Below are 72,089 nucleotides of genomic sequence, written 5' to 3' on the forward strand. Positions count from 1 at the left end.
GCCATTCATACTTAAGGACCCCTGGATTCTTGCTAGGGCTGGACACTGGCAATAATAATTAAAATTTTCTTCATTTAAATTTGAAGTTGACTCTGTTGATGGGCTGTATTGAATTATAGAAAAACAAATATATAGACATAATGCCTGTGATTTGTGCTAATATTCTCATAGTACCCCATACCAAAGAAAAAACAAACATCATAATTCTATTATTATACTCAAGGCAAAATTGCAAATAATTTATTTTTTAATTCCTTATACTCTAGGTTCTGGAATATTGAGAGATCTAGAGACCTGGCACTGTTCACCTCTTGTTTATTTTATTAAACTAGAAACTTTAAAATTTTATTTTTGCCCCATTTTTTTGTAGGGGAGTAGGGACAATGCTGCCTCAGGGAATTACTTATGAGTTGAAGTCTCAAGGTCTTTTCTCATAAGGCCAGAGAACAGAAATATTAAATAAAATTTTAAAGTAATTGTGATATTTAACTTTTATATAAATGCACTTCTGTCTGGGCTAGATCTAAATATTGGGAGGAAACTCTTCCATGAAATAAATTTATCCTGAGGCATTTAATGCAATTCACAGCGAAAAAAATAAAAAATCAAAAAATAAAATATATACAAAGATTCCAAGGCTGTGGAGCATGCCTGTAATATTGTAATATCAGTTACTTGAAAATACATTACAGGAGTATTTGAGACCCTTCCCCAGGACTCTATCTATGTTTCTATTAATCCATCAATCCTTTCATCTGTGGTCCTGGGTGAAAGAATTCCCCACACAAAGACACTTCGCTGGGAGAATTCCAATTTTATTGCAAAAAGCAGTGTGCTTATATAGAACTAAGGGGGAGATGGTAGGGCTTAGATAAATGGCAGGCAACCCGTTTATTGGCAAGTTCTTTCAGATATCAGCTCCGGAGCCCAGGAATTAGTTCTCATTGGGGCTAAGGTTCCCTGCCAGCGAGATTTGAAATTGGTGCCTGCGGGAGAGTTCACAGGGGCGGGAACTTTTCTCGCCACTGCAGAAAAGAAGAAGGCAGGAAGAAGAGGTGCTTAGGCGCCATGTTGGGGTTTTGTCTCTGGGGTATGGCTGCCATTTATACTTTTCCCAACACTGGGACTTTTTAATGAATAATACCCATGGATCTGATCTCCAGTATTTTTTTTTTTTTTTCTACTGACAATTGAACTCAGGGGCACATGACCACTGAGACCACATTCACAGCCCTATTTCTATTTTATTTAAACACATCATCTCATTGAAATTCTTAGTGCCTTGCCATTGCTGAAGCTGGCTTTGAACTCACTGTCCTCCTGCCTCAGCCTCTCCAGTTGCTTGGATTACAGGCATGCACCCCTGCAAGTGGTAGATCCCCAGTGTTTGATCAACAAATCAGAGCAGACAAAAACCTGTCTTTGTGTCCTTATTTGATTCTGATCTGGATGAAATTTACTATCACTCAAACAGTAGGCCTACTGATTTAGACAGCCTGTCAGTTTAGAGAGGTAAATCAAGTCAGATTAAATCTAGGAAGCCAATTTTGAGTGAATCTGGGAAATTGGAGACTGTCCCCTGAGGGATATTATCAGGAACCTGTCCCTGCTCCAACCTGCTACCAAGGTAACCTGTCCCAGGAATTTCCCCTCCCTACAGAGAGCTATAAGAATGTTAATGTGTCCTTGTACTCCATCCTGCCCTTCCCCCTTAAACCCACCTATTTCCCAACTTTAGGCCATCCCACCAAGCATTTTTGGGCCTAGACATGTCCTCAGGAAGGAGAAAGATAAGGGGGGAAAGGCAAGAGAACAAAGGAAGCCTAGGACATATAAAAAGGGCAGTGTAAGGGTCAGGTGAAGCATCCGAGAAAGAGACCACCAAGTGACCACTCATGCAATTGGCAGAAGGTGATTTATTGAACCAGCATGCTGGGGCTCCGTGCCCACTCAAGAAGGGAAAGCAGCCCAGAGCCCCAAGCAGGGGCTGAGCACTGCTTAAGTACACTTTTTGGGGAGGGCGGAGGGCTTTGTATACATCAGAACAAATCATCATGAGGTGCGGGAAAATTGAACAACAACTTCTAAACATGATTAGTTCATTCATTGGCGGGAACAGGTCAGGCTGGAGTGATAGGTCATTTCTAAATGGGGTACACATTCAAACTGATTGGTTTTAGGGCCTAAAGGACTCCGTGACCAGTTACACAGAGCCCTTCAGTTATTAAACAACCAAACAGCCAGGGGAAATGTTTACTGGGCAATTCCAGTATTGTCCTAACAGCTACAGGGATTTCAGGTTTTGCAGGTAACATAGAAACCTAACAATACCTAATCCTTTACATTTTAACTCAGACCTTGCAGCTTAGAAACTTTACAACACCCAGTCTTTTACCCTTTAACTTTTACGCTTTAACTTCAATTTCTTTTACCCTTACAGGCAGAACACCTTGCTTCTTGAGATACCCTGATACCAGCTATGTCCCACTTCTCCCTTGTGGGAGAAGTCTATGTTACTCTTTTCCAAATAAACCCTGCTTTGTACGCTTGCCTCAACATGCTTCTCTAATGTTCAAACTTCAACATGTGGAAAAGGAAGACTTGTCACCAGTTACCAGTGGTGTCACTACAGGCCTCAATTTTGGAGGAAGTTCCTGAAGCCCTTTCCAATCTGTCTCTTGGGTGAGAACTGTCCAATCAAGTCACAGCCAGTGAAGAGGGGGCAGACTTCCAAAGTCTTCTATTCCTTTCTTTTTTGGAGTCTGCCATTCATTGAATCCATTTCTATGCTTCCAGGTTTCTGTGCTATACTGGAGCTGAAAAAAAAATATAAGGGGAACACTAAGCATCCTGAAATCCAGAAAATGGTAAGTGTGTGTTCTTATTTTGAGACTGGGTAGGGAGGCTGTTTGAAGCCAGTGGGATTGGCTATGGTGGCTGGAAACTCCTCATAATTGTCTCCAGAGTCTGGTGGGTAGAAGGTCTCTCCTTGGCAGCTTAGCCTTTAGTTTTCTCTGACTAGTATAGTGGAGCTTAGATCAGTATTTGAGACCTCAAGTCTTTTGTTCCATAATTGTATTGTATATTCAGGGCCTTCCTGAATTTCTATGTGGGCATCTGTGTGCCATTAGCTCAGCATGTCCCCAGAATATGTGGTGAAGACTGGGATAATCATCAGAAGAGGACCTCAACTTCATTAGTTGTGTTCCTGTGTGAGAGAAGCTGTGGCTTTTTTAGGGACCCTGTTCTTGTTCCTCCTAAGTGTTTTTTATTGTTGTATATATGTTTGTTTATTTTAGACCAGGAATTATTCCCGGGGGGAATAATTCTCAACCTTTTTCTATATATTTATGTAGAGACAAGGTCTCACTGAGTTTCTTAGAACCTTACTAACTTGCTCAAGCTGGTTTTGAACTCAACATCCTCATGCCTCCTGAGCTTTCTAAATGTAGACTAAGAAGTATCTCAAATCCAGAATGGCTATCTGATAGTTTAGCTATTTATAGATCTGAGATTAAATCCCAAATTTCCAGCTCTCTTCACATTCTCAAAGGCAGGGTTTCTTGCTCAACTTGATTGAGAAAAAATAAAATAGATAGTATAATGACAAGGCAGCTGAATAATGGACATCTTGTTTAACCACACCTGAAGGTTAATGGATAGATATGTTAATGAGCACCATTAAGGCCTATTCAAATTAAAAGAACACTTGAGACTCACTTGTGGGAATACCTTCAACCAAATTCTTTGTCCTTGGGGTGAACCCAGTTGGAAGTCACTGGAAGGAGGATGGGATACAGAAAGGACAAACTTGAGGCTAGTTGGTAATAAGAATGCCTTTTTCAATACTCATTTTAAATAGATTTTAACCAGTGATCTGCCAAAAACCATATTTAAACTTTGAACCTGACACAAAAATAAAATGGGTTATTCTGCTATCATGCCCTCTCCCACATTTTGGGAGTTGTATTTCTTCTTGCTAAAATAAATCCTATTCTTTTTACTAAAACCTTCCCTGAGTGTCCATAGATTTTATTCTTCAAAACTTGTGGGACAAGATCCCAGAGAATATTGGTTAAATGGGAAATTTAGTTTCATCTCAAAACTTCAGTTTCAACATAATTATTTTTTCCCATGTTTTGTTTTAAAGGGATGCTTTATTTGTATTTTTTTTCTCCAAGAACTGGATGGCAATTTTAAAAGACGTGCTTTATCCTTGTGAGACTTTCACATAAGAAAAAAGTAGGGAAAAATTAGATGACATTAAGAATAATGACTTTTTTCTTAATAAAATAATATGGTCAATGTGTCCCAGTCGCCAGGGGCAAAATTGCAACATATGCAGTCAAGGAGTGAAATAAAAAATGTCCAAATGCTTCTGCCCCTTTCAATGCTTTATTCACTCAAATTGCTCAATGCATTTATTCTCTATAGGTTCTTACTCAAGAAAATAACAATCCTGAATGCTAGGCACTGCAATAGACATAATCCATTCACAGCAAAAAAAAAAAAAAAAAAAAAGGTTGATTAATTCACTGCTAACAATTATAGATTAATTCTAAACACTGCAAAAGTCACTTAATCATGACAGGCTAGTGATAGACATTCCCTCTGTGTACTAAGTTTAAATCTCAGAACAAAATTCTTAAGCCTTAGGCTTTTAGTCCAGCAGATGCACACTCACTCAGACCATGGTGACCAGGTCCAGAACCAAGGCAGGCTTATCCTGGCTTGGAGTGGACAACATGTTGAGGAGAGAACCTATGGAGAAGTTGTGGCTTTCACCAAAGTTCAGATGAAATGGTAGAGTTTGAGAGATGAGAAAATCATGCAGAGGATCAAAAGAACCATGACAAGTGATGGGGTGTCGGGTCCTCATCAGGCTCTTCAGCTTGAGTGCATCCTAGTTTCTGCTGGCTAATTCCCTGCTCAATAGCTATATTATTTATACTAAATTTGGGGTCTTTTAACCTCTCTTTCAATTCTTATTATCTATCATGTGATTTCTCCATGACATCCTTTACCCTGGGGTCAGAAACTTCTGGTCTTGTGGTCTCCACTCTGATTTTCTTGTCTTTCTCTCTTATCAGGCAAGTATAGCCTGCCAGATTTTTTACTCTGTTTATCAGGTTAAGGGGAAGTAACTTTTTTTTTTTTTTTTTTAGGCCATACTGGAGGACTCTGTGGGTGTGCCTGCTGTGACTGCGTGTTTCAAACTGGAGTTTTTAAAATGGAGTTGTTTAAGCTCAGGGCTAAGGCCATCCTCACAGTCCCAATTAAAGACTTTTTAAAAATGTAATGGGACCTTAATTGAGGTTTTTCTTTCCATATATGTAAGACCACTTTATTAAAGTGACCTGTAGAAGCATTCCAAACATTTCCAGCAAACATCTTTGTCCTAATTTGGAGGGAAAATAAAGATGTGACTGGACTTAATTTAAGCTATAAGGAAGTTTAATCACAAGGGCTAGAGTACATAGTGAATCTGAACATCAAAAGCCATGTGAGAAACCTGGTACATTAAAAAAAAAAAATTAGTTATCAATGGACTTTTATTTTACTTATTGTGATATGTGGATCTGAGGATCGAACCCAGTGCCTCAACATGCTAGGCAAGCACTCTGTTACTGAGCCGAAACCCCAGCCCTAACTTGATACCTTTTTAATAACCTGTTTTACATAGACATTAACCAGTAGCCTTAATACTTTTTCAATATCTGTTTGGATTGAATTAATAACCCAGAAATCAGTGAAGCAAAGAATCTAATTTTATCTCCAACTGTGGTTTCAGATATCACAGTGTGTGAGTTAAGATTCCCCTTTGAAGAACTTAACTTTGTGTTGTGTTCTCATTCCAACCTCCCATATTTGCGCAGTCCTTAGTTTTAGAACAGTCTGACATAAGGTGACCACCGATATCAATGTCTCTTAGCTTATTTAGAAAATATCATTATCTGAGTCTTGTTTTCTAGAGATCAGTTTGAACTATAAGTGTGTAGCATCTAAGGGGAGTAGTTGGATGCTGTGAAGCTGGAAGGAATCTTTTGATGTTCCTTTCATCTAAAAGGATGTTTTTTTGGGGGTGCATACTAGGAATTAAACTCAGAGACACTCCACTACTTAACCTCATCCCCAGCCCTATTTTACATTTTCTTTGGAAAGAGTTGCTTAGTGTCTTACCATTGCTGAGGCTGCTTTGAACTCTCCATCCTCTGCCTCAAACTCCAAAGCCCCTGGGATTAGAGGCATTTCCCACCATGCCTGGCTGGCATTTCATTTTTTTTTTTTTTTTTTTTTTAATTAGATACTGTGAATAAAGCTACAATGAAATTGGAATTGCAGTTATTTCTTTGAGAAAAGTTTTCCCATTCATTTAGATGTATACCCAGAAATATTATTACTGGATTATATGGCATTTTTTAGCCAGATTTTTATTATTATTATTATTATTATTATTATTATTATTATTATTATTATTTATTGAGTCACTCTAGATTAACCCATGGGCACTTTGTCACTGTGCTATACACCAACCTGTACCCCTTTTGTGAGACAGCATCTCACTCATTTGGTTACAACCTTGCCAAATTGCTGAGACTGGTCTTGAACTTGAGATTCTCCCTTTTTATTCTCCTGAGCCACTGGAGCATAGGCATGTGCAGCCTTGCTTTGCTACCCAAAATTATTATTAGTGGATTATATGTCATTTTTATCTTGAGCTTTTGAAGAACCTTAACACTTTTTAAAAAAAATATATATATATTTATTAATTTTTTAATTTTCACTAATATTTTTACAAGTATATATACACTGGCATAATTGTAATCTTTCAGAAATTGTTCATCTTAGTTGGTTTGGCACTGGGAGATAAACCCAGGAGTGCTAACCACAGAGCCACATCCCCAGTCCTTTTTATGTTTTATTTTGAGACAATGTCTAAGTTACTTAGAGACTTGCTAAGATGCTGAGAGTGTCTTTCAAATCACAATTATAAACCTCTGGGATTACAGGCCTCTGCCACCTCCCCTGGCTCTCAGATTTTACCTAAAGACATTTTAAGAGCCTTACAGAGGGCACAGAAAATTGATTGAATTCATACATTAAATTTCTGAGGCAAGTTTATGTGAAGTAGCCAGTGTAGGAGTGTTCTGTAAAGATTTATTTGAATAAACAGAGATTTGTGGTTTTTGTCTTCTACTATTGGTTATCATAGTCCATAAAGGTGAGAGAAATACAATGTCATTTATTGATTTTCAATCTATGTAGATCTGCACATTCTCAGTCTCTTTTGCTTCCAGATCTTAGAAGTTCAGGACATAGTAACTTGAACAAAAGATGTTTAAGTTGAGAAATTTAGTATACAAGCAAACTCCTCTTAGGAGCAATTGGTAGTTCTGGCTTTATTACTGGAGTTAGCAGGGTTGGGGCTGGGCTCATGAACTGCTAGAATCTTACTCAGGGTACCAGTGGTTCATTGTATTTCCTCCTATTACATCCACAATAAAATCTAGGGAGAATATCCTCTGACAGCAACAGCAATTGGGAAAATATGTTGGCAAATGTTTTCTTGAGATAAACAACAACTTTGATATTTGGCCTTGATCCCAGCTGATAAAACACTGCAGAGGCTTTCATTGCCCCTAGAAATCACCATACATTCTGTGGCTTAGACACTTCTGTATCACTATTTCCACACTTCTGTTTACTGTGGGTGATATTAGGGATTTGTTCTCAAATGTGGTAATTTGTTCAAGACTGGGCTAATATTCAGTGTACCCCAGATTTTCATTCTGATTGAAGGTAAATATTTTCTAAATTGCTGAATGTATTTCAGTCTCTCTATTCATTTATAACTTTGTGAAAGAGACACTCAGAACATGAGTAGCTTTTTATTAATTATATTTTTAGATGGAGGAAAACTCTAGAATTTTAATATTCTGCCTTATTTTCAACATCCTACCCCATTAACATATGCCTTTTATTGTGTTTCTAAGTTTGGAACCAAGTATCTTGCACATTCTGCACACACACACTCTACTTGTAAATTGTGCTACTAGTCCCAAATTCCAACTTCATATTGGATAATTTTACCATTCATGTCTAATATTATTTTTCATATTGATAGTTTTTATTTAGGCCTTCCTATTGCTCTTAACAATGCCAAAAGATGACATATTTGTGGATTCAGATTTGGTTAATTTATGATTCATTTGTTTGTATTATTGCCATACAGTTTCATAGTACACATTAATGTCAGAAAACAATAGCAACTTTATTTGGTATTAAAAATAAAAGGTTTTTGGCTTTTTTACATATTTTTCTACATAAATTTCAGAAAAACAATTCATGCATACTAAAATTTTAATGGGAAAATATTATACATTAACCTGAGATAAAGGGTTTTCTTTTTAAATATGAGTTTTATTTACACACGTGGTGTATATAATGCAGCATTTTATGTCCTCTGTAAATTTTTGTTTTGTGATAAATTGCACATATTTTCCTTGAAAGCCTCTCTATATATCATGTGTTACACAGATATAACCTGTATGTAATAATTATGCAATATTTTGTTCTGTCAATTAAACTGAATAAAATTTTGTTGTGGGGACAAATGATGCAAGTCATGGAAGATAACAGGAAACAGTTTTCTTTGGCTGCAGCTAGGTTCAGAGAGCATAGCTTTTGGTATAATCAATCAAACTCCTGAACCCCAAGTTTGGGTAGCTTCAAAGTTTTATACCCAGCATATAAGTGGAGTGCTCAGAAGCTCACAGTCTGCAGAAGTTCACATAAAAGCAGTTTTTTTTTTCACTCTTCTGGGCAAGTTAACCCTTTAAGGATAGCACCTGAGAGGGGGAGAGACTCTTCTCCCCTTTCTTTCCTCCTCCTGCCCACTTAGGGAGCCCAATTGGTAACTTCTCTTATCTTAGAAATGTAAACAACTGTCTGAAGCCCCAGCTCCAGGCCAAGAGGCCTTGTTTACATATTTTTTTTTTTTACAAACTACTCTACTGGATACATGTTTGTGAGAAACTAGTATGTGGGTGTCCAGTACCTGGAGTGCTGATTTTGTCCCAGCCAATTAAAACAGGGCAACATTGAAATTGGAAGTTTATCTACATCGAACTCTTTTTTAGAGACTCTTTTGGTGACAGTCCAAAAATCAGCCTAGTTGAAGTTTTCTGGAGAAGCCCAGTTAAAAATTTCTGTGGAGAAAACAGGAGCTACTTCAATGAAACTAAAAATGTGTTTGATCCCAAGAGAACAGTTTTTTCCAACTATAGTATTTATTTCATTTTGAATGTACCTCCTCTTTGCACCTATTTTTCTGGTTTCAACAGCATGGACAAACATATTTGTAGCCTTATGCTATCATATAACTACATATTATCAGGATCAGAAACACAGTATTTTATATAGGTTTTGCTACTGTTTGAGGAGTATCATATATATTAAATAAACATTTTACACAAAAAATAATAGCAATTTATATTCTTTCTCTAATTCAAGAGAATTTGTTTCTTGTCCTCATCAATACTGTGTAATATTTTTGGCATCAGATGGTAGTTTGCATTTTTATAATTTGTTAAGATGTTGAGAGGTTTTAATTTTTGAACATTTCTCCTACCATAAGTGTCATTTTCTTTTTTATTAAATATTCTTTACTTTTTTGTGAGTTCATGAGTTCTCCCACTTCTCTTTATACCTTTTCTTAAAATTATTTTATTATTTAGTTTGGGTGGACAAAATACCCTTATTTATTTATTTTTATGTGGTTCTGAGCATGGAATCAAGGGACTCACATGTGCCAGGTGAGTGATCTGCCACTGATCCAGAACTCCAGCCCATCTTTATACCACTTAATGAAAAAAAAGTTTATTTCTTAATGTTGCCCAATTTATAATTTTTTAACATATTTATGTAACTTTCTAAAAATAAATAACTGCTCTGTTTGTGGTTCTTGATATTTAAACCAAAGTTGCCATTACACTCATCAACATCCCCAGGCATTTTTTAAAAATCTTAAATAGAGACAGGTTGTTGGTAAGTGGCCAAGCTAACCTTGAAATTTTAACCTTTCTGCTTTAGTCTTCCAAATAGATGGCATTAGAGGCAAGTAGTATGACATTTTCAATATAAATCCCTTTTATTCATGCTGGGGATTGAATGCAGGGGCAACTGACAAATGAATCACATTCCCAGGATTATTTTATATATTATATAGTGACAGGGTCTCTCTGAGCTTTTTAGTGACTCTTTTTCTTGTGGCTGGCATTGAACTCAAAATCCTCCTGCCTCAGTCTTCAGAGTTTTGGGATTGCAGGCATGTGCCACCACACCTAGCATAAATTCCTTGTTATAGTAAATTTTGACAGATATATATGGGTTATTGAATCTAGGGGTGGTATACCCTTAAGCCACAGCCATATACCCACACCATTCAATATTTTAGTTTTGAGACAGAAACTTCCTCATGGTGGTCATGGCCTTCCTGTGTTGACGAGGCTTTCTTTGAACTTTTGGTTCTTCAGCCTCTACCTCCCAAGTCTTTGAGATTATTTGTGTAATACCATCCACAGCTATATTTTATTTTTATATTGAAGTATATAATACTTCTGAAAATGAGTTTCTTCTGGTATTAAGAAAGCATATAATATAGTTTTCTCCAAAAATAATTCCTTGTTCCAGTGATTTTTTTGGAAAGAATGTCATATTTCTATTTCTGCAAAGCACTGCAAACTTTCTCTAAATTTCAAATTTCTTGTTGTTTGTTTTGTTTCATTTTCTTAATAAAGGTTCTGTGTTACTTACACACATCTATTTATTCATATTATTATAAGGTATCTAATTATTTCTATAAGTTCATATTGTACAACAATGTGTGGTAAAATCCATCTGTTGTTCAGTGATGTACTTCAAGTAAATATAATATGAAGCTTGAACATTTGGCAATACAAAATTCTAGATGTCAATATTCACTATGACATATAAAAAATAAATAAGATAAATTAAAAAAAAAATGTTAAAAAATTTAGAGTTCATTTCTTGCAATGTATACCTATTATTAAATGAGGCATATTTGGTACAGGTACATATATATTACTATTATATAAAATTAATATTTTATTGCTACGTCTCAAATTAATCATATCTCTTTCAATTTAAATTGTCTTTTGGAAGCACCCACACATGACACTCTATGCAGATGTACATCTTTTGTGGTGTGAAAATTTTGCTTTTGCTTAGTATGTTCTGCCCTTTACTCTCCTTTTTATGAAATTTTCCTTTCAAAATTATTCATTTCATGAATTTTAGACCTTTTATTTTAACTAGTGAAGTCTGTAGATTTTCTTTTTATCCTCAGCTTTAGGTGCATCCCACTATATAAAGTTTTAATGTTGTGTAATTGACCTCTAATATTCTGTAAAATTTACCCCCAATTCTGAGCACTCTGGACTATTGATGTCTGAATGGAAAAAAATCTCAAAATTATTCATGCACAAAGCAGGAAATGGATGGAGTAGAATGTAAGACTGGTGGATGCTAAGTATGTAGGTGACATTATTTTTTTTTTTAAATATTGGTGGAGGGGCTGGGGTTTTGGTTCAGCTCTAGATTTTTGACCTAGCACATAAGAGGCCCTGTGTTTGATCATCAGCACCACATAAAAATAAATAAATAAAATAAAGATATTGTGTCCAACTACAACTGAAAATAAACACATTAAAAATTGTGGAATATATGGGGGTAGGGAGAAAAAGATCAATGACAAAAAGAATCTTGAGCATCAGAAGGGTTCAGATGCAACAAGTCTACAATGGCAGTATGATGTTACAGGGGTAGTGTTCTTGGAAGCAGAAATAAAATTTGGGGAGAAAGAAAAAGGTAACTGTTGCACTATTCCCAAGTGAAAGAGCCAGGTGAGTGGGTTCTGTTTTTAACTCTTCCCATCTAGAAGTGGAGTTGACAGTTCATAAGGTATACCTCAGTATGCAGTAGAACACCATATCGAAGTACCTTTACACTTTTTCAAGGCTACAAGCTCTCTTTTACAATTCCAGTCACATTACGTCTTTGTACTTTATAGTTATTCATTCATTCACTCATTCAATTATTTATTTGTTTCTTCATTTACTCACTTTTTCTTGTCATTGTTTTTACATTCCTAGTGATTATATAATGGCATAAATATCCTAAATGTTAACTTCTCTAATATTGGTTTATGTGTTTATGTATATACTTATTATTTGAACAATTTCCCCCTTGCCAAGCCTGATTTATATTAGATCTTAATCTTGTTTTATAAATACTTGATAAAAACACATTATTTTAAACAGCTTAAGGATATATCTCCTGAGCATAATTCCAATCACAAACTAAAGTGGGCATCTGGGTCAATTAAAAGCTGTGTCAAATCTCCTCTTTGTTCCTATTTGCACCTTAAAATAGGACTCCTGTCTCACTTGTATATGTTTGAGAACATACTAATTTCTGAATGCATCATTTAATAAATGTAGATGAGTTTTCATCAACAAACCCACTATTGTTTTTAAATTGTGTAAATCCTTGACCCTGAAAGTTTCACTGATTAACCCCCCACCTCTCTCTCTCTTTCATATTACAGATTGAACCCAGGAATGCTTTTCTGCTAAGAAACATCCTCAGCCCTTTATAAAATATTTTATATAGAAAAAGGGTTTTGTGGAGTTTCTTAGAGCCTCACTAAGTTGCTGAGGATGGCTGGCTTTGAACTAGTGATCTTTCACCCACAGCCTTAGAAGACTCCAGAATTACAGGCATGCACCACTGCATACAGCTTTTGATACTCTCTTTAAAAAATCAGTCACAACTCTAATAATTGAAATTGCATTTACATCACTCTTTTCTAATGCACTAATATATTACCATCTAAAATATTTTTTGAAACAAATTTATAAGATGACTACTATTTTATTCCCAGAGTTTATTCTGTTACTTCTTTAGGATTGATAAATGGTCTTCTTTCTCTTCTTTCTTCTTCTTAGATATGTGTGTGTCTCTTGTTATCAAATGGGTCTATGATACGTGTGTTGAAAATTATGATTCCAAACCTATCACGAATCCCCACATTTCCAAGAGTGTTGAGAGCAGAAAAAGAACAATATTCATAACTAATGAATCACTTTCAGTGGAAGCATAGTACCAGTGTCCAACGTGGAATGCAGTCAAGATGCTTCCGTGGTAAGGTGGTGTCAGAACCACCACCCTAGGGATTTGGGGACCTCTAAAGCACCATGTCCATATCAGAATCTTTTACTCACCTTTTAAATTCAGTTAGTGCTGCTTGCATAACAAATAAAACACTATGTATAAGAAAGGTGAATGAGAATTAAGTCCTCTGGAGGCACCAAGGTTGATCTTTACCTCTAGTGGGTAATTAGTAAAATAAGAAAGACCTTGCAATAGCCCCATCTTTCCCAACTATATGGAATAGAACATTTTAGATGTACTGAACTGAAATGACAAAAATGCATTTCATGGAGGTGGTATCAAAGAAATTTTAATGCTAGAACCCTGGAAATGTGGGATAAAAATATACACATACATATACAGTTAAACAGAAAAAGATAAATGATAAGCTCATAAATGCAGGGGTAAATTCAGTGTACATGAGTTGTATGTACAAGGTAATGATAACAACATGAGTTGTATGTACAGGTAATGATAACACCTAAAAGATGAAGAAAGTAGTAATTGAGGTGATTCAGAACTCTATAATTGTGGGGAATAATAATAATTTTTTTTTAAAAAATTAGATATTGTTATACACCATTGGGTATGCCTCTTTCCTCTGCTGTTCATCTGAATTTGATTCTCTCAAATGAGCTTAGGTGTGTAAAGTGCTTTCTGAATTTTTGTTTTCTTTTGTTTTCAGGATTTTGTCAGGTATGTCTTGAAATGCCCAGTCCTGAACTCACTTTTGTGGCTCTTTTACAATTTATTCTCATCTGCAGGGGCACAGACCCACTTCACTCATTTTGTTCAATGAACTGACTTTTTTCTATCTTTGCAAACAATGTTTGGAATAGTCAGTCTAGGGAGGGTCTTCCATATCATATAATATGGTTCTCATACCCTGTGGGAATTGAGGGTAGTGCCCTGTTGTTTTACTATCATCTTCCCTGTGAGAAGGCTTATCTGTCTTCTGTGTTTTGAGTATTCCACCAACTCAGAAGAGAAGTATTTGTGGTCACAAGCTAAAGAACACTAGAAGCTACAAGATTTGAGAAAATGCAAGGAATAATTTTCTCTTAGACTTTTATAGGAAGTATGGCTATTTCATCACTTTGATAAAAATTTATATAGTCAAAGTCATTCACACTGTGAAAGTCTTGTATTTAAATAATCCATAATTGTAAGAAATAACTTCTGGTTATTTCTTTCCAATAAGTGACTTAATTTTTTTATCCATATTAAAAATCAGAAATTACTGAAAATTAAATCTATGTATTCAAATTTCCATCATGATAATGTGATCAGAATTAAGTAGGAATTAAGAGAACATTGAACAAAGATGCTATAAAGCATGATTGAAACTTCCCTGCCTTTTCTGAGTGTCAGAAACACGTTGATTAAGCAACTTTAAATTTCTGAATAGTATGTAAGTTTATTTGTGATTCAATTTTCAGTACTAGTTTCCAGGGCTGAGGATATAGCTCAGTTGGTAGAGTGCTTGCCTTGAATGCACAAGGCCCTGGGTTCAATCCCTAGCATAAAAAAAAAAAAAAAAAAAAGAAAGAAAGAAGTACCAGTTTCTTTGTGATGTAACTTATTGGTGTTCTTTGCTAAACTGTTCTCTTCATGTTAGATACTCACAGGTTCTCTTTGCTTTTAGTTACTTCTGATAACTTCTGCCTTAACTATTATTTTCTTTTGAAGCTAATAGGGATACATTTTATTATTTGGAACTAAAAAAACTGATTTTCACAAAAGGAGGTTTTCTACTGTTATATATATTCTGATCATTTTAGTTTTATATTTTGGAGATTGGCTGTTTTATTTTCAGCTTTTTAACCAACTCAATTTAAACTTGGTCAGTTTGTTGGCTAGTTTTCTATCATTTGTTTCATCAAGTGAATGTAGTTTGATCAATTTTATGTTCCCATTCTCTACTTTTCTACCTCATTGATATTGGTTTCTTCAACGTTTTCCATCAAAATTCTCTGATTGGTGGTGGGGATAACTAGAAACTAAACTCAGGGCTACTGGAGTACTGAGCCTCATACCCAGACCTATTTTGTATTTGATTCAGTGTCAGGGCCTCACAGATTTGCTTAGTGCCTTGTTGCTGAGGATAGCTTTGAAGTTGAAATCCTCCATCCTCAGTCTCCAGAGCTACTGGGATTCTAGGCTTAAGCCACCTTACCCAGCTAGATCTTGCATGTTTTAATTTGATGTCATTTTAAACTTGCAAATACAGTTATGTTGCACTTACAGAAATATATTTCTATTCATTATGCAACTATTATTGTGGTAACAATTTTTTTGGGGGGTAATGTTTCTCTATAATTTTTCTCTTGTACTTACTAAATTAAATATATATCATGTTAATGTCATGTTATTGACAGTTTTTTTTACAACATTTAATATTTTTGTAGCTATCTAGTACCTAAAAATGAATAAGCTCATATTTCTTCAATCTTTTATGACCCCAATGTAGCTAGTTTCAGACACACTTTTTTAGTGTTTGTACTCAAATTTGTCATTTTATGATGAGTAGGCCAATGAAAAAATTTAGATTCATTCAAAATAGAAACATTTAATTGTATTTATTCAGGTTATCATTACATCTGATAAGCCTATAAAGAACATAGTAGTGTTCCTATTTCATAGGCGATTTTGAGTTGTTTTAGTAATTAGTATGTTACCACAATGTGTCCATTAGAAACAGCTCATAATTTACTCAGTGTCCATTCTTTAAAATATGAACTTTTGAGAGACCTTTAGCATGAAAGCATGATGATATATATGAACGTTTAGCCCAGCAGAACTAATGAACAGGAAAAAAATCCAACTATTTATAATTGCTGGTCCAGAAATGTAGCTCACGAAAATAGATAAGTAAAGGTACAAACAAAAGTATAAAAGGCAATAGAAATACACATTTTCTACTTTCTTAATGGATATTGAAAGCAACATATAAAACTGTATATTTAGAATATATGTCTCTAGTACCTCAAAAATTAAAAAAAAAAAAAAATCGACTCACACTATGTGGGAAACATTCTAAGTATTCTTCTTTATATTATTTGACATATATTTTGGGGTTTCTAAAGAAAAACATGTAAAAAATAGAGAGTGTCTTCAGACTTTAGTGTTTAACATTTTTATTCATCACACACACACACACACACATACATTTGGCTTTGTACAAAATTCCTGGTTTAATTCTACTAATTTACCTTTTTTTTTTTTCAGAGTGCAACCAAAGGCTTCAGGATGTGTATCTTCTAGTCTAGCATGTACTTAGTGCCACATTAGTTATTCACCAGTGGAAATCAGCCCTCATATGGGCTGAGGAAAAACTATCATTCAATTTCAGTTAATCCAGTTTTTCTCTTATTGAATATGTAGGAGCAATGCTCTGTTGTGAATTCTGTAAGCCCACCAACTTATCTAAGGCACTGATTAATTAATTGGTTAATTTTTAATTTTACTCTGGGATTGACTTAAGTAATTGTGTGGCTCTTTATTTTCTTCTTATTTTTGTTTTCTTTGTACTGGGGATCAAATCTAGCAATGCTCTATAATTGAGCAAAATCATGTCTGCCTAAGTTGTCCAATTAGATTTGTACTTTCATTAGTATCAGGAATTAAACTCAGAGAAACTTAACCACTGAGTGACTTCAAAAACTTTTTTGTTGTTGTTAAATTTGTGAGGTTAACCTTGAGAATTACCTGCTTTTGCCTTCTGAGCTACTGGAAATTCACCATCATAACAAGGAGTCTTGTACTTATTGGTTGGCCTCACCATCACAACTTACTAAAATTATAGAAGTACACCATCATGCCTGGTGCTTGCTGAGCAAGTGTGAGGTACTGGGTTCAATTCTCAGCATCACATATACATAAATAAATGAAAAATAAAAGTCCATCCACAGAGCGTAGCAAGATACATACTTCAAATTTGTTTTTTTTTAATTTTATTACTAAATTAATATTTGTTAATAACACTGGTTATAAAACCTATACTATTATAATAATTAGGCTTCATGATTCTGGATAATGAACTAAAAGTAATGTATATGTCCTGGTCTCAGGGGATTACAATTCTTCAGTTATTTACAATATATATCATATACCTTTGATTTGCAACTTTAAGTTATCTCCTTCAAGTAGAAATTAAAATTGAGGCTAAACAATGTGTAGTTGAGATTTTTTTCACCTAAAAACTAAGTGCTGTTTTTGTAATTTAAAGAACTATTAGATAATTAATTCATTTTTAGTAAATTTCAGGTATTAGTTATTTTAGGGGTTTTGGTGATTGACCCCATTGACACTTTACTAATGAGTGACAGCCTGAGGATTTTCAATTTTAAGACATGGTCTCTCTATGTTGCATAGGACCTCACTAAGTTGCTGAAGTTGGACTCCAACTTGCAATCCTCCTGACTCAACCTTCAACATTTCTGTGATTACAGTAGTGTTCCACTGCCCCCCCCTACAGTTATTAGATTTTAAGAGATCACAATTGGAAATAGAATGACCTTGCTTAGCTGGCTTTATATTTGTAATCCTCTGGCCTCAGCTTCCAAAATTGCCAGTTTTACAGATGTATGATAAGTTGTGTATTACTCATATATGTGTAAATAATGTCAGGGAACTTTATGCTCGGGATATTATTTCTCAGGTTTCATTTTGTCTTTTAGTAAATGCCTTGTGACTCCTTTTTCATGAATCTGACTGTCCCTGTGCATAGTTTCTTCTGTCTGAAAACATGGCCATGATATATAGATGATTTTTGTTTGTTTTAACACAGACCTGTGCTTTGCTATGTTAGAATAAGACCCAGGACATATGCACAAGCATAGATAAGAAGATTGCTGACACTGAACTAGAGCAAAAGCCGGAGTGAGGAGGCTGAGGAACCCAGAGAACTGAGGAGTGTGTGAGACTGAGAACACTAATCAGCAGGGAGATCCAGTTTATATTCTATATAAAATAAATAGGCAATACAAGAAAGCATATGTGTAAAATATTAGAAGATAGTAGTTAATTATGTAAAATATTTATTCACTCATAAAACAGCAACAGCAATCAATAGATTATTAGCAGAATGTTCATTAGAACATAATAAATGTTCATTTTAGCAATAAGAAATATATATAATACAAAGTTAAAAATTGGCATTAGATATCCGTTAAAAATAGATCGAGAGATATGGCAGACATGCCTGTAATCCCAGGACTGAGGGCTGAGGCAGGAGGATTATAAATTGGAGGCCAGCCTAATACACTTAGAAAAACTCTCTGCCACTGAAAAAAATAATCAAAAGGACTAGGGATGTAGTTCAGTGGTAAATGAGCCCAAGGTGCCATCTGTGTCTAAAAATGCAAAACAGAGAGAGTGAGAGAAAAAATAGAAATTGAAGGGCAGAGAGAGAGAGACAAAGAGACAGAAAGGGAGAGAGAGAAGAAATGAGAGAGAGAGAGAGAGAGAGAGAGAGAGAGAGAGAGAGAGAGAGAACCAAGATTAAAAATGTACATTTGTACATGGGTTGGGGGGGAGGGGGGAGAGAGAGAGAGAGAGAGAAGAGAGAGCCAAGATTAAAAACATACATTTGTACATTGGTTGTGGCAAAACAGTGAAACACCTGCCATGCTTGTGCAAGATCTTGGATCTGATCTCCATCAGTGCATGCATGCACACACTCACAAAAAATGAATATTTATTAACATAAGAATATTAAAAACTAGACAACTTTACAATAGTAGTTGATGTGTAGACATAGTTTTCTTATATACTTATTACAAATAATAAAGTAAAAATGAAAATTAAAAAAAGCCACAGTATATTCACATAAATGTAAGTGGATCTCATAATGAAAACTCAGTGTTTTTTTGAACAGTAATCAGTTACATTTTTATTTTTCTATTTTACTGGCTGGAATTTTGACCGCTTTATGCATTCCATAAATAATTTATCTTTTACTTCCTGCAAAGCACATGTGAACATAAAACTAACTTTATAAATATTTTCAAGGTGTAATTCTTTATCATGTAGTATATTCATATATATACCATTCCCAAAATTTAGTTTCAGGAACTATTTTAGATGAAAAGAAATTAGTGCCCACTAGCAGTTTTTTCTTTTTCTTTTTCACAAAGCTCTTGGCAATGACTAATATGTGTTTTTGCTTCTTGAATTCACTTGCTCAGAAAATTACATATCATATTAATTGTTAAACACATTACAGTTTTTCTGCTTACTTTCGATTAGCTTAAGGTTTCCATGTACACATTTATTATAACATTTAGTGCTCTCATGAAACATACTTGCTCAATATTGCTGGGATAACAGCTCAGAGGCTAGAGTGCTTTCCTAGCCTGTGTGAGGCCCAGAGTTCAATTCCTAGTAACAGAAAGATAATATTGCTGAGTAATATTCTACTGTAAGGATTTACATGTTTCCATTTATCTATTTACCTTGCATTGATCTTACATTTTGGTTCTTATGAATAGTCCAGCAATAAATATTCCTATATGAATGACAGTCTCAACACATTTCTAATTACTTTTGGTATATTTCAGAGGTAAATTCTTGTTCATCTAGTAATTTTTTATTGTACCAAAAAATCACCAAGGTAATTTTACTTTTGTATCAAAGAGGAATGAGATTTTCAATTTTCTGCATAATGACCTATTTTTCTTTTCCTTATTGATCCATTTTAGGGTATTTTTTTGCAAATGTTAATATTTTTTGTTTACACAATGTAAAATAGTTGCATTTGGATAGGCAAAAGGAACAAAAGAATACTGCCGAAAATAAACACATAGTGGTTTATTCCACAGTCTCACAAAAACAAATTAGAACTGTGACAGAAATTTGTACATGTCAAGTGCTATGAAGTCATCTAGATTTTAGGACTTATCATTGACTTAACAGCTTGAAAAAATTGAGGGTCGCTGGGATGTGTAACATCTTTCAATGGTTGAGTCTCTTATTGTGTGGTAATTATGAAGGGTGCATTTTGGCACTGGAGTGTGAGAACCTAAAATATATATATTTATAGGCTGTGGGCTCAATCAGCTTCTTAATAAGGAGGATTGACTGCCCTCTAGTGAATGTGAAAAACTGGAACAAATAGTTCTTTGAAAACAAAAAGGAAAACTTCATAATTATGTCTTCACTTTCATGAGATGATTTTTTGTACAGAAGTTGTTTCAAGTCCAATTTCTTATTTCTTATTTTTACTTTGGAAGCATAGCCAAGACTTCACAGTTAAATCTGATTTAGAAATATGTAATTGTTTTCTTCTTAAGTTTTATAGTTTTAACTCATATTCTTGTGTAAGATACATTTCATATTAAATATTGTACATAATGTCATCTAAAATCCAATAACATAACTTGAAACATAAATATGCATTTATATCAATCTTGCTTATGGCAGAGACTACTTATTCTCCATTTAATTTTTCTAACAAAATTTTCAAAATTAAATTGACTGGAAGTGTGAAGTTTACTTATAGGCTTTCAGTTTTTTTTTTTTTTTCATTGTTGTATTGTCCAATCTTGTTCATATATATACTACCTGAATATTCAAATAATTATGATGCTTAAGGTGATAGAATGTCAATGTCAATAAGATATACTATGTAACAATAGATAATTTTTACTTAATTTTATGAGACATAAACAAGAACAACTAGTGAGAAAAATTGAAGTATAACATTTCAAAATTTTTTTTTTTTTTTTTTGTACCTGGGGTTGAACCCAGGGGCACTGCACCACTGATCCACATTCCTATACCTTTTTATTTTTATTTAGAGTCAGAATTTCTCAAAGTTGTTTAGAGCCTCACTAAGTTCCTGATACTATCTTTGAACTTATTGTTTTTCTATCTCAGCCTCTTGAGCCAGTGGAATTTTAGGTTTGTGCCACCATTCTTGGTTACTTTAAGTATTTCACAATGATGCAATATTATTCACCTGTATTATTGGAAATTATTCTCACTTATTAACAGAAGTGTTAGTAATCAAAAAACTTTAGGATAAATGTGGCCTCTTTAGTTGATACCTGAAAGTGAATTTTCATCTCTATACCAGGGTCCACTCTTGTGACAGGGGTGGCTTCACTTACATCAGGTGTGTTTTAGAATTGATTTTTATTTAAATTATTATTTGTTTTCCATTAATTTGTATTCATATTTTTAAACTAAAACTAATATTTGGATTTCTTTCCATTAAATATTTAGAATAATTCTTGCAATTAAATTTAAGATGTTATCCTATCAATGCATATATATCATAATCATGGAATTTACTTCCCATTTATGTCATTTAAAAATCATTTTGTATTGGCACAAGTTCCATGTAGCTTCATGTTCTTATATAGAAAGACCCAGATAGTAATCTCATCAGAGAGTTCTAGTGCATTCTTTGGTATCTTATTTAAAAGTGCTGGGTTCTGCTATACTCTCTTTTGTGGGTTTTCAAATTTTCATTTTTAGCACTTTTGGGAAACAGATGAAGTATTCTTTCTAGAATTTCTAAAGAATATTTTATCACCATTCCTGTCGAATTCATTGTAGTATTTTCATGAAAATGTATTGTTGATTATTGATTTTCTAAATTGAGACTTCAGTCATTACTCAAAATTATTCCAAGTCCTTTCTAGAAGCTTCAGAAGAACACTCTTGAGTATATTATTTCCATCAGTGATATACATAATATGGACAGAGATCCTGTTTTTCTGATATGTCTCTATACAAAACCTCAAAGAGTAAGATAATTTGCATTGGTATGTGGTCTAGTGGAAATTTTGGGGATTTAGAGTTATGCATAGTTGATTCTGAATTCTATCTAGTCTGCTTAATAGCTGTGGATATTTGGACACATTTCTTCAAATCATTATATAAGTTTCATGTATAAAATAGGGTAGTATGATATAGAGTGCATGATATAAGCAATTATTTCTTCTTTTCTGTACTTATAAACTAGGTTTTGTGTTTTTTATCTTGGCCTGTTAAAATGCAGAATCTGTTTCCAAGACCAAGATCTAATATTTCTTTCTTTTCTTTTCTTCTCCTTTCTTTTCTTTTCTTTCCTCCCTTTCTCCTTGCTTCTTTTTTTCTTTCCTTCTTTTCTTTCTTTCATTCTTTATTTCTTTTTTTCTTTCTTTCTGTCCATTTTTTTTTGGTGGGGTTTGGAGTACTAGGGATTGACCTCAGCAGCACTTGGCTACCAAGCCACATCCCCAGCCCTATTTTGTATTTTATTTTAGACAAGGTCTTACTGAGTTTCTTAGTTCCTTGACATTTCTGAGGCTCAGTTTAAACTTTTTTTAACAATCCTTCTGCCTCATCTCCTAAGCCACTTGGATTATGTTCATGCACCACTGTGCCTGGCATTTTTTTTTTTTTTAATTTATTATGGCTAATAGGAACCAGTAAAGATGAAAGTGATAGTATGGTACCTACAATCAAAAGGTCTTTATTTCATTTGATTTTGCTTTTCAAATCCTGTTGTGTAGAGAATTAAGGTGCTTCTGGTGAGGATGATAGCTTACCCTCTGAAGTTAAGCAGTCATCAGCTAACTGTTTCTACCAGGAAAAAACAGATAAGACCAGCATGAATTAATAAGAAGACCAATCATCATCTAATAAGCTCTAGGCTGACTCATCTATCAATTATAATTGGAAACCAGGATTCTGTCATATACTTTGAGAAAATTCTGTGGAAAACAGCAGTTGCCTTTTTGGTACAGTTTTCCTTTTTCCCTGATTTAAGTCTGGACCATTATTGAGGTGCTATTAGCTTATGCAGACATGTATACATCACATTGATGCTAAAACTCTCACAGTACCTCATATCAAATGAGGAAACATTATTATCACATCCTAGGCATTAGGTCAAAGGCTAAGTTGCAAAATAAGATGTTTGTCTTTAATATTTTTAAGTTTTAGAGTCAAGGCTGTGAAAAGATATACCAAAATGGTACATCCAACTCTTGGAACTCTCTCTTCTCTTTTATGCTGTCTGACATCTGAAATGGGAATAAGTTTGTGTTCAGCATCAAATTGAAATAAAATCATTATCTTTTGGACCCTGTCTGTTTTGTCTTCCTTCTCTTTCTGAGGGTAGTGCCCCCTTTGCTGTTTGGTTTTGTGGAAAAGCATTGATTAAAAAGTGTATTCTCCCAACTCTTGCATAGAATGAAGGGGTCCAGGATCTTTGATTTGCCAAGGTCAAAGGAGCCATATTCTCAAAATTGAATGTAACCACTATGAATTAAGATGTTCTAGAGCCTTAAAATAAAGGGAGTTGTGAGAATTTAGTTCTAAGTACATGTATCTTCTTTATTAGTAATTATATATTGGTCACATAATAATAGTACTCTTGATATATTCAGTTTTGTGATTAAAATAAATTTCAACTATGTCTTTTTTAATTGTATATATTAAAATAGTTAAAAACTACACCTATGCCTAACACTATTTGTATTGGACATTAGGGGGTTACTTCCCAGTTGAGAGCTCTGCCTATTTAGAAAATAGATCAGAAATGTTAAATACAAAAAAAAGTTATTGCCCATTATATGCTTTCCAATAATTAGCAATATGTATGCATATAATTCATACATTGATATTATCCTATATAAAAGGCTTAATTTAAATATACTACTGCATGGCTAGACTCCATCACTTTTGGAAAAACTTGCCTTTTAAAAAAGCTGTTATCTGTACTCAATTCTAATCACCTTAAAAGAAAAGTGAAGTAAATGTACCCAAGAACCTGCTTATCTTGACTCCTTCTGACTTCATTCATTCCTGGAGGTGGTGCCATCTACTGTCATTTGGATAGTAGGTTCAGTGGATTCAGACTAAGAGGGCAGCAGTTTCTCATCAGTTGCTCTTGGGTGATAATTGTTCAATCCAACATATGATAAGTACAAAAGGTATGACTTACACTATCTACTTGAGTTTTAATTTCTGGAGCTTGTCATTCTTTCAGATTCATTTCTAGGCTTCCTTCTCAATGCTCAGGAAAACCAGATTCTGCTTCTACCCAGATAATAAAAAAAAATCTATAGAGAGAATGCAAGTCACCCTGAAAGCCAGGAAATAATGACTGTGCACGGTTTTGAGACTGTATCTGTACCCTCGAAAGGGAGACTCTTTTTGAAAGACATTTCAAACAGCAATTACTATGGCTGGAAGTGGTTTTGGTAGATGGGAACTGTCCAGCAAACTCCAGTATATGCAAAAATGAATCATCTTACAGAGAAGTTCATTCTTAGTCTCCTGGCCAATTCAGTGGGAAAAACATCAGCAGCTGAAATTCTGAACATTCTGTCCTATCCAATCATGGTATCTTCAGCCATGGATTGCAGCATATGTGTACAGCTTTGATCTGGATGCATGGGATCTCCTCAGATTTTGTGGTACTGATTGGTATGATCATCATGAGAGAATCCCAAATCCAGATGTATTTCTTTTTCTCTGCATAAAAGTGCTGCTGGCATATAGGTGACTGAGTTGCTTTTTTTCTCCTGTGCTTTCTATATGTCTGAGAAGCAGGACCTCAAATTCAGAACTGTGAACTTTTTCTTCCATTGAATGGAAGATGTTAAGAGATTACATCAGTCAGTGAAGAAAAAATTTCCTTCTGGGAAAAGCTGGCTGTCATGAAATTTTTAGACGGGCAAGCTGGAGAGTGGAGCTCTTTGTGTCCTGAACACCCATAAATGCATAAACCAAATTATTTGTGATTTAACTTCTCTGTCCTGATCCCAGGGTTTTAAGCCCATGGATGCCCCTGCATGAACATAGATAAGTATCATTTTTTCTGTATTCTTAGTACTATGAATGTGACAATCTGTTTTGCTATAAAGGTAACATTTTACTTTGGAAACAAACAACCATACTTCTGTCTTTTAATATCATTATTATTTTATTATTTTAGATGATTAAAGAAAGGTGTACCATACTACTCAGGCACATTGACAGTCCTATGTCAACTTTATTTTGAGTAAGCATCTCACTAAGATGCTTAAGCTAATCTTGATTTTGAAATTTTCTTCATTTTCCTTCTAAGTAGCTGGTTTTATAGTGACCCACCACTAGATGTACTGTATAAATCTCTTTCTTATAAAAACTTTGCATATTTTATATTTTTCTAATATATTAAATTATTATATTTTACCAGTGAATGCTTTATTAAGTCATACCAATAAATGATACGATGGCATTTTTTTATTCAGATATTCCATTTTTTATGCAACTTTCTTTGGAAACATTGTCATTTTTTCCCCTTTATTGTAGTTCAATTTCTGTGTTTTATCATTGTCTAAATTTCCAGAGTCTTTTTAAATATTTTGTCTTTAGTTCCACAGGGCTCATTTTTCACCTCATTATGAGATCTGTATTTATGATTTATTTATGTAATTATACAGAATAATGAGTAAAATATGTAGCTCATTTAAAATCCTACAGTCATGTGTGGCACAATGTTTTATGTACTCTAATGGCTAAATAATAACCTAGGTATATAGTGGTGTATATCATCTAGAATTATGTAAGTACCCTGCATCAAGAGCAAAATAACAGAATCACCTTATGGTGCATTTTCCAGAATGCATCCACATCATTAAATGAGGCATCATTATACGCACCATACATTTTAAAAGTATCTAATACATAAATAATATAAAAATTTTACTTGTGAAATTTACCAGAATTCTTTTAATTTTAGTTGTATTCTCAATGCAACTTTTGGAATTACTGCTAATTTCTATGCATATTCAATGTTAATATGTTTAAATATTACTTCTTTGTTAGTATTTTTCCTCTACTCTCTACATATAAAAATATCCTTTCTCAAAATATTGAGACCGATATATAGCTAATGAATTCTTAGTTTTATTTTTAATTCATAATTTAATAGTGTAGTTACTTTTTAACCATAACTTAGACATATTTTTCAAAATGTGTCTAATTTCCAAAAATATATACAAATTAGCAAATTTTCAAAAATTTTACAATTTTTTTTTTCTTGGTCCTGGGAATAGAACCCAGGGACTTATGCATGTGAGGCAAGCACTCTACCACATTTGAGCTCAGTAATCAATTAATTCATTCATTACCCCAAAATATTTTCTACTGCCCTTTTTTTAGTCTCTTCCCCACCACCTTTTGTGAAATTAATTTGATCTTATTTAATGATGCAAGTACTTGATCCACACCAAAACTCTACAGATCAATGAATTATTAAAAGTGGAACCTACTATGTAACTACTATTTCTATTAAGAAATAGAACATTAATGATGCTACAGAGAAGAGCTTCATATCCTATTGCTTTCAATATACCCTCCAGTCACCCTAGTGGTAACTTCAAATTTTCCATTCCAATTTTTTTTTTATTTTTTATGGGTTGTTCAAAACATTACAAAGCTCATGATATATCATCTTTCATACATTTGACTCAATTGGGTTATGAACTCCCATTTTTACCCCAAATACAAATTGCAGAATCACATCGGTTACACACTCATATTTTTACATAATGGCATATTAGTGACTGTTGTATTCTGCTACTTTTCCTATCCCCTACTATCCAACCTCCCCTCCCCTCCCCTCCCATCTTCGCTCTCTACCTCATCTGCTGTTGTTCAATTCTTTCCCTTGCCCACCCCCCTTTCCCCTCACAACCTCTTATATGTAATTTTGTGTAACATTGAGGGTCTCCTACCATTTCCATATGCTTTCCCTTCTCTCTCCCTTTCTCTCCCCCCACTCGTCTTTGTTTAATGTTAATCTTTTCCTCATGCTCTTCCTCCCTGTTCTGTTCTTAGTTGCTCTCTTTATATCAAAGAAGACATTTGGCATTTGTTTTTTAAGGATTGGCTAGCTTCGCTTAGCATAATCAGCTCTAATGTCATCCATTTCCCTGCAAATTCTATGATTTTGTCATTTTTTAGCGCTGTGTAATACTCCATTGTGTATAGATGCCACATTTTTATATCCATTCATCTATTGAAGGGCATCTAGGTTGGTTCCACAGTCTAGCTATTGTGAATTGTGCTGCTATGATCATTGATGTGGCAGTATCCCTATAGTACGCTCTTTTAAGATCCTCAGGGAATAGTCCGAGAAGGGCAATAGCTGGGTCAAATGGTGGTTCCATTCCCAGCTTTCCCAGGAATCTCCATACTGCTTTCCAAATTGGCCTCACCAATTTGCAGTCCCACCAGCAGTGTACAAGTGTACCCTTTTCCCCACATCCTTGCCAACATTTAGTGTTGTTTGACTTCATAATGGCTGCCAATCTTACTGGAGTGAGATGGTATCTTAGGGTGGTTTTGATTTGCATTTCTCTGACTGCTAGAGATGGTGAGCATTTTTTTATGTACTTGTTGATTGATTGTATGTCCTCCTCTGTGAAGTGTCTGTTCAGGTCCTTGGCCCATTTGTTGATTGGGTTATTTGTTATCTTATTGTTTATTTTTTTTAGTTCTTTGTATTTTCTGGATATTAGGGCTCTATCTGAAGTGTGAGGGGTAAAAATTTGTTCCCAGGATGTAGGCTCCCTATTTACCTCTCTTATTGTTTCTCTTGCTGAGAAAAAACTTTTTAGTTTGAGTAAGTCCCATTTGTTGATTCTAGTTATTAACTCTTGTGCTATGGGTGTCCTACGTTTTTCCAGGATCTTCTCGCTTTCAAAGTCTGTGATGAAAAATCAGTCGTTATCCTAATTGGTTTACCCCTGAATGTAATCTGCCTCCTTTCTCTCATAGCTTTTAATATTCTCTCCTTGTTCTGTATGTTGGCTACCTTCATAATTATATGTCTTGGAGTTTGTCTATTACGGTTTTGAATGTTTGGGGTCCTGTAGGCTTCCAGGATTTGGCAGTCCATTTCATCTTTCATCTCTGGGAAGTTTTCTAGAATTATTTCATTTAATATGTTGTCCATTCCTTTGGTTTGAATCTCTATGCCTTCTTCTATCCCGATGACTCTCAAATTTGTTTTTTTTATGACATCCCATATCTCTTGAATAGATTGCTCGTGGGATTTAAGCATCTTTTCTGTGTTGACTATATTCTTTTCAAGTTGATAAACTTTGTCTTCATTATCTGATGTTCTGACTTCTACTTGATCTAGTCTATTTGTAATATTCTCGTTTGAGTTTTTAATTTGGTTTATATTTTCCTGCATTTCTAGGATTAATGTTTGATTTTTTTTTTTTTTTTTTTTTTTTTTTTTTAAGATCTCTATCTCCTGGTAAAGCTCGTTCTTTGCCATTTGAGTTTGTTTGTTTATTTCATTTTCAAAATATACTTTTATTGCTTGGACTTGCTGCCTCATGTCTTCTCTAATATTCCTTTCCATCTGAGTTAGGTATGCCTTGAGTTCTTTCCCTATCCCTGTTTCTGATGCTTCTAGGTCCTCCTGTAGAATTAAGTTGTCCTGCATTGTTTGTGCTCCTTTTTTCCCTTGTTTTTTCATGATGTTCACGTTACTTTCCAGCTCTATTTGATTGATGTGTTTCTGCTCTCTTCTATAGATTTGATTTTGTATATCTCTGTTGTCTCTCCTTTGTGTTGGTAGACTATGCCTGCTAAAGTGGAATCCGCTGGGAAGGAATTTCGAAGGCTGAACTCCAGTGACGTCACCTCTCTGCTATGGCTGGCCCCAGGCTCCTTGCCGGGGTGTCCGAATGGGGGGGTGGGACTGGACTGTCTCTGGTTGGTTTCAGCTCCCGCTCCCTGCCGGGTGGGCGGTCTCCAGCCGCCCAGTCCCAGGGGCAGAGGGTGGGCTGTCGCCGGAGTTCGGGTGATCTCTAGCCACCCAGTCGCGCGGTCGGTCGCCAGCGGGCCGTCTGTCGCCGGCGGTCGGTCGGTCTCCAGCCGCCCAGTCGCGCGAGCCGGTGGGCTGTCGCCGGCGGGCTGGGGATCTCTAGCCTCCCAGTGGAGCGGTCAGTCGCTGGCGGGGGTCTTCAGCCACCCAGTCGTGTGAGCCGGTGGGCTGTCGCTGGCGGTTGGGCGGTCTCCAGCCGCCCAGTCGCGCGGGCAGCCGGCGGGCGATAGGTCACCAGCGGGCATGCAGTCTCCAACCGCCGAGTAGCGAGGGTCTGGCTTCTAGTCCTCTGGTTTCTCCTGCTAGTCCTGGTTTCTCCTGCTAGACCAGATTTCCCCTGAGTGATGCCTCTCTGCAGTTCAAACTGTACTCTGGGCTTGCCGTTGGTTGGGTGTGGAGGGTGTCTATTGGGAACCCCAGCACTCTATTATTTTGATTTTTTCCGCTTGCCCCTCCCCCAGCTCTGGCTAGACAAGTTTCGTTTTCGCCGCTAATGGTAGGGGGAGTTGAAGGTCAGGTGTCTCTAGTTTTCCCCGCATCTTTATGCAGGCTTGCTCTGATAATCCCACCCCCGGAAAGCCTAGGAAAGATTTTATGCGAATTCCCTGCTGTATGTGAGATGAGCTGAGTAACACACACCTGTTTTATTGTTGCAATCTGTCGGAGAGTGGCGGTGGTTACTTCAGCTCTCCAAGATGGTGGCCGCTGGTTTCCTTGGTGGAGTTTCCATTGTGGGGTATAGAACTGTACCGCTTCCTTCCCCATCTGAAATCCCGAACTCAGCCCGGGGCTCAGTGGGTGCTAAGCCTGCAGGATTCCACAGAATCTGCAGCAATGTTTCTTCCTTCTTGCTGATCGCTTCTCAGTGGTGCCCCACCGTCTGTAGCCGCGGGGCTAGCCTTGCGGATCAGTCAGCCCAGATCGCCGGTCGCACAGTTGGCTTGAGTTTGAGACTCAATTACCAGACCTCCGTGCTAGAAATCCTTCTTCTAGGTTTCGGTGCACCCCCATTTTGCTGTAAGTTCCTAACAAGATAGTTTTTTGTCGTTCTAACTCGTTATTCACCTGCGCAGTGGCGCAGTACACAGCGTGTGATGCACTCTATTTGCGGCCATCTTCTCTCCCCCAACTTGTTTTTTTAATGTGTTATTCTTTAAAATAAATAAATATACAGGAGTGGTACCATTTATTTATTTAATTATATAAAAGATGAGCAAAATATGTAGTGCATTGTGTAGGAAACAAAATCTTACACCAAATATGCTTAAAACTTTGTTGGTGGAACTAATTGGAGGGTGATTCAGGAGTCAGAAAAAAGCGGGGTAGCTCAAAATGTCAGGGATGGAGCATTAAGAGTTCAGGTATGAGACATTACAAGAGTATAAGGATTTGGTGGGATTGGTTAAAGAAAAAGAAAAAAAAATAGGTATGAGTTACTGGAGACAATCTGAAGGAGCTTAAATGGAACAGGTCCAGAAGTGGAGCAACAACAGATTTAATTTGGGTGAGCAGTGCCTGGAGATGAAGAAATTAGTAGTCTTAAAAGAAAAAGAGTGTGACATCTCTGGTAGGGGCAGGAAGACTGATGTGTTGCATACTTGTTTGATTGCACCATTACACCTTTAAGTTCTAGTTTTTAGGAATTTCTAAATATGAGGCTGCTGGGGTAAATATTATGCTGCCACAATATTTCTTGTTTTCTCCCACTTGGGATGAATGTTTTTCTCATCTAATACACAGTTTACAGTTTCTTCTTCCTCCTCAAATCCATTCTTTTACTCCCTCACCACTTTTTCTTCTCCTCTCTCTAGTTTGCATTTTCTTCCATTGTGATCTAGGTTCAGATTCTTGATTCTCAACTATGCCACATTCCTTATGCTTTACTCTGACATTGTTGTGGTACTGGGCATAGGCTTATGTAAATCTTGGTAACCAGGGCCTTGACTTAGGGAATCTGGAATGTAGAAGGTCATGGCAGATGCAGTCTATTTTCATGATGAAAACTGCAGTGGCAATTACCTGTTTAAACATTCAGAATATTTTGTTGCCAAAGAATAGAACTGATGACTCATTAATGTATACCTATTTAGGCAGTACCAAATCAGTTTTTTCCACAAGGCTCTAAATTTTTGCATGACAAAGAAAAGGATTTGACAATTCTAATAAATTGGCATGTTTGTAATTTCAATCTTTTTTTTTTTTTTACCTTATTTTCATGTTTTCCTTCCTGATTGGTATGCAATAGTGAATTTGCTTTAGTGTTAACTTGTCTCAGTTGTAGTGATTTATACTCTTTTTTTTGTAAATTTATGTGATGGTTGAATATTTCTTCTTTCATTAAGTGGATTTAGAAATGTTTTTTTTTTTTTTTTTTTTTTTTTTTTTCTGTAACACTCTTTTGGTATGTCTTTTTTTTCATAAATATAACACCACTTTCATTCTGTCACGTCATCTTTTTGCTACATATGTACTTTACAAGTATTTTCTCCCAATTTATATTTTAGCTTTGATCACTGAGTGTTCCTCATTCTAAAATATTAAAAAATGCCCTTTAAGTACATAAATCCATGGAAATATACAGGGAAAGTTTTTAAAAATTAAGTAAAAGAGCTCACTGATGTAGTTTCTCCTTTACCAGTTTTCAAATAAGTATCATGCATCCTTATTGTAAGAGGATGGCTAGGACAGGCAGAAAGTATGAATAGAGTATTAGTTGGAATAATCCAATGCCCCATGGGATTGAGAGAGTTTCCAGAGTTCCAAGAAAAAACAAATAAGACCGGCACTCTGAACATGGCGCTGTCCTCTGATCTGCATCTGGAGACAGTGTATAATGTCACATTTTTCACCCATTACACTCACTTTTGTGCATAATTAACCTGTCTTTGCTACATTCTCCTGGCTCTGTGTTCCCTTTCTTTTTTCATCCACTGTGCATAAAATATCCTTTTGTGTGATTCTTTCAATTATTCTCTGCAAAAATAAAATAAGCTCAATGGAGCATTTGCATTCTATATTTCTACAGTTCTCAGATTCTATGTTTGAATGTCATAACTTACTGTGACAGCACCATGTGCTCTCTCTCACACTCTATTATCTATATCTACCCATATGTATATCTATCCATTTAAAATCATTTTAGCTTCTAATGGCTACTGGTATCTTTTCTGTGTTTACAAATGTTTATGTAGATAGATAGATAAATAGATATAGATACGGAGAGTTTGTCTCTCTTTACTCTTTTGATGGCTGCATCACTACAAAAAGAAGGGAAACATGTAACCACAGAAAAGAGACCAATAGCCATTAGAAGCTAAAATGATTCTCTTCCAGAGTTTGTGGAAATAGTGTTGCTTTGCTAATACTTTGATATTAATCTTTTGTTTTGATAATAAAAACATCCATGTCTATAAAAGAATGAGTTTCTATTATTTTAAACTGTTATATTTGTGATTATTTCCTTTGGTAGCAATGAGAATCTAGGGATATTTTGCAAGTTTAATTGATGATGTGACCAAACTGAATGATGCTAAAGTGGTAAGTATCAAATATAAATAGTTGTTGTTCAGGTTGTGCATATATTTGCAAATTATAATTGAAAGCTGCCTATCATATTTTCAGAAAGAGAAACAGCTTGGTAAAGCAAATTCTTCAAATTTTTCAGTATTTAATTTTTTTTTCCTTTAATTTCTTAACTTCTGCTTACTGTAGATGTGACTTTAGGAAGTATTCTATGTTTTATATAACTTCTCACTACTTATTGTTTATAAAATATTTTGTTATAAAATACTTTTGAATACATTTTATATTTTGCAATGTTCAAGTGTAGGGCTGATTCTGACAAACTTTCTTAAAATATTTGTTTTTATTTTTAAAGATTGGAAGAATTCTTTATTGCTTCTGTCATCTACTTAATTGAGAACAGGGAATGTACTGCTTCATGTTTCTTTCACTTCTTTCTCTGAGTGGATGTATTTGTGTCTCTTTAGTGGTCTTGTTATTTTTTGTTTGTTTCTGAATTGTAGGTTTGTGAGATGCTCACCAGTGTTTTTAATATGGTGAAAATAAGATCTTTTTATCTCTTGCTATATTAATTTTGTTCTTTCCTCAAATGAGTAATGACAGAACTTAAAAAGTAGATATTTTCAAGGTCCTCATAAATGAAATGTGTAAAAATAGGAAACTTTAGAGAAAATGGAAAAGTCAACAAAGCATATGCACTTGGGCTTCTGAGTAATGTGTATTATGTGGTGAATTTCTGGCTGAATGTTATCTAAAGTGTGTTGTCATTGTGTAGATAAAATTTTGAGAGTGAAGACTTAACTTCACAATGGTCACATAGAACTGTTTTTCATCTCTGACATGTTTTAGGTTTTCACCAGGGGTATTAAAGGATCTCTATACTCCATATTGTGTAGTGTTTAGTGACTTTGGAATTCTTGAATTCACTTTCCTAAAAACTTTAGAAAGCTGAGAGCAAAGTATCTTGTAGAACATACAACAATCAGTACAAAGAATAATATATCCTGTTAGTTTTACCACAGAGCCTAAGTTTTATAATATATTAGAAATCTTTATTTTGGTACCATTGATTGAACCTAGGTACACTTAAGCACTGAGCTGCATCTTGAGATCCCACACCTTTTTAATATTTTTATTAGAGACAGTGTTTTGCTGAATGACTTAGAGCCTTGATAAGTAACAGAGGCAATATTTGTCCTTGTGATCTTCCTGCCTCATCCTCTGAGTCACTGGAATTATAGGTGTGTATCTCCATGGATAGCATACATTATCAGTCTTATGATTGATACTTGTTTCTCTTTGTTTTATAATAATCTATGATTATTTTGTACAAAAATTATATGGTGTATTTTGGGATGTATAATGTGTACATAAATATTTATAGTAATTGCACAAAGGGTTCACGAAAATAAACAGTCTGTGGTAAGGTTTTTAATTTGTATTTAGTTAACATATGTAATATTCACTCTAATTAAGTTGAAATGATAAGATGGAAATTATCATTTTCATAGCAACCAGTAAAAATAAAATATAGTGTCATTGAAATACTAGGAAAGAATATGTTGAGTGGAATAATTATTTATTTAAAATTATTGATGGCCCCACTAGTCCTAATGGTCCAATATAAGAGGTAACTCAAATGTTCTTGAATGTTTATATGAACAATTTGAAGTGCATCCATAAACGACACCTTGCTATGTTACCAAGCCTGTCATTGAACTTGCAATCCAGCAGTACCATACACCTTCATTGTAGGATTATTGGCATGCAACACAACCCATGGCTTAAGAAATTTTCTTTAATAATTGTCTCCTATTAAATTCTTTGATAAAATGATGTGTTTCATGAACAAGACACTTATAACTGTGTCCTGTGCCTGGTGTATTACCAGTAATTTTTAACTGAGTTGAATGGGCAAAAATGACTATCAAAGATCAGTGTATGCAAAGGACATCAATAATACAATACAGGTTCTGTGGTTTAAATAACTGCCTCATAATGGTCCATGTATTAGAGGTCTGTTCCTAAGGTTGTTTTATTTAGTGAAAACATTAGAAGGATAATGCCTATTGGGAATTGTTTAGTTCTTTGTAGAGTATGTATTTGGACCAAATTGTTGACACCTGGTGCAATTTTATGCCATGTGTTCCTGCCATAATGTGCTTACTCACTTCAAACATAAAGCTGTAATACCAATAACATATCAACAAGAATCTCCAGAATTTTTATTTAAAATATGATTTTTTCTATTTGTTAGTTGATTATCACGAGTACTTTTCATAGCTAAAAACAAAACAAAACAAAAAACTGAAAAATTGTGAAGCTAAAATCATGAGCATATATCTTATGTGTCTTTGCAACTCATTTTTTAAAAGATGTTAATTTAAAGTCGTGTTTTTTAGTTTTACTATACATGGTAATTTTTTTTCCAATCTTTCAAGAACACTGATGGGTGGGTTTGTCTCCAGGGATATGAATTCCAGGGTTATGGATTACATTATTTTAATGCATTTTTTTTCTTTTTAAAATTAAAGAGCCCTTCAAGTGCCGGTACACTTAAGTCAGAATTGGAAACCACTGGTTTCCAGTTGAAAATGCATTAAGTCTCTGTGTTTTCCTTGTGTGCTGTGTGGATTTGTCCACTTCACCCTTTCATGTGGGGGTTTATAGTAAACAGATTTGCCATGTTGAAAAAATTAAAAGGATGATTTTCTTAAATTTTCAGGTATTTACTCAAAGTGTTTGGTGAGGAAGTATTTTTTTCAGTAGATCTATCTTGTTCTTTTGCTTTCATATCAAGAAACTATTTCATAAAAAGAATGTCTAGGTTTAGACTAGGTTCAAAATTATAATAGACTACGAATACAAAAAATAAATAAATAAACTAAGTTGAAGATATACTGTATGTTATGCACATTTTTACTATTATGTCATGGTGAGAAATAAAAATGAATCATTTAGCTTAATTTTCAAAACATAGTCCAAATTGATTTACCCAAATTATACCCTATTTAAAAAAATACTTGAGTGTTCTTGAAAGTATTTGAATAGTAAAAAGTAGTTGGAGATATGAAGCTAAAAAATGTGCTTCTATAGCAGAGGTGTAATTCCTTAGTTCACAGAATCCTAGAAAAGTTTTATTTATTTATTTATTTTGTTTTTTTGGTGCTGGGAATTTATCCCAGGGTCTTTTGCATTCAAGGCAAGCATTATCAATTGAACTATGTTAAGAGCCGTAGAAATGTAGCATGATTATATAATCTAGAAAAATCTTTGAGTTTTTGAGACAGACAGTTGTGTTTCTGAGTTCAAAACCTGAATAGACTCTTACTACCTGTAGTATTGTAAAATTGTATTAATTTACAATAGACATGCAAATATTCTCTAAAAGAAAAGAAAAAAAAGAGTATAAAATGCAAAAATATCTCCAGTTCCATATACTTCCCTGTATCCCAGCAAATTGGCAATTCTCTGTTATAGCTCTCCTTATCAAGAGGTAGTATATCTTTGCCAATATGTGAATAAAAAGTATGTCTATTATATTACATCCAGTAGAAGAGAGTAAATATAGAAATGTACTGGTATTCTGCTTGGACCTAAAGTGTGTTGAATTCTTCTAGTTTTTATCTTTGTAAACTTCATCATCTTAAGAAGAAGAAGAAGCTCATATTAGGCTTATAAAGGAGAAGAGACCATGTGGATGAGAATGAAAAGACCAAAATGGACAGTCATCTCTCTTCCAGGAACAGGGTAACCATGTCAAATAGCAGAGCATACACATGTATAATTTCTGCTAAAATCAGAATAGCTCAGATAAGTCAATATAATTTTGGCTTACTCAAAAACTGTTCATTTGAATCATGAATTAGTAAGTTTTCTTGTAGTTTATAATACTTGATAGCTTAAAATACATTTAATAGAAACAGGAAGCCAGAATTCAAAACATAATAATTTCAAATTAACTGTATAGATTTATGCATGGAAGAAACACTGAATTTATTTTTCTTGATTTAATGTTAAAAGATTTATAAAATAATTTTGAGTAATGCCAAAATGCATATAGACATGAAAATGTTATTAGTACTTTAACTCACAGCATACACTACAAAAAAAGATAAGCCAGACAACCATAGCTGGATCACTAGGATGAAGGCCCAATGGAAAAATTAAAAAAATAATAATCTTTTTGTTCACAACTAAAAAGTATATACAGACATGAAGATATATGAGGACACTTCCCCCCTGGATTTGCATCATCAGTTGTTTGCTCTTTAATATATGAAAAGTTATTATAACAGTTATCATTTTGAAAGAATGGCCGGCTTTAGGCATCTCTCATAGCAGCCTCCTGAGTCTAAAAATATTATTTCTTATTTGATTTAAAGGAGAAATATTGTTAAGGAAAACATGTTTTCTCAACTCTGAAAAGAAAGGAGGGTTTCAGTCATTCAATTTTTTGCAATGTAGGGAACCTCAGCACTCAATATATACTTTTGATGTGGCAGCCATTTGCCATATGTGGCTAATGAGTTCTTGGAATATGGCGGGTCTACCTTGAGAAGTATTAGAAGTGGAAAGAAGTGTGAGATTTGAAAGTATTTTCCTAGTAATTATAATTTTATATAATAAAAATTTTAAATTATTTTATATCTTAAATTATTGTATAGTACAAATTATTGTAACTTATAAATTATAAGAATTTATAGACATTTATTTATAAATTATTATAATTATTTATTTGTTTTACTTGTGACATCTAAAAGCTCAGTTATACATATTTATCATTTTATTTTTTCAACTATGCATGATGCTATAGAAGATTATCTACTTTTTCTAAAATCTAGATGCATCAAAATTCCTGAACAAGAGCTGAGTGTGTTGTTGCATACCTGTAATGCTGGTGATTCAGAAAACTAAAAAAAGTTAATCACAAGCTTAGGGTCAGCCTCAAAGACTTAGTGAGATTTTGGCAAAAAAAAAAAAAAAAAAAAGAAAGAAAACAACTGGAGATGATCCTCAGTGATGCATCACTGGGTCTATCCCTGGAACCAACCAACCAAACAAACAAGCAAGCCTCATTTAAACAGAGTACGAAGGGTTTGAAACCCAAATATGTAAAGTAATTTTCACTATATTATTTGCACTTGTCAATCTGTTATTGGCATTATTGTCACTGATAATTGATATGACATTATATTCAACATTAAATATGTATGTCCCGTTCTATGGTCAGGTCTTCTAGTACTTAAAAGGCTCTGTCTGAGAAGGAATATAATTAATATTTCATTATTTTGGGGTCCTAAAGCCTTAGTTGAAATTGTTTCACCTGGCACTCAGAGGAGTCTGATGTTGGTATTTTCTCTATGCAGGTAAAAATTATTCAATCAGAACTGATTGGGGTAATAATTATTAAATCAGAGCAACAACCAAAGAATAGAGGGTAGGCTTCAAAATCTGGGAGAAAATTCATCTCTGTCTCAGGCAAATCTCTTGATCCATCTCCAGGTTTTGTGATGCCTGGGTGGCTCTGTCACAGGCCTTTTCCCTCTGACTCTCAGGGTTTAGAGTATTTTTATTTTTTTTTAATATTTATTTATTTATGTATCTTTAGTTGTAGGTGGATACATTAGTTTGTTTTTATGTGGTGCCGAGGATCGAACCCATTGCCTCATGCATGCTAGGCAAGCAGTCTACCAGAGCCACCACTGCAGGCCCTTGAGTATTTTTAAAAATGATAAGTCTGCAGGGCTTGACATTATGAAGCAGAAGAAAGGGGTTGAGTAAAAGTAGTCCGAACTAATTGTGAGAACCTAGGCTTTCCTGAGGTCACCTTTGTAATCTTTTAAGCCTACTCTAAATTTGATAAAGCTCAATATACTGCCACCTCTGGCCCTAAGAATGGGGTTGACAGTGAGGATTCTAAATTTTGTCCTGTTCCAGATTGGTGACCTCTTCCTGGCCTGAAAGTAACTCTGTGTTTTCTTGCCTACACCCCTTCAGAGTGGATGTTATAGACAGGATCAGAACATGAGAATTTTGACTCATGTAAATAATGCATATTTGGGAGGAGCTGTGGTCCAAGGAATTTTCAGTTTCTCTTTCCTTACCAGGTGGCACTCACTTTTTTAAGTGCATTTTCCAAATGTGTGGTAAGCATGATTTTCCTAAATGTCATCTTTTCTAAGCGAATTCACTATATTATGAAGTATGGTTCCCTGAAACATTTCAAATATCACATAGTTTTAATTAATCTTTTCCTTGGTTTTGGATGGAATTTTTAAAAGTGAGTGAGTGCATATGTGCATGTATATGGTTGTACTTTTACATGAGAGGAACATAGGGTTATAACATGAAACTCTTTAAAAAGTATTTATACCTAATGCTATGTGTGAAGATGCATGTTCATAGTCTCAGCATTTTAGTAGGCTGAAGCAAGAGGATCAATATATTGAGAATAAAAAATAAAAAGGGGAGGGGGATGTTACTCAGTGTGTAGACACTGCTGAGTTTAGTCTTTAGTATTAAAATTAAAAAAAAAAAATCTTTGAACATTTTGTTTATTTGTCTTTTATAAGCATAGATAGCAAGTTTGGGGTCCCCTTAAGAAACTTTAGAGTATGATGTCTCTTAAGTATCTGCCATGTCTTTGAGTGGCCATGATGTAAAAATTACATGAAGCTAAACCAAGGTGCCCACAGCTCCCATGTTGAATTACCTAGAGAATACAACCTGGGTGTAATCCTGTCTTCCTACAGAGTACCTTGTGGTCAGGGAATGGAGCATCTTGTTGGACTAGATGAATACTCTAGATACTCTAGAGATTACAGAAGTATCTTTTATAGGATTCATGTAAACATCAAATATTGGAATATTAATATTATTTTACCCAAATGTTAGGTTCAGCTCCACAGAAATACATTGCTGCTCAGATCCATTGATTTTGTAACTGAAAAGAAAGGCAAATATGATTTTTTACTTCCATTTTCTTACTCATCTAGGGAAGATTTTTTTAATAATGTGCCAGAATTTGAAAGGAGAATAAACTGTAGCAAGGATTTAGGGGAAAAAAAAATCCTACTGTGTTTGTGCAGATGTCTTCAAGGAAAAACTCACTATATGCTAATTGGAAGACATAATGTACTGCCTCATGTTTGGGGTGGTAACTAAATATTTAAGTAAATTCTATATGGATTGAGCATCTCTCAATTATTCTAATATTTTTATTACATATAAAATGTAATTTATCACTAATGTTTGAAAGGTTTAAAAAAAAGTTTCCAAAGAGAAAAGATAGAGTTAAATTTCAAATAAAATTGTATTCAAACCAAGGTAATTTTTTGAGCCTGTAAAAGAACATCATTGAAGGTTAAGTAAGATCTTAGTTGTGTCTATGGCTATAATTTTCCTTGCTGTGGAGCTATTTCTAGAATGTCAGGTTAGAAAAATTCAGAGATAGGCAATAAGCAGCTTTTGTTTTTGTAAATATACATTGCAATACTTCAAATTCATCAAACATAAGATATGGATGCATCCAAAATGTTAGGCTGTCAAGGTTTTTTTTTTTTTTTTTTTTTTTAAATGAAGAAATAGCAAATAAATAAGGTGAAAGGAAAATGGACCAAAGGAGGTTAGAAAATTCATAAAATTCTGGGCATATTAGGCCATGCCAGTAATCACAACAACCTGGAGGTTGAGAAAGAAAGATCAAACCTGAAGCTTAGTGTAGCAACTTAATGAGACACTGTCTAAAAAAAAAAAAAAAAAAAAAAAAAAAAAAGAAAAAGAAAAAAATTAAAAGGCCTATAATATATCTTAGTTGTAGAATGCCCCCTTACCAAAAAATAAATCAAAATTCCAGATGAAGTATCCTTTACCCTGAAGCCAACAAATACTTAGGAGTTTAAAGAAAATTGCATGTATGTTGTTTTGGGCTGAACATGAGATGGCTTAATGTTCTAAGGGTTTCACATAAAGGAGAGACTTAAGATTCACTTTTTTTAAAAACAAATATTTTGTTCTTACCCCTGAATATAAAAGTGTTCAGTTATTTTTTTTTTTTTTTTTTTATGGCAAACAATGGGAATATTCTGATTGAGTTTCTGAGCCAGCACATTTAAAATAGTGAGGATCTTCTAAATCATATTGGGAAGGGAGCTCTTCTGTAGCAGAACAGAAAAATTGGAGGTAATATCTTCAACCGATTATTTCCTAAAATGGCCTATAAGGTATGCCATTTTCACCTGACATTTTTTATATTCTATGCAAGGTTTCAATTGTCAACTTCCCTATTTATATAAATAATAAGAAGCTGGTATACATAAGTGTGTTCTTTTTTATCAGAATAAGTAACTTGTGCGTGTGTAGATGTAGAGACACCCTAATTTATAGGAAATTAATCATAAATATAAATATTATTCTATTCTGGGACTTGAAACTGGCACTTCATTTAGGAAAATTTTATAGGCATAACACCAACCTTGTGGGATATGTACTAGATGTTATCAGAATTGAATTATTAGACTACTAATTGTTGAAATATTGGTTGTTGTTTGCACATTTGGTATCAAAAGTGGTTGCAGAGTCAGGAGTCATGGCACACACCTGTAATCACAGTGATGTGGAAAAATGAGATAGGAAGAAAGTAAATTTGAGTCTAATTTCAGTAATATAGAGACCCTAAGCAACTTTGTAAGCCCATTTATCACAATTAAAAAAAAAAAAAAAAACTTCTTGAAATGCATTTCAGGGGTAGAGAGCTCCTGGGATAAATCTGTAATTAAAAAAATAATAATGCTGTTTTAGAAGAAAGACATCACACAGAATGTTAAACTAAATTCATGTATGTGTTGGTTCACTAGTGATAAGTGAGAACCTGGAAAAAGGTGTATTTCCATGTGGTCAGGGAGGAATTTAGGGTGCCAGAACCTTTCAGAATTTTTTTTTCTTAACTGCTTAGTATTCTCTCACTTTCTACTTTGAAATGAGCCAGGTGAGGATACAGTTTCACCGTGAGAGTGGTTTTACAAATCTGGGAATGTTAAACCTGATGTGTCAGTTTCCTTATGAACTGAGAGATTAACAGTCTGTTCACTTAATTTGCTTTTTTATTTTTACTTTTTGTTATAACTTTGTTCCATGTATTTCAAGTTGACCCAAGTACCTAAGTGTTTTGTAATAGTTTGATACTTAAAAATTTTATTCTATTGTTTTAGAAGTGAGTTGTGATAATGTGGTCTGCAGAAGTAAAAGTATTTTTTTTTAAATATCATATAGATTTATGGTATGTTTAAATAATGAGAAGATAGACAACTTTGGAGATAACCATTCAAATAAATATGTGGACAACTGAAAGTTTTGGTGTGTCTTTAGTAATCTCTTATATCTTCAACATGCTAAGGTGACCACTGTTGTATAAGTATACTTATAATTTTTCTAAGTATGTCTCAAGTATCATTGCTTTGTTTGGTTGTGCTTCTTTTGAATATTCAATAACTAATTGCAACTATTATTTATCCTTTGGAATTATGTTGGATTTTTTTTTCACTTTTTTGCTTCAGTGTTTTGCTTCTCATGTGCTGTTCTCTGGGTTTCATTATACCAAATTTGTCCACCAATTTTACTGCTTATAACAAATTATTGGCACTGGGGTTATAGCTCAGTTGGTAGAGTGCTTACCTTTCATGCACAAGGCCCTGTGTTCAATCCACAGCACCATAAAAAAAAAAAAGTATCTTATTGAACGGTTGACATCACTACCATATGTGAAAACCACCTCTTTTAACTCTCATTAAAATTTTTCTGAAGTTAAATACTATGTCATGAATCATATGGTTTATGTGATGTGTATTTATTCATTTTTACTTCAGGAACCATTGACATTAAGGGATGTGGTCATTGATTTTTCAGAAGAGGAATGGAAATGCCTGGACCCTTCTCAGCAGACTTTATATGGAGATGTGATGTTAGAGATCTGTAGACACCTACTCTTTATTGGTGAGCCTAAATTTTATTCAGAACATCTAATTCAAAACCAATATTTAATTTTTTAACTGTATAGAGTATCTTATGCCAGCTTCTATTTTGCATGAAAAAGTTTTAGTTTCTTGTTTTTTAGGACAAAGATTGGGCATTTGTTTATGTAGAAAAAAAAGTGTTAAATATTTTTTCTTTATGTTTAATTTATCATTTCTAATTAGTTCTCACAATGTAGAGAATAAAAGTGGTTTCAAAGTATTTTAGTGTTTTTATCTGGAAAAAATGGTTTGGAAAATGATTGTGTAGAATCTTATAGGGTGTTTTCTCTTTATTTTTTCCTATGGAGGAAAATATTAAAAAGACTTATGTATTTATCAAGAAAATAACAAAATGTGACATATTCCATTTTCCATCAAAAACATCTTGCTGTCTGTAAGTTATCCTTGGTCTCCTTTCTTTCCCCCAAAGAAATAACCTTGGGATTTGAAGAGAAAATTGACAGCAGACATATATCAAAGTGGGTAGAAATCAATGAAGCAAAGAATACAGATAAGAGGTTCAAATGTCAAAGAGGAATTCACATTTAAAAATGTTAATTGATAAGCTAAAATCTGACACAAAAAATTAATTTTTTCAAGCGTAGGTTTATTTCTGTTGCAATAATTAAAGAGCATTCCATGCTCTATGTTTATCATGCATATCAATTATTTAAGTTCCTTCTTGTTCTCCAGTGATCTCCCTTCTCCCTACACTCAAATAAACAAAGCATTTGTTTAAAAAAAAAAGAGTCAAGAGGCAGGAAAGGTGGCATAATGGCAAGGAGGCCAAGCTGCTTCATATCAATAGGTTAATTTAGTTCATTGGCATCACTACTACATATTGTTCATTTTATTACTAGGCATGTTAGCAACTTATCAGCATTATGCACCTTATTCCTCAGTTATATACTAAATTGTAATGTGCAATGTTAGGAGTTTTGTGTAGCTCTCAAGAAAGTCCATTGTATAAACTTAATGTTATGTGTACAGTTTTAGGCTCAGTGAAACATTGTGCTTATCTATAAAGAGAGTTCTTTTATTCCCAGGAGCTGTGTGCCAGAGATTATATTTGAGGCTGATAACACTCTAGTGCAGAGCATTTTCAAGCAGGGAATTGCCATATCAGCTTAACATTGCACATGTATTTTATTATTTTACTAGTTCCTGGGGAAATTGCAGGGCATTCTAAGGGTAGGAAACAGAGTGCCTATTACCCTGGGAGTTTTCTCTCCAGAGGAATGCTTCACTGTATATTTCCACAATCAGAATCCCTACAGAGTATTTCACAATGCCTGTGAGGATATATACGACCTGACATTTATTGGAATTTGGGGGATCCCTAGAAAACTTGCTCATTTCCAAATATATCTAGGTAAAACCATTGTAATATATTAGTATTATAGTAGAGTTTCTTTAATATAATTTCAATATTTATTCATTCAAAATTTTCCAATCAGATCTTTATATGAATGCTTATACTAGATATTCTGTGATTTTTTTTTTCTGCCATGTAATAAATAGTAGTATTTCATAATACCTGCTCCTAATGGTTATGTAAGTATAGCTGATCAATGTGGTTTAAAGAAGAATTTTCAGGGATGAGGCTGTAGTTTAGTGGCAGAGGGCTTTCCTCACATGTGTGCGGTACTGTGTTTAATCCTTAGCACTACATAAAAATAAACAGATATAATAAATGCATTCTGTCCACCTATCACTACAAAAAAAGTAAAAAGAAATATTACTATTGTAATATAATTATCCAGAATTTTGTGGGTTACATTTTTCTAATTCTTGTTTTTTTTTTTTTTTTTTTCCAGTTTCACTCTATAGAGAGCTTCAGTGTTGTTCATTAGGTTTTCTCACATCCGTGATATTGTTTTTATTTCTATACCTATATGTTATATTTGAATAGAAATTATCATGATTTGTCACTTTAGGAAAACATTAGTTGAAGTTAAACTGCACGTGAACCATGTTCCAATTTTCAATCAAGTTTTCTATGATTTATCTTACATATATAAATATTAACCCCTTTTATATATGATTTTATATAGTACATTGATTGTTTATACTCAGTTCTTGTGCTTAATCATATAATGTATTTAAGTTTACCTATTTATACACACACACACACACACACACACACACACACACACACACACACACTGTGGAATGAACTCTTATAATACTGAGCTACATCATCATCCCCTTTTCACTTTTAGTTTACAATAGACTCTTGCTAAGTTGCTGAAGCTGAAATTCTATTTCCATGCCTCAGCCTTTCTTCCAAGTTGCTAGAATTAATGGCATATTCATTATCTCTCTATATATGAATCTGTTCTTTTGTCTAGGAGTAAGACTTTAGTATTTTAAAGGTACCATAAAGATGTTTCCAATTCTGTTTATCTTTTATGTATTTGTCAAATTTTAAATTTTGATAAAAACTGTATACTGTATAACTTTCCTGAACTTACTGTCTTATATATTTTGAATTTACTGCTCAGTAGTATTCATATAAATTGTTTTGTAAGATTTTTTTTTCTAGAATGTATGTATCACATAAAAAGTAAGTTTATTTTTTCCTCCAAACAAGTGATCCTTTGTCTCAACTTTTCATCCCTTATGCCATTCTTTTTGGTGTCTATATTTGGTTACAGTAGATATCTCTCATACATAGAATTACCTGGTATTTGTTATTTTTATTGGTATTACTATTTCACTTAATATACTATCTTAAAAGTTGATCATTGCAAATATTATACAATTTCTTATCTTTGTAAAGTTTTAAAACTTTTCATATTTAGTTCCAAATCGCCTACATGTAGTCATGGAAATGTAATTTGATTGGCTTGCCACATTGGTCTCTATTGAATGTTGGTTTAATGAGAATAGATCTGTAAATATATTTTTATTTGACCATCAAGTTGAGGGCTAATTGATGTGCTTTAAGCTTTATTACTCATGTCTTCCTCATTTAACCTCAAGTTAAAATACTCTATTGAATATTGTAACTTTTATTGTATTTACATAAGGAAGCATTTTTTTAATTTTAATATGTGTAGTTATGTATGCACCCAGGATATTCCATAGAATTGTTCAAATAACTTATTTCGTCCATGCAAAAATAATATTGATTTTTTTTATTGGAATTACATGGACTTCATAGATTACTTTGGGTGCTTTAGGCTTTTTTTCTGTAACAGAGGTGTTTACCCTCTGAGCCACATCTACACCCCTTTTTGGGGAAGGGTACTGGGGATTGACCTTAGGGGCACTTGCCCACTGAGCTACATCCCAAGCCCCAATTTGTATTTTATTTAGAAACATGGTCTCCTTCAGTTGCTTACCACCTTGTTTTGATGAGGCTGGATTTGAGCTCACAATCCTGCTGTCTCAGACTCCCAAGCTTCTTGAATTAAAAGTGTGTGTTATCACGCCTGGCTGGCAGCTGTTTTTATATATCATTTTGTTACAATGTCTAGATAAGTTGCTTAGGGCCTTGCTTAATTGCTGAATTTGGCTTTAAATTCATATTCATAAATTTTAAATATCACTTTTGCTTTTGATTTCCATCTTAAATTATGTTATGTTAGAATGCAACTTCAATATTGTAATATCTGTTAACATTTGTTTTGTGCATTTAACTTGATTTCTTTGGAATAATATTCCAGAGACTACAGAGAATATTGCCTCTGTAAACCAAAATGGTTTTTAATGTTTTTTGAAGGTTTTTTTTTTTTTTTTTTTTTTTTTTCATTCCTTGGGGAATAATGCAATTCTATTTTTTATTCTTTGCATTAATTGGGGATTGATGTCTCCTATTATTACGTTGTTGCTTTCTATGATGTTGAACTTTGTCTTTTCTTTCTGTATATGAAAAACATTATTTGAGTTACAAATATATTCCCTATGATTGTAATCTAAGGATTTGGCATATTTATTTTTATATAATATTCTACTTTGTCTCTTAATTATATAAATATTATCAACAATTTTGAATGTAATATTTGTTTTATCCTTTTGTTTTTAATCTTTTTGTGACCTTATATCTAAAGAGAATTTTTGTAGATTTAAATCTGACATAGTTAACATATTTTTAAGTTTAATCTTGTTGGTCATATTGTGTTTGATTAGTTTTTTTTTTTTTGTTTTTCAAAATTGTTTATTGATTCTATAGTTTTCAAGTTTTGATGATTTCTTATAATTTTTGTACTATTAAAATATGCCTTAATTTGTAGTTCATACATTTTTATGGTGATAATTTTTTTTCTATTTTTTATCCTTGATGTTTAATTTGTCATTACTTTGTAATTATTTAAGTGCTTAAAAACAGTAGAATAAATTGGAAATAACATTCATATATTCTTAAATGAATATACAACCAGTGTAACTCCACATAATTTACCACCAAAAGAATAGATTGTTATAATTTATGAATGTATGATATATGAAGATACATTCTACTGTCATGTATAACTAAAGGAAAATTAATGAAAAAAAATAAAGTACTTAGTTTGCACTACATTTTAATCTGAATTAATTTTGGTTTCCTAAAACAATCAGTGTCTTTACATGTGTTGCCATGATTTGTTATTGATGTCACACCTGCTTTTCTAATTTATACTAATTAGCAAAGATTTATGATAATTTTTATGCTTTAGTTTTCCACATTCTATTGTAGAATGAAATGTTTTATATACAACAATGAAAGTATAATAAAATATATATTTGTATATATTTTTCTTTTCCACAAGAGCTTTCAAATTTTATATGATTTCTGTTGTGCAGAATATTTTATTGGAAATATTCCACTGATTATTTCTCTTGCAGCAGGTCAAGAAGTAAAGCAATTTTTGAATATTTTCATATCTTTAAAGATGTATTTTTCATAAAGTTCAAAAAAATAGTATTGGTAGATAAAGTATTCTAGGTTCATATTTTCTTTTTCTTTCAACATACATACCTATATATCCCAATTCCTTTCTGGAAGTCTTCTGCAAAGAAATCAACTGTTAATCATAAAAGAATATGTTTGTAAATAAAATTTCTCTTTTTATATCTTTTGATATTAATTATTTTCTTGAAGAGTTTTACAAGTTTGATTATAAACTTATTAACTTTTTTCTTTTATTTATTTATTGGGAATTGAAATCAGAGCCACTCAACCATTGAGTTACAACATCATCACTATTGTGTATTTCACTTAGAGACAGGTTCTCACTGAGGTGCTTAGTGCCTCACCATTGCTGAGTCTGTCTTTGAACTCCTGATCCTCCTGTCTCGGCATCCCGAGATGCTGGGGTTAAAGTCATGCACGACTGTGTCCAGCACTACCTGTGTCTTTTAATTAATTCTAGCATTTGATATATTTTGTTTCTCAAATTTTTAATTCATGAGACTGTGTGTGTGTGTGGGGGGGGTGCTGGGGATCAAGCCCAGCCTTTTGCATGTGAGGCAAGCAATCTGTCATCTACAGTGTATCCCCAGCCTGACACATTTTTTAAAGAATATTTCTAGTATATAATTTATACTTTTTCTGTTGCTATTTTTCTGAATTTATTTTCAATTTTCTACATTATTATTTAGTTTAATAAATATCTTTGAAGTGGTTATTGGGCATTGCTTAGATAATTAACAACATCAATTTTCCAACTCTCAACTTTTTGTTTCCTTAAGTAGATTATACCCTTTATTGTGTGAGCTATTATTTTCATTGGGATTTTTCTATTTAAAATTTTTTAAACTAGATCATCATAGTCATTTTGGAAAATATTTAGAAGTTACAATGTAAACAAAAACAGGTCATGTGCAATGATATATAAATGTAATTCCATATAATTGGGAATCTAAGGCAGTGGAATGCCAGGTTGAAATAAATTTTAGCATTGTTGTAATAAACTGTCTCAAAAAATGTATAAACATAGAAAGGTCTATGGATGTAGTTTAATGATAGAATATCACTGTGTTTAATCCTAAAAAATACTCCCCAAATAGATTAAAAAAAAAAAAACTAAATGAGAAATTTATTTCCTGCAACATTTGAGTCACAGGTGGCATTCAAATATATTGAAGTGAAGGGCTGTGATTGTGATATCAGTCAGTTTGAATGTTGTCCTCATCTGTGGTGCTACAAATTCTTAAGATGATTTTCAAAGTTCTCACAGCTTTTGTCAGCATATTGTAGTAAATTCTCTCTATATATATTTCTTGAGTAATAATGGCTTTAAATTATTCTGTTCTGTGGCTATTCCCCTCCCCCACCTTGATAAGGTTTTATATATTTTCAGAGTCTATTCACCATAGTGTCATAAGTGGAATAACTTGCTATTTTAATTTATTTCAGGTATGACTTCTAATCCAAACCAAGAATTTTCAGAAGAACAAGAAATAAAATATTTTTTGCAAAACTTTATAAAGAGCAGGTATGGATACCAAGACAGTTAATACTTAATTTTAAACAAGAAATAGAAATTAAAAGAGAGGAAAGTTCAGAAAATTTTTATTTTTTTTCTTTTATTTTCCTTTCCATTTTTTTCCTTTGTAGATTGTTAACTTTTAAGAATTGATTTTAGATTCTTTACATAGGATGTTCTTTGATGCACTTAGCCTGGCCTCCAATTCTTCCTAAAAAGATCTTTGTTGTTTTACATATGCATATATGTATTTAAAACTAGAAGTCTGCTTGTATTTTATAAGGTAATTCTTTCTTAATATATTGTTATAGGACTGGGGATACAACTCAATGGTAGAGTACTTAACATGTGCAAGGTCCTGTACCAGGGATCCTTACACACACACACACACACACACACACAAACAAACAAACAAACAAACACACGCAAACACACACAAACACATTGTTATAAAACCATATTTGATTGATAAAAAGGAAAACAGGTCCATCTCTCTGCCACTCTAAAATTCTGAATACCTGTCAATCATATCAGACAGGGGTTAGAGGAAATTTGATGGGATGGTGGTAGCAACCCAGGGAAATCTGACTAATGGAGCTTCCTGGAAATCTGTGCTTGGTCTGCAGACATGGAAGCTCTACAATGCATCCTGCTCCCTCACTGCAGACTGTGCTGATGCTTTGCAAATCCAAACTATGTTCACCAGCTGGTCTCCATTTTATGTCTTCTCCTGTCTTCATTTGGTGTTGGTAGCAGATAAACTAGAGTTTTCCTGTGTCATCTCATACTTCAGTTCAATTGTGTCAAATCCTCTCAGCCTGGAGATGTTCCCAGCATCACCATTGTGATCTTTTTTAGTGCCCTTGTGCCTCTGACTGACTCTGTGTTTGGCACATAGACTCAATGAGTAAAGGGTCTCAGCTCATCTGGGGCACAGATGGGAGTTCTTCTGTGTTGTCTACCAGAACAATAGACTCAGATTTTACATTCGCAGTCCCACTATGGTTCACATTCATTCTTTTGAAGTATACTACTCAGGATCATCTTGGTTATAAAGGACCTACCTCTAAGCTGATATTAATTTAAAAGAAAGATTTAAAATAGATTATATTACACTTTTTAAAAGCTATGCAAAATTTTGATTTGAGGCATGGCTGGATTCTGGAGTTCAAATTCATCTGTACTCAGTCTCACTCTTCACTTACTCTTTTGATGGCTTCACTCACAGATGTTCCCCTTTTATGATGGTCCATAGTGACTTCAGGTTTGTGTCCTTCTGGGTTCCTGTTTAGCTCAACCAAGAACTTCTGGGCTTGATAATCAGAGTCAGAGTGGGTCATGTGCTCCCCTCTGCACTAATCACTGTGGGCATAGGTAAGGAATATGCTGATGGTAAAAACTGTAAATAGCTGCTTCAGGTGCAGGAGTGTCCCTCATAGTGTTTCCTGAGGTTAGGGGAGGGTCGTTCCTCACAGAAATAAAAAGGTATGATTACCTGAAGAAGGGAGAGGGAAAGTTGAGCATCCAGAACCCAGAGAGCTCATCATGTATGTGCTTGGCACATTTTTAAGATTATGGTTTGAGGTTGTCAGTCTCATGTTTCCCTCTTTGTGGTGTTTCAATTGTGGTTTCTCATCTTTTCAGTACTTCAGCTCATACTTTTAAAAATCAGAGAGGGTTTCTGTTTTTTTTAATAAAGAGAAAAAATAATGAAAATTATTTATACACAAAATTACAAATTTATGAGGTTACATTATTACAAACATCTCAGAAGACTGAATCCTCAACTTGTGACAGCCACTTTTTGTTCAGTTAGAAATTTTAAGTACATTATTGTAATTTTAAATATATATACTACTCAGTATTTTTTATAAAACCACTACAATGCACAGTATTTTCAAATGCAAAAACATGTATCAAACTACATATATATTCAATGTTTACAGGCCATTATAAAGCTGAGTCTTTAAAATACCTTCAGGAAAATAAAGACTCAACCAGTTTAGTAAGCTTTAGAAATAAAACTAGAATAGAAATGGGCATTTTAGTGAAAAAAATCTAAATAGTAATAAAATGCTTATTAATTCGTTATGTTTTAACTTTTAATAATCTCTATGTGATTGCACATTAGATAAAAGTCTATAGATCACTAATACAAAATTGCAATATTCTAACAAGGTGATTTTCTACACAAAATAGACAAATTGACTCATCATTTAAACACATGTATAGTATTTTTACTTAGAGACAAGAAAAATATTCAGATTAAGGAGAAATGGAAATGCTGCAATAAGCCTCACTAGGACTTTCTGTTGAAAAGAACTATTGAGTAATTAAATATGTTTAAGGTAAAAGTTTGTTAGGCATTGCTTTTTAAATGCATTAATAATTAATAAAAGTGAAGAGAAGCAGTGAGGTCCTTCTAAAACACATCAAATAAGCATACAGCTCATCTATCATGTACAGCAATTGAAACAAAGGAAAGACTCAGGAACTTCTAGCACAGTCTCCCAGAAAACCCAAAGCCCAAATGGCTTGCAGGAATGCATCACACCTCAAAAGCAGACATGAGGGTCTTATGAAAACAATGTAAGTCTTCTGACACTCTTCTGGGCTCATGCTGAGGGGTAGAAAATATGCCTGGTGCATAAGCAGTAGGGAAGGTGTGGGGCTAATGAAGATCAATGAAGGACTAAAGCTTGTGATTGTAAAACCTTTAAGAAAATTAAAACAGCCACATTGGTGAGGTAAGACCACCTTTGAATGGGGCATGTCTTACCATGAAATTTCTCCTCCTTAGGGAACAAACATCTATAATGTCTTTGTCGATCCATGATTCTGTCTACTGTTTCAGAATACCATTTTTTGTAGACTGTTCTCCCTGAAACTTGATGGTTTGAGTCAAGGGTGCTTGTAAATATTTATGATTATAATTCAACTTGAAGCAGTCTTTGTGTAGTTACCTATCTATTTATGACTCACAAGTTAGCATAATCACTCCATGTCATGGGACCTCAAGCATTCCACCTGAGTCATTTCCTTATTGGAAAGTGATGAGTCACCTGAAAAAAAATGAATATCTGAAATAAATAATAAAGGAATATGAGACAGGGCCCCATAACTTATGGTAAAATAGGTAAAGCATCTTATAGATTCTCTAGACCACATAGGATCTACAAAAAGATGACTAGATAATTTTTCCATTCTTTATTTAAGGGAGTGTACATCAATGGTAGGAATAAAATTTCAACAGTAAGATTCTTTCTTTAGACATGTAGATTTGCATTCTGGCAAATCACACCCATCTCTGGGGTGCTGCGGCTATGTGGCTCCAATGGATGATACCATCTCCAGTGCCATGCTGAATTTAGACAAAACTAGGTAGTATATAACATGTAATGGATAGTCTCAAACTAGCTGGATTTCAACTGTGAGTTCCCAGATACCAGACTTTTTCTCCTAATGGGTTCCATGCTTTAAAAAAAAAAAAAAAAAAAAAAAAAAATTCATGCACAGTTCATAGATATCTTTCAGCAGATCCATCTGACATGCACTGCTTCATCTTTCATATCAACAGGGATTTTGACCTAACTCCAAGTGAATACTCAAAATATCTATGCATTCTGTGGTTGTGGGTGGAATGAGAAAAACTTTCCATGTGGGAGATCCAGAGACTTCCTGGATTCAATACATGTCCCCAGTGAACAAAATCTGAGGCCATAGCACTACTCATCTGTGCATCTCAAGGAATGTTTTCAACAAATCCAAAGTATTTTCTAACGGATTTCAGTGAGCTAGTTACATAGAAAGAATTTTAACAACACCCTCAGTGATATATATTTTTGCTGAAAATTGAGCAGCCCAGCTCAGATGCAGTTTGGTCTTTGGCTTAATGAAAAATACTCTGGCACATAAGTGCCATGTTTGTGTCCCAGTGCCTGCAGGATTCCCCACAAATTAAAACCAAACAATAGTGTGTTTGAGGCAAGTTGGAACTGTAGGGGTATGGGGCATTGGCTAAGCTGGAAAGAGACAACAGCACATATGGCAGTCATATTTGAGGACTCATGTGTGCTTTTAAATATATTTGCACAGCATTTTGTAATTATACCCTTCCTCTAAAAGATACAAAATTTTCTATGTAGTCAATTTCATTCTTTAGTTAGTAAGTGGAATAATTTGAAATGCACCATTTTGTAAATATCCACAAATATTTCTGTTCAGGACCTGAAGACAATCTCAACCCCAAGTAATTAGCAGTATATTAGATTTGGTGTAAAATAATGTAAATTCTGTGAAAGTCATTAAAATTTCCCTCTTTTTTAAATCCTAGAAAACACTCATGTGATCATTTAACAGAGCTTTACAGTGATAAAAGTGAAAAAGTTTTTAATCCATGCCCAAAATTTATTTATCCAAGCTTTCATAATCAAGAGACAAATTACAGATATAACGTATGTGAAAGCATTTTTAATAAAACTACAAGAATTCCTGAACTCCAGAGAATAAATTTTGGTGGGAAGCCCTACAAGTTTAAAAAATATGTAAAAGCATTTAAAGCTTCCTCAATTGTTTATCAGAGCAGTGATAAATCTTCCATAAGTAAAGAATGTGAAAAATATTTTACTCAAATTCCATCCGTTACTAAAAACCATAGACTTTACAATGGAGATATACCCTACAAATTGATGAAATGTGAAAATGTCATTAAGTGTTGCTCAAACCTTTTTAAACCCTACAGTAATCATACTGGAGAGAACATCTGGAAATGTAAAGAAAGTGTCAAAGCTTTTAATAAAAAATCACACCTTACTGAACACCAGAAAATTTATACTGGAGAAAAGCCATACAAATGTACAGAATGTGGCAAAGCTTTTAATCGAAAATCACAACTTACTGAACACCAGAGACTTCATACTGGAGAAATGCCATACAAATGTAAAGAATGTGGCAAGGCTTTTAATCGAAAATTATGCCTTACTCAACACCAGAGAATTCATACTTGTGAAAAGCCTTACAAATGCAGAGAATGTGGCAAAGCTTTTTATTATAGACAAAGCCTTACTAAACACCAGAGAATTCATACTGGAGAAAAGCCATACAAATGTAAAGAATGTGGCAAGGCTTTTAATTCAAAATATCACCTTAGTGAACACCAGAGAATCCACACTGGAGAAAAGCCACACAAATGTAAAGAATGTGGCAAGGCTTTTAATCAAAAATCACAACTTCATCATCACCAGAGAATTCATACTGGAGAAAAGCCTTATAAATGTAGAGAATGTGGCAAAGCTTTTAATCAAACATCAAACCTTACTAAACACCAGAGAATTCATACTGGAGAAAAGCCATACAAATGTAAAGAATGTGGCAAAGCTTTCAATTGCAAATCACATTGTACTCGACACCAGAAACTTCATACTGGAGAAATGCCATACAAATGTATAGAATGTGGCAAAGCTTTTAATCGAAAATCACAACTTACTCAACACCAGAGAATTCATACTGGAGAAATGCCATACAAATGTAAAGAATGTGGCAAGGCATTTAAACAAAAATCATGCCTTACTCAACACCAGAGAATCCATACTGGAGAAAAGTCATACAAATATAAAGAATGTGGTAAAGCTTTTAATAAAAAATCACTTCTTACTCGACACCAGAGACTTTGTACTGTAGACAAGCCATACAAATGTAAAGAATGTGGCAAAGTTTTCAATGAAAATTCATTCCTTACTCAACACCAGAGAATTCATACTGGAGAAAAGCCATACAAATATAAAGAATGTGGCAAAGCTTTTAATAAAAAGTCACTTCTTACTCGACACCAGAGACTTTGTACTGTAGAAAAGCCATACAAATGTAAAGAATGTGGCAAAGCTTTCAATAAAAATTCATGCCTTACTAAACACCAGAGAATTCATACTGGAGAAAAGCCATACAAATGTAAAGAATGTGGCAAAGCTTTCAATGAAAATTCATGCCTTACTAAACACCAGAGAATTCATACTGGAGAAAAGCCATACAAATGTAAAGAATGTGGCAAAGCTTTCAATGAAAATTCATGCCTTACTAAACACCAGAGAATTCATACTGGAGAAAAGCCATACAAATGTAAAGAATGTGGCAAAGCTTTCAATTGCAAATCACATTGTACTCGACACCAGAGAATTCATACTGGAGAAAAGCCATATAAATGTAGAGAATGTGGCAAAGCTTTTAATCAAACATCAAACCTTACTAAACACCAGAGAATTCATACTGGAGAAAAGCCATACAAATGTAAAGAATGTGGCAAAGCTTTTAATTCAAAATCTCACCTTAATGAACACCAGAGAATCCATACTGGAGAAAAGCCATACAAATGTAAAGAATGTGGCAAAGCTTTCAATAAAAATTCATGCCTTACTAAACACCAGAGAATTCATACTGGAGAAAAGCCATATAAATGTAAAGAATGTGGCAAAGCTTTTACTCGAAAATCACATCTTACTGGACATCAGAGAATTCATACTGGACAAGAGCCATAAAAATGTAAAGAATGTGGCAAAGCTTTTAAGAAAAGAATATACCTTACTCAACACCAGAGAATTCATACTAGGGAGATACCATACAAATATCAATAATGTTGCAAAGGTTCTCATTGAAAGTCACTCCTTAGTCAACACCAGAGCCTTCATGTAGGAGAAAAACCATATAAATGAAAAGAATGTGGCAAAGCTTTTAACCAAAGATCATACATTATTTGACACCAGAGAATTAATACTGGGGAAGAGCCATACTATTGTAAAGAATAGACTGTAAAAGTCATTTGTTGTAAGATCACACCTCATTGGTCGCCAGAAACATCATACTGGAAAGAAAAGTTACAATTGCCCAGAGATAGCTCTGCAGTGCTCACTCCATGAAACCCCAACCCTTGCCCAACTGGCCATTACACAGGAGCCCATAGAAGTGGGCAGGAAGCATGGTTGGATCCTTGGCCCTCTTTCCTTCTGTGGACCTCTCCATGTTCACTTGTCCTTTCATCAGTTTCTCTGTTTTAATTGATTAAATTCAAATGATCTTTTTTTTTTTTTCCAAAGCTATCTCTGGACTTAAAGGCCTCGTTTGTATCAAACTGACACATTAATAAAACTATCTTATGCCTGAAGTCTATGATCACATCAATGTTTTTCCCATAAACTCAGATGGACAGCATGTTCCTTTGTCAATGTTTTATTTATTTATTTTATTTTGGGGATTGAATTCAGGGGCACTCAACCACTAATCCACATCCCAGCCCTGTTTTGTATTTATTTATAGGCACAATTTCACTGAGTTGCTTAGGGCCTCACTTTTAGTACTGAGGCTGGGATTGAACTAGTGGTTCTACTGCCTCAGCCTCCTGTGCTGCTTGGATGAGAAGCATGCATATCAATGACTTTTGCTCTGTAGTTAGTTAAATTTTACTCAGGATTTTATGGGCATAAAAAGCATTAAAATATTTTTTGTCACACTTCAGGCATCAGATTCTAGGTTTTAAAATGATACATCTTATCTTTCTACATCAAATGCAGAGTTTACACGTTTGAAACCAGGTGGCTGAGAAACAAAGATTTTGAACAGCAAAATGCAATATATGTTGTGGTTAAATCCACACATGTAGTGGGTGTGAATGCTCACACTGAATAGACAGCAGGAGGCCTGTCTATGACCCTGAGAGCCCTGAGCCTCCATCCATGACTTTGAGCCCCTGATCCTCCAGAGGGTTTGAACAAATGAGAAAGAAGCATACTACCTTTTCCCACCCCTGAACCTACTATAGCATTTACTAGCAGACCTGGGGTAGCACTGTGTGTGTTTGTACCAATGTGTGGCTCTGCTTGCATATATCTAATATCTGTTTTTGAGAACACTGAGCCAGTTCCTGATGAAACATAGTTGCCCTTTTTTCTCTTAAAAGAAAACCACAGCCCTGCACACTTTTGAAATCAATAATTGTGTTACATTTGAAAAAAAATAATAATTGTTAAAAAATGGTGTCAATGAAAAGCATTTGGACTGATGAGTCATCTTGCCAGTAACACTTACAGGGATTAAACTCTAAATAAAAAGATTTGGGGATGTGGCTCAGTGGTAGAGAGCACTTTGGTTTGATCCCAAGTACAAAAAAAAAAAAAAAAAAGACAAGAGAGACTCAGGTTTTGTGGTCATCAGACTCAGGTTTTCACTGTGCATAAGTCTGAACAATTGCAGCATTTAGAAAGCTTTTTTTTTTTTTTAATGATAATAGCTATAGTTACTTCGTGATCACAATTCAGACTCAAAAATCATGACTTAATCAACCCCAGAGAATTCTCACTGGAGAAAACCCATACAAACGTAAAGAAGGTGACAAAGCTTTTAATAAAAGACCAACACCAGATAATTCATACTGGGGAGAAACCATGCAAATATCAATAATGTGGCAAAGCTTAGGAAGTTAGGAAGATCATAACTCTAAGTAAAACAGACCCCAAGAAGACACAGAGACATCCTTTCAAACTCCACTGCAGGTGTGAACTTAGCTTTATACCTCTCTGCTCAGAAGTTCTCAGCCATGGCAGTGGTTACACCCAGTGGACATTGAGCCTTTTAGAGGCATTTTTTTTTCAAGGTAGGGAATAGGATTACTAAACATCATCATGGTTGGCAAGCCCCTTGCCAAAAATAAGTCTTTGGTCTCTAAGTTTAACCATGCTTAGGCTCAGGAACTCTGGGGTAGATCATACATGCTGGGAAAAAAAGAAAAAAAAAAAAAAACACTGGGGTTTTTCTAATTTATTATTTTCTCCCCAGTGCTTTAAGCACAATGATTGTCTTCAAGTAGTGAGGATGGAGGAAAGAAACAAAAGAAGGAGCAAAAGGAGAAGCACAGCATATTATCAGAAGAAACCTAAAGCCTGCAGGCAGGAGAATTATTAATTTGGGCTTGATTGTGGTGCTACTAACTCTCTGTCAAAGAGTTCTACCATCCTTCCCAAACCTTACAAGTCTCAGGTCGGTTGTCAATATTGAGCCAGATGCATGTACTTGAACAACAGACAAGATTCTTCCTTAGCAGAAACCCCATTGAGGAAGTAGTTTTTCCAGCTCTTCTATTCCAGGAATGAATAGTGAGTCATTGAGGACTTCACCTGCATTCACGTGCACACACACACACACACACACACACACATATCAATATTCAGGGGATCAGAATCTGCAACCCCATGCTGGAGCTGGTGGCCTGGGACATTATCTTGCCATCTACAAGAAAAACATTTGACTTCTGCTCCTGCACATTCCAGAATTTTCTGTGCAGTGTTTCACTTTCCCCTTCCAAGGTGCCAAACCAGAGGAAAAAAAGGTCCAGTGAGATTCAAAGCCAGGCCCCTGCCCTCATCTCTCTACCTGAGTAGTTTGCCTTGTCCAAAACATCCTGAGCTTGCCCCAGGCAAGTACAACTTGGTGATAAATTGAGGATCAAAGACAGAGGAGAGACTGTTCACAGGCATCAGAATTCTCTGCTCTGCTGGCTAAGCTTTATGCCTCACTGGAAGATACTCAAATAAAACAAAATTCCTGCTGCTCTGCAATCACCCACAAGGCTCTATAGAGTCAATGAAGCAAAAAAAAAAAAAAAAAAAAAGGATCACAAACACAGGTCCTTGCCTGAGGGAGTAGAGATTAAGCCTCTAGAAGGACCTACAGAGTCATTTCCTTTTTTTTCTGGGAATAGAAATTACTTGTGTTGCCACAGCCTTTTACAGCCTGGACTCTCTTTCTTTGACAATGGGGCTTTGCTTACCATGAAGGGGATAAATTCTTAGACTGTGGGTGGGTGTGTGTATGTTGGGGGCAGAGGAAGGTACTGAAGATTTAACTCAAGAACATTCTACAGCTGTTCTACTATACCGGAAGAAGATACCTAGATGTGTTTGTGTAAATTTTACTGTAAGCCAGGGTCTCACTAAATTGTTCGAGCTGACCTTGAACTTAAAATCCACCAGCTTCAGTCCCCTGAATCCCTTGATTTATAGGCGTGGACCACCTCACCCAGGCATGCTCTACTTCACCCAGTCATGACCTTCTGTACAGAGTTAATTCTTAGAGATAGTTAGCCATCTTCCCAAGTTGTCCATGTGAAAATTAACTAATATAATTTCCATACTACCAATATCCTTCCTATTATGCTCCCAGCATCCAATGTCAGTCTTTGTCTGATCTAATAATCATGGCATGTCCAGGTACCATAATACCAGAGATGGCTCATGCCCCCTACAGCTCACTGAAATTATAATAACATACTAACCCTAAATCCACTTATGCTGTTTCATCTTTTCTTCCTGCACAAATACAAGAAAATCTCTTTCCCATTTTCTCCATCATCTCCCACACCCTCATCTCCTGACCAACCCTGGAGCTTCCCAAATGGCTCTTCAGTACTGCTTATAGAAAACTGTTCTCTGTGACAGTGCATGTGTTTATGTGCATCTTCTATATATGTTTAAAACCCAAGGCACTCTTAGGGCAATGGAAAATCTATAAATCTCCTCAAATGGGCCAGAGCAACTACATCTGTAACCTGTACCACATGGTCTTTGTCATGGGGAGGCACCGAAGCCCCTGATTTCTGTAATGCCTTCGCCCTCTTAGAGCTGGGGAGCACAAAGGGCTATCAGAGGTGAGTGGAAAGAAGGGGCACTGGAATGTGGGAATTGTGCAGGCACTGTTCCTGTTGCATACAGTCTCTTCCACCATTGTTGTAAACGTGGGTTGCAGAAGAGGTACATTGGCAGATAAAGTCCACAATAGTCTGGAGTAGAGCTAGGCTTGTACCCCAAGATTCAAATTCAAGATACCTTCCCACCTTCTCAGTTACCTTCCTTATAAACATGTTAAAGCATCGAAAAAGGCAGGCCATATATTCTGGGTGTTCATAAAACCAGTGTACACTTTTCAGGAGAAGAAAATATTGTCTCTACTTTTCTCCTCCAGATTGGTACTATTAGCGCCTATGACCATATCTCTGCCACCACCAGGACTTCAGTCTGTGGGGAAATAGTCTGCCTGTCCTGTATGGGGAGGAGGCCCTGTACCATTCTAAATAAATTTCCTGCTACAGTACTATAGTAGTATTGTAATCAAAGACCCTAGCTTCATATCACTTCCTAGAATCTGCAGTAAAACCTGCCTCAGCACAGGATACTTCAGGGAATCTGATGGAAGCAACCAACAGAAGCCCTCAGCCACCTGCAGAGTGCCCTCCTCTGGCAAAAACAAAAGAAAACAAAACAAACAAACAAACAAACAAAAATATGCTCACCATCTAGTGGTCTTAACGGGCAACTGTGGGAATCTGTACATCATGACCCAGAATCTTTATTTAAGAAAACCATGGTCCATCCAATCATGGTTATAGTGCAGTAACATGGCCTTTAGAGATTCTTTTTTTAATTTTTTTTTAAAATAGTTTGTTTTTAGTTTGAGGTGGATGCAATTTTTTATAAATTTTATTTTTATATGGTGCTGAGGACCAAACCCAGTGCCTCATGCATGCTATGAGAACACTCTTCCACTGAGTCACAAATCCAGACCCCTTTAGAGTTTTTAAACAAGAGATTGGGTATTGCTTTAATCTCTGGAAGAGAAGTAACAGTTAAAATGTTTACAGGGATTTAACTCTTAGCTGTGGGTGTTGTGTTTTAAGGTCTTAATGGGGTCATTGCAACAGGATTCCCTGAACATCTCAGCAGTAGAGATCCATGCACCCAGCCCCTTGAATCTCAGGGTCTGTCCACCAGGGCTGAAACTAGACAATTTTGGATGCAAGTCATTAAGCTGTAAGTTAGTGAGGTCATAATAGCTTTTTTTTTTTTTTTTTTTTTTTTTTTTGTAAAGTGGTGAAAAAAAAATAGTTCTTAGAGGAGAGACTAAATCAGGGCACAGATTCTAAGCCCCAATCATGCAACTGAATGGATAATAAAAATTAAGATTTTTGAGCCACTCTGAGTCTCTTATAATAAGGCTGAACTGCAGCCTGAGAATTCACATTTCTCTCCAGTTCTCTGGTAAAACTGTTGTTTGTCTGGGGCCCAGTCTTTGGGGCGCAGGATCAACCATAGTATGATTTAGGCTAAACTACTTCTTGCTAAATGATAGGGGATAGTTTTGAGTGGTGAGAGCATGAGGTTCAGGAAATAATTCTATAAAAGTGAGTGTCACTGTGCTGACCCCCACTTGCTTTTCCATCATGAAGAAATTAACCTGCAACCCGGCCTGCCTTAAGTGGTCAGGGTATATCACATTCCTCAGTAAACTGTTATCTGCAGGAGAAAATCAGGTATAAAATAATGTCCATAAGAGGAAGCTATGTTACCCTTAAGAAGGGAACTTTTGTGACTCTTTCCATGTACCACATTCTTAAACCCAGAGAGATAAAAATATTTTTTCCTAGCTCTAAAATCTGCAAGAATTTATGGTTAAGAATCCAATGAGAATCAGTTGCATTGGCCAAGGTGACCTAAAGTTATCATAGCAGTGTGGACTTGACAATTGGATGTCATCCAGCTGTCAGTCCAAAGTCAAGTAGTAGGCCTGGGTGGGACTCTTTGAAAACTTCTCTGGGATACCCAACAAAAGTGGATTGCATGAAAGGCACACTGTCTCTCTCCTCTCTCAGAGGACCCATTATCTACTATGAGAGTGTCCCCTTTCCCTGTTTATCCCTTCAATAAACTAATGCCTGTTTTTCTGAGTGAAATGTCTGAAATCTTTCTGACTTAGTTACAAGAATTAGAGTTTGAAGGGGGGCCCTCTTACTGTCTCAGTTTATATGAAGTCACCAACCTTGTATCATTAAGCATTTAAAAAGTTCTCATGATCTACATTAAGCTTGTTCCAGGTACACTTTCAAGATTTACAGAGTTGTAGTCTTCAGCTCTTTCAGGAAAAGCCAAAAGATAGAGCTAAGATCAGCTAAGATAAAGCTAAATGGTGTGACTGTCTTTTTCCTCACACTCTAGTGGTTAGGACCACCAGGAGATAAGGTTGAGTCCAGTTTCTGTGCAGCAAAGATCTTTGATTCCCACTTCTGTGTCCAAATGACCAATGAGGTAAGGATGGTCATCATCCACAGTATATGAGGCCAGGAATGAGATGTCTCCACAAGACACATGCACATTTTCATCACTTTCAAATAAAGATTTGCATGTGAGGTGTTTTATGCTAGAAAATCACCAAAACAAATGGTAAGGCTTTGCACTGGATAACCAGAAGAATTCCATCAGAGGATCAGTTCCATCCTGTATCTCCAGCATAAGGGGCTCTGGTAAATGCTTGGCTCAATAAATGACTCTTAGTTTAGAAGTAAGCAATGATCTGATCTCCACCCACAAATTCTGTTCAGCCTATTCAAACCACTAGTACATAGAGCCAATCAGAAGTTATACCTGTTCAAGGGACACTCAAGAAACTGGAAACTATAACCTTGCTCTACCTGTTCTACTCACTCAAGAAAAGTATCTCAGTTGATGTGGTTTTAATATGCATTGAAGAACTAGTAAAAAAAAAGAATTTGCTTGAAACTAGAAACAAATTATTGGCTATAAATGTATGCCCACTTATAAACATGTATATATAATACAGTAAAACAAACAAACAAACACTTTCAGAGTTAATTTCTCCACTGAGCAACATCCCCATCCCTATTTTGTATTTTATTTAGTGAGAGAGTTGCTTAATTCCGTGGTATTGCTGAGGCTGGGTTTGAACTCAGGATGCTCCTTCTGCAGGCTCCAGGGCCACTGGGATTACAGGCATGTGCTACTGCACCTGGCCCCAAATTTGTTTTCTTTTACAAGTAAAATATCTGTAGGTAGTTCTGACTGAGGCACAGCTGATTTCAGGAATCAGTGTCCTTTCATCTCTCACTTCCCATTTCATTTTCCCATTTCATTACAAGCCCTTCCCTATAGCCACAGTTGGCAATAAGGTTTTCATGCTCTATTTCTACAGTTATTTGTGGCCTCAGGAACAGTATGTCCAGACCAGCTCAAACCAACTTGGCAGGTTAAAGAGCCGCTTGTTCAGGGGGCTTCATGCTAAGACTTCCTGGTCTGGATAACCTGACTCACCCCACATAGAGTGGAATGCAGAAGGGGATTCGCAGGAAAAAACACAAGCAATTTCTGGAAGAAGAGAAAACAGACACTGGAGACAAATAACACATTAGACTCCCTTCTGATCTTCAGGGAAGCCATTGTCTATACTGTGGAGCTGAGAAGTCTATGTTAGTTCATGACACTGTTCAAGCACTCAGGGCTCAGGACATCCCCACTTCATAAATGAGGAAACCAGAACTCACAGGGGGTTAAAATTCCTGTCGAAGGCCACTGGTCTTGAAAGTGGTAGACCTGAATATAAAGACAAATCCAGACTGTTTTGAATCCCAGCTCAAGGCTAGTCTCTATCAAGTACAAGAAGCTTCTCATTGGCATAGAGGAGGAAGAGGGGTAGCAGGAAGGATAAAGATTCCTTGATATAATTTCACATAGGCCCTGTACTGGTGAGTTTGTTCCTGAGTTTGGGAGGCTTCCTGCCTACTAATACCTTCTAGTGGTTGGTACACATATATATTCCCACATCACCTTTGCAGTTTGGGCATTAGTATTGTTTTTTGTTCACTTATTTTTCTTAAGTCAACTTGCCTTTTATACTTACAGAAATGTCCTCAAAATCTTAAGTGTTTGTGGCAGTTTTAAATCAAAATGAGTAATGCTTGCCTCAAATAAAAAATAGTTTTAAAATTCAATAAAAGTATTAAATGAAAGGCTAGCCATCTGTTCACCATTCAATATCATCCCACAACTGAGGTGGGGTCTTCAGAATCAACTTGGAAAATTAGAGTTTCCAGGTCACACCAGAACACACTTGAACTCTATGATCCTCCTCCACATGCAGTTTTCCATTCCTGCACTTTCCTCTGCACTCTAAGAGCAAGTCTAAGAAAGTACCAGCTCCTCTAAACCAGGATGCCCGGTTATCCTACCCAAAATGTGGCCAAGTCTCCACACCTTATCCTCAGGCTCTAGGTCCTGGCCACTGCAACCCTAGTTTCTGAACACATAGTTTTATAGGTGTATAAATTTATTCAGGGGCCTTGGTTTCTTCTAGCACTATTTTGCCTGAACATTGTATCATGTTATAATTCCCATTTTAACTTTAGTGTGATTATTGCTTTAAGTGCCCTGGGAAGAAGTCACCAGGTTTGCACAGTGTATCCAGGAAGCCAGGCAGTGCTAGGCCATACACATCTTTGCTCACTTTTCTTCTGCCTACCTGCTGCACAGATGTCTGTCTTAGACCAAATTTCAGGGGAAGACACAGAGGACACCAACCCCAAAATCAAGGAGGGCCTTTGAGAGTAAGAACAAATACCAGTCACTGTGAAGAGAAAAAAGTCAGTCCTCAGGGACCTGGTCTAACTATCTTGCACAAACAGCTGTGATAGAGCTGTATTTGATCAATATTCCCTGATTCCTTGCACAAGGTTTTCTTTTATTCAACTGAGATTATTTCTATCACAAATGACATTGATCTCCTTTCTCTAAGGATAGAATGTGAAAACTTCTCATTTTAAAATTGTTTAGTCTCTGTGGAACAGCCATGTATTCATAATGACTTTCTCTCACCTAGCAGATGAACCACATGACATCCTAGTAGCTAATGATCCTATAGAAATAGAAATTAAAAAAAAAAAAACTTGGAAAAACAAAAGGATCTAGAGAACCCCACCACACCTTGCCCTCATCCTGAAGACTCCAAGTCTTTTTATCCTGTGGGTGGAGAAGGCTTCATGTAACTGCTTAAAACAGAAGGCTGCACATAAAGGACATTTACTCTGTCTCAGAAATCAATATGAAGTCATTGTGTCTTCAAGAAGGCAGGTTGTGGCTTTTCTTTCACAGTTGGCCACTCAGCTTCCTTCTGCTCAGCCCTGTTTCACAACTGGGTTTAAGTCTGGCTCCTCTCTCAGTTTGGTAAGGGTCATCCACAGTGGCTCAATGCATCCCACCTATTCAAACTCAGTACAACTACACCAGAAAGACAGCTGAGTATGGGTGAGAGACATAAAGAGTCTAAGGAGCAGAGGTCCAAACAATTTAAGGACAAATATTCTCCCAAAAACCTAGAATTCCAAGAAAGTGTGATCTTGTTGAAAAGGGATGGGAGAGAACAGAAATCATTCCCCAACCAAGAATACTTCCTCTACACTCACTTCTTGTTTTTTTTATTTGGGTAAAATGTTTATATTTTACAGATTATTTTTAGAATAGCTAAAAATTATAAGTAACCCAATCATGCAAGATAGCAATATGGCTGGGTATCTATGGTGCAACTCTTCTGCAAGCTCTTATGCAGACCTAAGAATGATGGTTTAAAATATGGATGGTTTAATTCAGATAATGTTCATGTGTAAAAAAAAAAATAGTTAATTGCATGTGTGATGAGATTACTACTGTGCTAGGTGATGCTACATTTCTTGAGCAAAATGTTTCAACCCATATACAACTATAGTGGACCTAGTGAACTTCTGGACTAGTGCATTCAAATATAGAAAGATATGACCTAAGTATAATCCCTGTTTCCACTCAGTGCCTCAGAGTGGCCGGGGATACCCAACTCCAGCCTGCATGCCCTAAACAGCTGTCCCTAAGAATTTATGCTAGGAAGCTCATCCAGGTGCCTAACCTGTTCTGCTTCATAGGAGGTGCCACACCAAGAAGAATGACACTGTATTTTGCAGAGTGCATGTGGTCTTGAGAATTTTTTTTTCTTTAATTTTAAGGCTTAGAATGGACATTCCTATGAGAATGAATGTGTTTGTGTTGCTTGGGGGTTGAGCTCTGACCCTGACCTCAGGGGGTTTACAATTCAGGATGACTATTCACAGGTTAACCCTTTACATCTTGCTCCTTCTTCAGTATTGTAAGAGAACTCAAGGTCACTAGTACCTGCCATGTGCCACAGCCACAGTTCTCTGTGTCTGTTTTTCTGTCTCTCTTCTTGCTGCTCACTTTGCCAGTGGAATCACATAGGGAGTTCCTTCATCAGCTCTGTGTAAGGCCATAGTTTGACATGCTGCTTGTTAACACTGGGATAAAACTAGAGCTGTGGTCTCCTTCCTTGTTGGGGCTGCTACCTCTACTGGCCAGAAAATACAAGGGTAGTGTGGGTCATGTCTGCCATGACCAAGAGTCTGTGCCAGCATTAAGCTCAGCTCCTGGACCAATGTGCCCCAAAAGGGTTGCTGCATTAATTTAACCTTGAAAATTCAAGAAGATACTTACCGCAAGTTTTCACTTCCAGAGATACATGGCACACCATAGCTGGGAGCATCTTGGGCACATTGCTACCAGTCTAAGCTTGGCTTAGCTAAGGAACTGGTCTTTGGGGAAATGGCCCATCTCTCTCCCCAAGATCTGAGGACAAGGCCTGGTTTCCATTCACCTACACTTCATTGGGAAAGGTGTGGTTTTGGGCCCCAATATGTTTAATTCCTTTCTTGCTCCCTTCTCCCTTTTCCCTTCTCTCCCCATATGTATTTTTTTCTCATAATCATGGGCAAGACAACTGTGTACAAGTCATTCCTGGACTCATGGTCATGTGCCTTAAACTTCCCAGTCAATCTTTCAAGTGAAATCTTGTCCCCACTTCATAAATAAAGCTGGTCCCCAGAATACAATGGATGTTGTTACTGAGAAGCAAAAGTGAAAAACACTGAGAAGGCAACATCTCTAGCAATTAGAAAAATTCAAATTAAAACTAAATACCATCTCATTCTAACTATGATGCCAATTATCAAGAATATAAGTAAAAGCAAATTTTGGTGAGGATGTGGGGGAAAGAAAACACTCAAAAATTGTGGTGAGACTGCAAATTTGTGTAACCTCTATGGAATGAAGTATGCAGATTAAAACAAAAAAAAAAAACACTAGGATTTTTGAACCAATTATCACATGCCTTGGCATATATACAAAGGGATTAATATCAGCATACTACAGTGACACAGCCACACCAATGTTTATAGCAACCCAATTCACAATAGCTAAGCTATGGGACCAAGCTAGATGCCCATCAACAGATAATGAATAGAGAAATTGTTGTATATATACACACAATAAAATATTACTCAGCCATAAAGAAGAATGACTCTATGATATTGCCAGTAAATAAATGGATATGGAGAATGATATGCTAAGTGAAAAAAGAGAATCCCAAAAAACCATAGGTGAAATGTTTTTGCTGGCATGGTCAGGCTAAACCACAATAAATGAGGGAAGTAAAGAGGAGAAGTTCAGTAGATTATCCAAAGAAGCATTCAAGAAATATAGAATAGATAGGAATAGAAATGACAGAAGAATGAATGTAACATATCTTAGATTGTATGCATATAAAAAATATATAAATAAATTCCACCATCATATCCACCCACAACAATGAGATTCAGAATTAGAATAATTATAAATGAACACAATACCTTTATTTATTTTATTTATTTTTTGTGGTGCTGAGGATCGAACACAGTTCTTCACATGTGTGTGGCAATTATGAATCATAAATAGGAATTCCTATGCTTGTTAATTTTACCAAAATAAATTCTATGTCATATTTAATTAAGAAGAACAACTAAAATAATGTAAATTTAAAAATAATGAATAGGAACATAGGAATAAATTGATAGCATCATAGTCTGATGATGAAATGTCTTTAGGTTTATTCCAGAATTTTCTCAATCTCTCCCCAAGTAGAGTATGCAAAGGTGTTCAGGCCTGAAAATAAGGTAGAAGTTCAGAATGCTGCAAAGAGGAGCAAAAGGGACTACACCCCTGTTGCATTGATATGCAGATGAAGGAATCCAAGGAGGCAGGTAATCTCAAGGCAGCCAATGGTTTAACTAGGGCAGAGAAGTGCAGGGTGCCATGACCAAGGGTCTGTGCTAGCATTAAGCTCAGCTATTTATTTATTGGCATATATATGGAGTTATTCAGAGAATTAGAAAAAAATCTGGATTTAGTTTTCCTGAATTCACAATGAAAGACAAATATTTTTTTTTTTCTCTTTGAAGAGAGAGACCCTTGAGCCTCTCTTAACAATTAGTCTTGTCTGTAATATGTGATTTTTTTGCAACCCTGATATTTGGGGAGTAAGATACAGAACTCTGCTTTGAATCAGATCTGCTCTGTTTGCATCAAAACAAGCAGGCAGAGGTGAGCAGTTAATAATGCTATTTTTTTTTCTTTGTAAAGTGCAGAGTGTCCAGCTATAATTATGGATGCACCCCTGGGCAGATTCTTTTTGACTTTTGAGGAAAGGCAGGTGAGCGCCCAGGGCCCAAGTTCCAGGTGGGTGGGGGGGCAGACAAAGTGCACAGGTTTGCCTTGGTCTGTGCAATGCTGCCATCATATGGCAACCACAGGTATTTCTCTTAAAAAAAAAGCCTCACAAGAGAGCAAGGGAGCCCAGAGACAGCTGGGTTGTACACATGTCTGTGCTGTCTGTTGTCTCTTCTGTTCTGATCCTTTTATTCTGCCTCCAGATTAAACTCAGAAAAAAATCAAGCTCTAATGTTGCCATCCAGGTCGAAGTCTACTCTAGGGCACCTGCCGAGCCTGCTGGAAGCCTTCACCAATGGGTGCACTCATCATTGTCAGGGTTTATTGGGGACTTAACATTTCTTTTCTGTTGCTACTGTTTTGGTTTTAGCTCCCATCCCCAGGTAGCCCATGTACCAGTCAACTCCACTGGCCTTATAGTTCTTTTACAAGATGTATTGACAACTTCCCAAGAGACTAAAAGACCATATCCATTTATGTTTTTTTACACAGACAGAAAGACAAAATTCAGCACTCTAAAGAATGTTTTGTCGTGGTCTTAGTATAGGAAGTGGCCAAGGTGATGAAACTTTGAAGAATCAATCTCAATTATCCAGCATTAGAACCAAATAGAACTTAGAACTCTGGTAACCAGCCACACACATTCCAGAGAGGGTGCATTATTCCTCTCATTTAAATGGAGATGCACAAGATAAAAATATGTTTTTATGATGTATGCAAACCTTCCAGGGTTCTAGTCACTAAAATTTCCTGAGCATATTTACATGTTGTCTCAGCCTTCACACCAGGATATCAGGAGCTATTTACAGGTAAAAGAGAGCAATCCAGAGAAGAGCAATCCAGGCACATCCTCATCTTGTATCACAGCTGGAAAGCCTTTTGACCTTCCCCTTCTCTTTGTGTGTGTAGGGGTGGGCAGTAATTGCAGGCACCTGCAATGGCAGAATTAGGTTATATTGGGACATATGTGGTAGGGTGGATATTTAAATATTGGATTCTAGTTTTTCTACTGAAATAATTATCCAAAGACCTTATTCTGTAATCCAATGTATGGAGACCTATGCATATATTCATCTATTTCTAATCTGTGTATAAAAATTTTCAGTGGGAGTTTCACCTGTGGAAACAGCCATGATGGTTAGGGTTAACTGTTGTCTTACATGTAAGACAAACTCTTTGCAGAGCTTCTTGTAGACCATCAAGAAGTTACATTTTAATTCTGTCTCCTGTGGAAAGAACAAGTGCACCACAAAACCCACAATGATATCTGTGGTCTGAGGTTAGCTGAGCCTTCTGGAGAATTGTCTCCACAGGAAAAATCTGGAGTTGGTCAGAATATGCCAGAACAAATACTCATGATTGGGAATCCTCTAACTTTTAGAACTTTACCACTTGAATGACCTAAATGTCCTTTCCAAAATAATCTGGACTGTATTATTTCTCCTGTCAACATAATAGGTGTGATATTCAGATTACATACAAGTAGAAATAACAGAAAAATCACTTTCACATCAATGTCAGTATTTTGGGGGCACTGAATATTTCTTTTGTAATGTTACTGTTTTTGTTTTAGCCATCTACCCCAGGTAGCCCATGTACCAGTAAATTCCATTGTCCTCCTAGTTCTTTTATGAAAATTATATACAAACATCCTCACCAGGAACATTTTGACACAAAGAGAAGTGAGAGTTACATTAATTAAGGAGGTAAAATAGTATATATTTTGCATTACTGTGCCATACCACAAATCTCTATATCCCCATCAGGTAAGGAGCTATGTTTTCGCATACATTAAGAATATTCTAGTAAAAAACGTCTTTTCCTGCAGCAGGTCAGCCTTTCAATGCTGTTGAAAGGAGATGTGATCCAATTGTACATTCATTCAGCCAGGGGGAGGGTCAGTGTATGTGTGTCCAAATGGGCTGCATTAGTTTCACAGGGCTGATGTAAGACAATGCACTGATGGGGTTACATAGAAATTTATTTGTCCTAATTCTAGAATTTGTATATCAAGGTAATTGCTGGAATGATTTCCTTTGAGGTGCACTCTTTGACATGTAGATTGCCATCTTCTCTCTCCATGTTTGCATGACATTTTCCTTGGTTTCTCTGTGTCCTTAGAATTTAATTTGCTCTAAACATTAAAGTTTGAGACACACTTGATTATACTTGCCTGGACCATTTGCATATTAAGTGACCAAATTAAGACTACCAATGATTTGAAAAGAATATCCTCACTTAATAGTCCTAATTCAGTCTTTAATAAAGAGCTGTTTTGAGAATAGCTTAGTTATTTTTCACCCAGTCCCATGTAATATTATTCTTCAGTATGTTGCATACCCTGAACCTAAAAAAAAAAACACTTGCGTTCTCTTTGCAGCCCATTGTTCTATTCTTTGATAGATGTTTAGGTGTCACTCTTATCCCTGAATTGTGTCTAGCTTCTAGTAGTGATTTGATCAGGTCTGTACTTTACTTGTGCAGCTGTGGGCTTTCCCTCTGATTTTTATTGAGCTATGATGGATATTCATTTCTCTAATGACAAAACAGTAATCACTGCTTATTTTTCTTTATTCTTTTATCTTATCATGACAGTTTTATTTAGTTTTGTCTAATAGTAGCAATCTATGACAGAATCGTCACTTTGTGATTAGGTGTTATTGCCTATCTTACATTCAATATATTTGTATAATGGTAGACAGGTTTTCTTTGTTTGGAGATTTAAGTGGCTAACAAGAATATTTGGTATTTTTAAAAACTAGTTATATTTAATCTAAAGACAATATTCTGAATGCAAAGATGTCAAGGATGATAATTTCAAAAAAATTATGAAATGATGTAAGCTTGGGGTAAAATATATTTTTGCTGCCAAGCGGCTGCACTTATGTAAAGATTTATGAATAATTTTTTGTAAGTATAAGAAGAAGCTTTTTTGTTTTGATGTTCAAAAGAGATATTTCTAAGACAATTTGCTAAATAGATTTGAATTGAAATTAAGTAAGTAATTGTGGCATAAACTTTTTTTCTTCCCTAACTTAAAACCGATGGAATCTCCTCTTTAAGCCCAGTTTTTTATTTGTCCAACTAGGTCTACAAAAACACTGTTTTAATGCAGACTGTTTTTAAGCTTATTTAGCAAGTATTTCTACTTTTGTTATTGAAACAGGAATACAAACATGAAATATATGTAAAAGTCATGTTTTAAAAGTCTAAAATTACTAATGATCTTAGAAAATGTGACAGCTGCTATCACTTTTTATTTGTTTTATGAAAAGTAATTTATATATTCACTTTATATTGATTTTAATCATAACATATGCTTTTCAAGTTTGGGTGAAACAAAAAAAATGAAGAATCAATATCTCATTGTCTTAAGAAATTGTTAGGCTGAGCAAATGGTAGTGCAGAGTTTCATAGAACCATTCTGGAAGATACCACTAAGAAACTGTTCCAAACTTCTGGAGCATTTTACATAAATGTTCCAGAAGTTTACAGTATTGAACACAGTATGATAGATAAAGGTGTCAGAAGTGCTAGAGAGAAATTTGTACTAGGGATGGGGAGGTAGATTAAATTAAGCTTCTTCTTAATTGTTATCAATTACAGCATAATTCATGGAGAAATAATCATTCTAACTTGATAGCAAATAAATATGTATAAATTTATTAACTTGTAATCT

General features: G+C 35.0%; 1 protein-coding gene across 1 annotated transcript; it reads left to right on the plus strand.

Annotated features, from left to right (window-relative positions):
- The first annotated feature begins 2,840 nt into the window (after positions 1-2,840).
- On the plus strand, positions 2,841-55,540 carry LOC139701847 (zinc finger protein 420-like). Its single transcript, XM_071601975.1, has 5 exons — positions 2,841-2,867; positions 42,451-42,577; positions 48,941-49,019; positions 53,752-54,596; positions 54,921-55,540. The coding sequence occupies exons 1-5, from the start codon at positions 2,865-2,867 to the stop codon at positions 55,538-55,540; spliced, it is 1,674 nt and encodes a 557-aa protein (XP_071458076.1). The 5' UTR covers positions 2,841-2,864.
- Positions 55,541-72,089: the final 16,549 nt, after the last annotated feature.

Source organism: Marmota flaviventris, chromosome 14, assembly GCF_047511675.1.
Source record: "Marmota flaviventris isolate mMarFla1 chromosome 14, mMarFla1.hap1, whole genome shotgun sequence".
In the NCBI taxonomy this organism is placed as follows: domain Eukaryota; kingdom Metazoa; phylum Chordata; class Mammalia; order Rodentia; family Sciuridae; genus Marmota; species Marmota flaviventris.

Coding starts and splice junctions, on each gene's coding strand:
- LOC139701847 (XM_071601975.1), top strand. Junction 42,578..48,940: donor TAGACACCTACTCTTTATTG/GTGAGCCTAAAT, acceptor AATTTATTTCAG/GTATGACTTCTAATCCAAAC. Junction 54,597..54,920: donor TACTCAACACCAGAGAATCC/ATACTGGAGAAA, acceptor GCCTTACTAAAC/ACCAGAGAATTCATACTGGA.